Source organism: Lactuca serriola, chromosome 5 (assembly GCF_051521515.1).
Source record: "Lactuca serriola cultivar US96UC23 chromosome 5, Lser_US96UC23_V15, whole genome shotgun sequence".
NCBI lineage: Eukaryota > Viridiplantae > Streptophyta > Magnoliopsida > Asterales > Asteraceae > Lactuca > Lactuca serriola.
In genome coordinates this window covers 358,281,074-358,353,162 of record NC_136412.1, presented here as the reverse complement: position 1 = coordinate 358,353,162, position 72,089 = coordinate 358,281,074, and the positions used below count along the sequence as shown (strand labels likewise).

General features: G+C 38.6%; 2 protein-coding genes and 1 non-coding gene across 3 annotated transcripts; all 3 read left to right on the top strand.

The window, feature by feature from the left end:
* The first annotated feature begins 21,658 nt into the window (after positions 1 to 21,658).
* LOC145051155 (uncharacterized) lies at positions 21,659 to 22,724 on the top strand. Its single transcript, XM_078999280.1, has 3 exons — positions 21,659 to 21,906; positions 22,042 to 22,354; positions 22,515 to 22,724. The coding sequence occupies exons 1-3, from the start codon at positions 21,659 to 21,661 to the stop codon at positions 22,722 to 22,724; spliced, it is 771 nt and encodes a 256-aa protein (XP_078855406.1).
* Positions 22,725 to 34,042: 11,318 nt separating this feature from the next.
* On the top strand, positions 34,043 to 34,149 carry LOC145055925 (small nucleolar RNA R71). Its single transcript, XR_013685470.1, has one exon. It is a non-coding gene; the product is annotated as a small nucleolar RNA R71 (small nucleolar RNA).
* Positions 34,150 to 68,437: 34,288 nt separating this feature from the next.
* On the top strand, positions 68,438 to 69,771 carry LOC145055640 (small ribosomal subunit protein uS13z/uS13y/uS13x-like). The gene is made up of 4 exons (XM_079004005.1): positions 68,438 to 68,570; positions 68,695 to 68,855; positions 69,238 to 69,426; positions 69,520 to 69,771. Exons 1-4 carry the CDS (start codon positions 68,568 to 68,570, stop codon positions 69,623 to 69,625), a joined length of 459 nt encoding a protein of 152 aa, XP_078860131.1. The 5' UTR covers positions 68,438 to 68,567; the 3' UTR covers positions 69,626 to 69,771.
* Positions 69,772 to 72,089: the final 2,318 nt, after the last annotated feature.

Here is a 72,089-nt window from a genome sequence, read left to right as displayed (position 1 = left end):
GAGAGGCCTCGTTGTTGTTTGATTTAGTCATCTAGCGGAGTTTAGATGACGACCACGGACTTTTCTAGACAGTCTTGTGGAACATTAGCAGGTTCGCCACCTGTAGGTGTTAATGAACTTGGGTGTTCATTCGCTGTACTCCATCCCCCTCATGGTTGCCTTATTTGACTTATACTGCTGAGGAACCCCCGAAGCATGTGTTGTTGCCCCGATGAAATATTCTTAGACTAGGTCCCTTATATTAGTTGTTTTAGGGACATAAAGTGAGAATAATGAGAATGGGTAATTGGGTTATTGTTGGTTGGTGGAAATTAAATATAACTATTTATTGTGGGTTGAAAACCTTATATGCTCACCAGGCTCCCAAGCCTGACCCACTTAGTTTTATTTGTATTACAGGAAGTGGTGCGAGGGCATAAGATGGATGAACCATCAAGTTGTTTTGTTTACAAGTCTGTATTTGTATATATTTGTTGAATGACTTGTAATGTTATCGTTTATGCTTATTGGTCTGTATCGGAACATGACACCCCGAGTTTTTGATTATATAATGAAAATACATTTCTTTTATGAAATGCTTTGGTAAACATTGTTTTATCATGTTTTGTTTTTGGGAACAAATTCCGCAACTCTTTCAAATCAAAAGGATTTACTCTGAAATTATTTAAAAGCATAAATGAAAATCGGTCTTTTCTGGCCGAGATTTTGGGGATGTCACACGTACACGGTAGTTTTCCAATCTTCCTTTCAAGAGCGTATTTCATTAAGCCTCCACGTCAAAACCTTGATCTTAGTCCCAAAAGTCATTACAAACCATAAAGTTTCCAACTTTATAGTTCTACATGCCTAAATCAAGCCCAACAAAAAAAAACCCTATCTTCTCTTAATCACTAAAGCTCTTAACAACATGCATAGGGACAACTAAGGGACCAAGATCATATTTTTATGGCTCTAGACCTGGAAAAATGTCTAAAAGGACAACCCAAATGTTCTCTAGCATGCAATGCACAAGGAAGCCGTAACCTTGGGACAAAAGCTCACAATATTAACATATAATCTAGATCTATCAATTAAGTCATCAAGGAGGAGACTTTTTACCCTCTTGAGATACATAATGATGCAAGAATTCTTCATTTGGAATAAAAAAAATCCACTCAAATGACTCGAAATCACAAAAGGGGGCTAGCATTTTGCATGAAACGTTCTAAGTGATGGAGGCTGGGAATAGGGTGAGGGTATGGGACTTAATGTTGATTATATATGGTCCAAAACCCTTGGATTAGGGTTTGAGTCCAGACGACCAATGCCCGGTGTACACACGGTAACACACGGCGTACGCCTTAAAACGACATCGTTCTGCTAAATGGGCATTACGCCCAGCGTACTAAGCCATTACGCCCGTCGTAATAGCGATTGTCCCAAATTGATGAAATTGCCACTATGGGCCAGTTTTGCAATCTTTTCCATACACTAGGGCTAGATTGAAATACTCAACATCCTTAGGGTTGAATTTGAAATTACCTTAATGTCGAGATGTTACAACACCTATAGAACCGAACTGCACAGAAAAACAATTAAATCTCCTTTAATAACATATAACATATAGCATGAAGAAAACATACATTCACTATTAGACACTAGCTCCATATATTGAACTTATATATTTATGCAGACCCCTCCATAACCATTTTTCACCCCTAAGTTACCTTGTTTTACAGCCAAGTCTGACAAATTCAATAATGAAGGTAATATGTGATGCCAATTTGAATAAAAAAATGAATTTTATGTCAACAAACTACTTTGGTTTTGTATACCCAACATGAAACGAAAACCATATCCATGTGATCACTCTAAGATACCATATTTATATACGCAAAGAAGACCGATTACAATGCAGCTCGAAGATCAAAAACTGCAATTAAACAACCAAATAGAACTTGTAACCGCAACCAACCGAGAGCCAACCTCAAATGTCATGTCATAAAACAAAGGCATCCCAAAGGCTATTATTCCTAAATCAAACTCAATTAGGCACCGCTACATGATCTAGAAATCATCTTTTTGCGACAAATCAATGAAAATCGCCTTAAGTTATATATTATGATATTGATGTGTTTTTGTTAAATTATGGCAACATTTTTAATAAAGAAACCAATTAAAATAAAACAAAAAACTAAAAAAGGAGAGAGAGAGAGAGAGAGAGAGAGAGAGAGAAAGAGAGACCAAAACCGATAGTTTGATATTTTTGAAGTTAAAAAACAAAATTTCGGTTTAGATTTGGTTTTTGTTAAAAATCATACCATTCTTACCCCTAAATGTTAACAAACTTTATTCAATTGTCATAAATTACGATGTATTCTCAAAAAATAATTTTCTTAAAAATGTTATTTTCTAAAATGTTTTTAAAGATATTAAAGGCTTTTCTACAAAACTCTTAGAAATATGAGTGTTTTCTAAAGAAAAAAAAACAATAAAATAGTGAAAATGTAGTTGTTTAAAAAAAATTCTCACAAAAATTATAAGAAAGTTTACTCTACTACCATTAGCTACATAGTAATACACGTTATGTATGATTGTTCTCGTGTACCACACACACACACACACACACACACACACACACACATATATATATATATATATATATATATATATATATATATATATACTAGCCGTTTACCTATGCTAAGCGACACGTGCAAATAGTTTTTTTTTAGAAATTAGTTTCTATGGGCGATTAGTTCTTTTGGATGTTAAATATAAGTATGTTTTTGTTTTGATTTAAAAATACATGTATCTTCCTATTTTTTATTAAAAGTACTTATCTTGGCTTAAAAAAGTACACTGTGTTCTTGGTAAATTGTTTTCTTTAAGCTAATAGTTTGCATCATTTAGGACTATCAAATTGTGTTTTTCTCAGACACAACATGACATGATGGCTTGCTTTTATCATTGAAACAAAAACAAATCAATTAAAATATTACAAACATGACATGACACGAAAAAGATAACATAACAAGGCAGAACATGAAATCCATGAGCATCGTAGTCTTTCTAGGAACTTATATGCTTCAGGAACATATTCCCCAAACACCAATCCACCAAAAGGATACTTGGAAGAGTTACATGTATTTTTTTTCTGTCCTTTGAAATATTCAAGACTTGATTTGACAGATTGAATTTTATAATAGAATCAAATTGTTTGAGAAGACCACAAAACTATATATTGTCTCAACAACGACTGAGATTGAGTTTAGAACACACATTGATTTCACATTGTTGGTGTATCTGATGTTGCGACATGTTCCTATAAGTGTTTGTTGGAGTCTCCTCTTCATAAGGGATCTTTTGGAGAGACAATCTTTGACTCTAAAACTATCTTACAAACATATAACTTATATGTCAAATATCTAAAACAACATCAAAAAAATAAGTAAGTTTAACTTCGAAACAAACCAGGATAGTAACGGTATCTGTTTCTTGTAACATTTTATTACCATAAGAAAATACAACCATAATTCTTAGAAAATTGAAATGTCATTTTTCCGACTAAATTTGTATGGATGCAAGTGCTTGATATAAGATTAACCCATTATGATGCTAAATTTTCATGATTCGTGAGTGAGGTTGTCCTTTAAGTTTATATTATTAATTTTATTTGTTTTATGCTTATGTGTTTGTACCTATGTTAGGTATGTTATTAGTGAACTCCTTACCTGCACTAGTATTGTTTGACTCGGGGCGAGTCGATCTTTTGTCTCTCAATCTTTTAGTAGGGAGTTCGGTTTGCCCTTAGGAGAGCTAGAGTGTCTGTTGCGAGTCTCTATTGCCAACTAACACGGGATTTCTTCTTCTTCAATCTATCCGGGTTGCATTCTAGAGATCTTCTGGGTATCTTTCCCGATTGACTTGATTCTGATTCCCATGGGGGATGTTTGTGTGATAGTGGGTGTGGACTGGATGAGTCGATTCGGTGCCATGATCAACTGCGAGGGTTAGCGTATGGTAGTGCGAACCCCAAGTGTGAGAGAACTGGTTATCTACAGTGAGGGCACCAAGTTGGGTTCAGGGTTTTGCCCAGCCGCTAGGGCTTGGCAATATAATCAGCATGGGTGTGCGAGTTATTTGGTGTATGTGGTGGATACGCAGGTTGGGGATCAGGTCTCGGTTTCTGAGGTTCCAGTCGTTAGGGAGTTCACTGATGTGTTTCCAGAGGAGTTACCTGGAGTGCCTATGGTGAGGCAAGTCGAGTTCAGGATCGATCTCTTGCCAGGTACGGCCCTTATTACCAAGGCATTGTACCGATTAGCACCACCTGAGATGTAGGAACTGTCATCTCAGTTTTAGGAGCTTCTAGGCAAGCAGTTCATTCGTCTGAGCAGTTCTCCGTGGGGAGCACCGATTTTCTTTGTCAAGAAGAAGGATGGTTCACAACGGATGTGCATTGATTATCGGGAGTAAAACAAATTGATGGTGAAGAACCTTTATCCACTTCCACGGATTAATGATCTCTTTGATTAGCTATAAGCAGCGTCTTGGTTCTCCAAAATAGACTTGAGGTACGGGTACCATCAGGTTAGGGTGAGGGAGGAGGACATGGAGAAGACCGCGTTCCAGACTCGTTACCATCATTACGAGTTTGTGGTGATGCCGTTTAGGCTCACCAATGCGTCAGTAGTGTTTATGGACCTACTGAATTGGGTATACAGACCAAGGATGGTTCACAATGGATGTGCATTGATTATCGGGAGTTGAACAAATTGACGGTGAAGAACTTTATCCACTTCCACGGATTGATGATCTCTTTGATTAGCTACAGGGAGCGTCTTGGTTCTCCAAGATAGCCTTGAGGTCCGGGTACCATCAGGTCAGGGTGAGGGAGGAGGACATGGAGAAGACTGCGTTCCAGACTCGTTACCGTCATTACGAGTTCGTGGTGATGCCGTTTAGGCTCACCAATGCGCCAGCAGTGTTTATGGACCTACTGAATTGGGTATACAGACCGATGCTCAATCACTCGGTCATTGTGTTTATAGATGACATCTTGGTGTATTCCAAGACCCGAGAGCAACATGAGGAGCATCTCCGTGAGCTTTTGGGAGTTCTGAGGTGAGAACGGCTTTATGCCAAGTTCTCGAAATGTGAGTTCTGGTTGCGAGAGGTTCAGTTCCTTGGACATCTCGTTAACCAGGAGGGGATTTTGGTCGATCCGGCCAAAATCGAGGCGGTTATGCAGTGGGAGGTTCTGAAATCTCCCTCGAATATCAGGAGCTTTTTAGGATTGGCAGGTTACTACCGGAGATTCATACCAGATTTCTCCAAGATTGCAGTACCCCTAACTCTTCTGATGAGGAAGGGGTGGATTTTCGGTGAGGCTCTGAGCAGCAGATGACATTTGAGGCCCTAAGACAGCGACTTTCCGAGGCTCCAGTGTTGACTCTCTCGGAAGGAGTAGAGGATTTTATGGTGTTCTGTGATGCATCCATCACCAGATTGGTAGCAGTCCTTATGTAGAGAGGACGAGTGGTAGCATATGCATCGTGGCAGTTAAAGCAAACATGGTGGCGGACGCCCTGAGTCACAAGTCGGTTGGATCTTCTGTTCCGACGATGTGTATGAGGAAATCTATGGATTCTCCACTTGTGAGCCTGACCAGGGAGGCTCAGGCTGAGGGTATACGACAGGAGAATTGGAAGCTTGAGAGGATCAGGGGAGAGATCACCAAATTCGTTCAGGATAGTCGTGGACTATTGACCCATTGCGGTCGGTAGTGGGTTCCGATGTCTGGTAGGGTCAGACAGATTGTACTGGAGGAGGCTCATAACTCTCATTTCTCTATCCACCTGAGCGCCACCAAGATGTATCAGGATCTGATTTTGAGCTACTAGCGGTCGTGCATGAAGAGAGAGATCGTTTGGTAAGTCGAGAGGTGCTTGACCTGCAGGATGGTCAAGGCCGAGCACCAGAGGCCGCATGGCAAGTTGCGGCCTCTGGAGATTCCCATGTAGAATGGGAGCAGATCACGATGGACTTTATCACCAAGTTGTCGAGGATCACGAAGGAATATGATGCTATATGGGTCGTCGTGGATCGATTGACCAAGAACGCCCATTTCCTGGCCATTCGGGAGAGTTCATCGGCCAAGAAGTTGGCCGATATATATATTCGCGGGATCGTTGCTCGCCATGGTGTGTCGGCCTCTATTTTCTCAGACCGTGATGTTCTATTCACCTCCCGTTTCTGGTAGAAGTTCCATTAGGAACTGGGCACGACACTGTATTTCAGCATCGCGTATCATCCGCATACCGATGCCAGAGTGATCGGAACATCCAGACCCTCGAGGATATATTACGGGCATGTGTTATTGACTTCGATGGGAGTTAGGACTCCTACCTACCCCTTGCAGAGTTCTCCTACAACAATAGCTTTCACTCCATCATTGGTGTTCCACCTTACGAGTTGTTGTATGGATGGAGATGTCGTACACCATCTGTTGGGGTGAGGTTGGATATCGGGTCATGGGACAGACCGAGGTGGTTCTGCAGACCAGAGAGATGATCCAGCAGATCAGACAGCGATTACAGACCGCTTAGAGTCGGCAGAAGAGTTATGCTCACCGAAGCTGATTCGAGTTAGAGTTATAGGTCGGCGATATGGTGTTGCTGAAGGTCTCACCCTGGAAGGGTGTGATTCGCTTCAGCAAGGAGGGGAAAGTTGGGTCCCCGATACATTGTGTGACATCCCCATTTTTCACAGCCAGAAAAGACCGATTTTGTTTATGCTTTGTTTAAAAATCAGAGTAACATTTTAAATAAAAGTGTTGCGGAATTTGTCCCAAAACAAAATATGATAAAGATTTATCAAAAGCATTTCCAAAGGAATGTATTTCATTAAAAGACTTGGGATGACATGTTCGTTACAGATCAAAAGCATAAACAGTACAATATAAGCCTTACTACATAATTTCATATCTACAGGCCTATATCTGTAATCCCTCATCCAAAACATCACATCTATGCTCATGCGCCACTACCTGTAATACAAGAAACTGAGTGGGTCAGGCTTGGGAGTCTGGTGAGCACATAGGGTTTTCAACCCACAATAAATAAGTTTATTAATTTCATCAATCAACAGTAACCCGATTACCCGTTCCTGTTATCCTTACATTACGTCCCTAAACACCTATCATAAGGGACCTAGCCTAAGGATCATCATCGGGATGGACACTACTGCTAAGGGGATTCTTCAGCAATAAATGTCCTAAAGGCAACCATGTGGGGGATGGAGTACACCGGTGAACACATCGTTCACAAACACCTACATGTTGCGAGCCTACTAGTGTTCCACTGGACTATCTAGAAGAGTCCGTGGTCGTCATCCATACTCCGCTAGATGACAGAATCAACAACATCAACATCGAGGCCTCTCATCATTTTATCACACATTACCTATTACATCTACCCATGTTTTACCCCAACATTTTCGTAGATATAAAATACATATACAGTTTAAATCATTGAAAACATGTATAAAAATGTTCATCCAGCATAGATAGCAAGTATTCACATAGTATGCACACATAGCACGTAATTTATATAAAATACTTTATATCTATGTGTAAACTGAAAGTAACTATGCACTCACCTGAATGGTGGTGACTCAGCACTTGGACAACACTTCGATACTCTTAAAACAATTTTCCTTCGATAAAAACCAAGTATCAATACCACTAGGGTTTAGTGTAACATCAACCGTGACTAATTAATAGTCTAGCTATTATTATTATTATATAAGCGTTAAATAACACTCAATATAACTCATAATAATGGCCCAAATAATTATTTAAAGGACCTAATAACATTACTATAATTATTTGAAAGCTATATTAAAAATTGCATAAGCGTAGCTCACTTACAGCGGATTTTAAAGCAAATTGGGCTTTGCTCGGAGCAGCGTTTCCGAAACTGAAAGACCCTTTTTCTCGGGACTCCGGGAGCCTCGAGGCTTCCATAGGGTGTTAGGGTTTCACCTAGACTTTAGGGAGGGTTAAAACCCTTAGAGAGAGAAAGAAATCTAGAGAGAGAAAGAAATTGGTGTGAAAAAGTTGGAGACCCTCGCCCCCTTTTATAGCCTGCGAGGCCTCGGACTACGCTGGGCGTAATCCTTGGCTACGCAGCGCGTTCCTCGGATAAAGATGCCAGCTCGCACCAGCTGGCTCGCACTCGGACAGGACCCGAATAAGACCAAAGGTACACAGGGCATACTGGACCTCGTACGCGGGGCGTAATGCGAGGGGCTATGTGGCGTGATCCGAAGCGAGGTCTGATCAGCGATGGACGGCTCGGATGTTGCCACGTCACCTCAGTTTCGCAATTTTACTTTTCGACTTCTAAAAATCATAACTTTCGTATATGAGCTCCGTTTTCGACGTTCTTTATATGCACGCGAAGGTGGGAATGTACTCTACAACTTTCGTTTAGCCTCCATCGGCTAATTTTGACTTTATTTTAAAAGTTATATTATTAACAGGCCGGGACAAGATTGGTTCATTAAAAATTCATAACTTCTTCATCCGAAGTCCGTTTTGGCCCATCTTTTTCTCGTTATGCTACTATTAATGAGATCTTCGATTCTCGTTTAGATCGTGTCGGCTAAAAACCGCTCGATCTATTATTCGAATTTCGGGGTGTACACTGCTAATCTGAAACTTCGAAAAATCATAACTTCTTCATACGAAGTCAGATTTGGGCGTTCTTTTTATGGACGCTCTCGGTTTAACGTATTCTACGACATTTGTTTAGATCGCTAAGGCTAAATCTAGCTCTATCGTAAATTCACTTTTTACGCTTCTCGGTATCGTGTCGGTTCCGTCGCGAAACTTCAACGGGTCATAACTTCTTCGTTATAACTCGGATTTCGGCGTTCTTTATATCCCCGGAATCCTTGTTTCGACCACTACAACTTTATATAAAGATATCGGGCTTATCTCACACTTTAATTTTGATGCTTATTTTTATTCTTTATTAATTATACATTTATAATTAAATAATAAGCACATAATTCACATAATACTCAAATATTTTATCTTTATTACTTCAAAAAGAGTTACAATAGTTGTCCTAGACTATTACATTGTCAAAAATGCTTAGCCTTGAAACTCGGGCGTTACAATTCTCTCCCCCTTAGGATGATTCTGTCTCGAAATCATGCATCAGCAAACAGATGTGGATAGCGACTCATCATGTCAACCTCTTTTTCCCAAGTGAGATTCGGCCCATTCGAATGTTTCCATCGGACTAGAACTAACTCAACCATCTTGCATTGTAACTTCTTAGTCTTACGGTTAACAATTGTCTCAGGCTCTTCGATCAGCCTTTTATTCTCACCCATCCTTAAATCTGAGATTGGAATTATGTCGGGAACTTCTCCCGTGAATTTCCTCAAATAACACATATGGAAGGTGTTATGTATACCATCGAGTTCTTCGGGCAATTCCAACTTATAAGCTTGGTTCCCAATAAACCTTGGGCTCAACTTCCTTCGTTTCCCGAATCTTATAAGTCCTTTCCATGGTGAGACTTTAAGCAAAATGGAATCCCCAAATTCAAAAGTCATTGGTCGTCTTTTCTTGTCAGCGTAGATCTTCTGTCGATCCTGAGCTGCTAACATCCTTTCTCTGATCACCTTTAGTTTCTCAGCAGTCTCATGGACTATCTCGGGGCCCATAAATTGCTTTTCTTCAGCTTCGAGCCAACAAGACGGTGTATGACACTCTCTACCGTACAAAGCTTGATAAGGTGCCATCTTGATGCTCGAGTGAAAACTATTACTGTAGGAAAATTCTACCAGAGGTAAGTGCTCGTCCCAGCTACCTTGGAACTCAAGGGTACATGCTCTCAGCATATCTTCCAGTGTCTGAATCGTTCTTTCGCTCTGACCATCAGTCTGCGGATGGTAAGCTGTACTCAAACACAACTTCGTACCCAACTCCTCCTATAGACTTCTCCAGAACCTTGACGTGAAACGACTATCACGATATGATACAATTGTAAGAGGGACACCGTGAAGTCTTACAATTTCCTTCACGTAAGCATTTGCGAGCTTATCCATAGACCACTTCTCGTTGGCTGCTATGAAGTGTGCACTCTTGGTGAAACGATCCACGACTACCCAAATCATGTCGTGACTGTTCTTCGTCCTGGGCAGTTTAGTGACAAAATCCATGGTGATGTCTTCCCATTTACCCATGGGTACAGGTAAAGGTTCTAAACTCCCATACGGTTTCTGATGTTGTGCCTTAACTCTCGCACATGTCACACACTCAGCCACATACTTCGCAACATCGAGTTTCATCGTCGGCCACCAGTAGTAGGGTTTTAGGTCCCTATACATTTTAGTGCTACCTGGATGAATCGAGTACATGGTCTTGTGTGCTTATTCCATCAGAAGGTCTCTTATTCCTCCCGTCTTAGGTACCCAAATTCGATCTTGGAATACCTTCAGTCCTCGACTGTTTGTACCGAACACTAACATTTTGCCCAAACATTCTTCCTTTCGGTCATTCTTCTCTAAAGCTTCTTCTTGAGCTTTCCTGATACTTTCCACAATCGTCGAGACGACTTCGATTCTCAACGCTCTTGGCCTTTTCCTTTCAAGGTTGACTTTCCGACTGAGAGCATCAACAACAACATTTGCTTTACCGGGGTGGTAAAGTATCTCACAGTCGTAGTCCTTGAGTAGCTCTAACCAGCGTTGTTGCCTCATGTTCAATTCTTTCTGATTAAAGAGATACCGAAGACTCTTATGATCAGTGAACAACTTGCACTTCGTGCCGTAGAGGTAATGCCTCCATATCTTTAGAGCGAAAACTACCACTGCCAACTCCAAATCGTGAGTGGGGTAGTTCTTTTTGTGCTCTTTCAATTGTCGAGATGCGTATGCTATCACCTTTTCTCTTTGGGTCATAACCCAACCCAACCTGACTCTAGATGCATCACTATATATCGCGAAGTCTTCAACTCCATCGGGTAGAGAAAGTATCAGTGCTTCATATAACTTCTTCTTTAGCTTCTTGAATGCCTCATCGTGTTTCTCACTCCACGTATATGTAGCTCCTTTGTGGGTCAATGCTGTCAATGGAGAAGCTATCGAAGAAAAGCCTTGGATAAATCATCGGTAATACCCAGCTAATCCTAGAAAGCTTCGAATCTCTGTGGGACTTTTCGGACGTTCCCACTTCATCACAGCCTCGATCTTTGCGGGTTCAACCATTATCCCTTCTTGGTTAACCACGTGACCCAAGAACTGGACTTCTCGTATCCAAAAGTAGCATTTGGAGAACTTGGAGTAAAGCTTCTCCTTCTTTAACACTTCCAACACTTCCCGTAGGTGCTTTCCATGCTCCTCTTGGCTTTTCGAGTAGATCAGAATGTCGAGGAATGGTTTACAAACCCTGTTCATCAAATCCATGAATGCTGCTGGAGCATTGGTTAGTCCGAATGACATAACCAAGAACTCGTAGTGTCCATATCTCGTTCTAAATGCAGTCTTCTCAATATCCTGCTCTCTTACCTTCAGCTGATGATATCCTAACCTAAGATCGATCTTTGAGAAGTAGCTCGAACCTTGCAGCTGATCGAATAGGTCATCAATCCTCGGCAATGGATATTTGTTCTTCACTGTTGCCTTATTCACCTCTCGGTGGTCTATGCACATCCTCATGCTTCCGTGCTTCTTCTTCACGAATAACACCAGAGTCCCCCAGGGTGATGAACTAGGTCGAATGAAACCGTTTTCCAATAGCTCCTGATTTTGCGTCATAAGCTCCTTCATCTCCTTCAGTGCTAATCGGTAAGGTGCCTTTGCTATCGGTGTTGTACCTGGTAACAAGTCTATACGAAACTCCACTTGCCTATCAGGTGGTAATCCGGGAAGATCTTTGGGAAAGACTTCCGGATAATCACATACGACCGATATATTTTGCACCTCTTTCTTTTCCTTCTTAGCATCGATTACGAATCCCAATTATGATCCACATCCTTTGGACAAACATTTCCTGCCTTTCATCAGGGAGATGATTCCAGAATTCACTCTGTGTTTGTCCCCGTACACCATAAATGATTCCTTTCCGGGTGGGTGTACCCTTACTATCTTCTTTCAGCATAATATCTCGGCATCGTTGGCGCTAAGCTAATCCATACCCAAAACGATGTCGAAACCGTTTAACTCTATGGGTAATAGCTCCTCATGGAATTCGTTTCCGTTTAGGTCGATGACTACGTTCTTAATACGATTACTAACATATACGAATTTGCCACTGGAAACTTCAACAATCAGGGCATTATCAAGTTTTTCTACAGGCAATGCTAATTTCCCACCAAATTTATGCGACACAAAGGAGTAGTTGGCTCCGGAATCAAATAGTATATTTGCAGGCAAACCATTTACAAGAAAGGTACCTGAAGCGACGTCTGATGCCTCCTTTGCAGCCTCGAGCGTCATCTGGAAGGCTCTCGCCTTCGGCTTCGGTGGAATGTTGGGTCTTCCTGCCTCCTTCTTCTTCGGGCAGTCCCTCAAAACGTGCCTTCTTCATTACACCCATAACAGGCCTTCTGGGTGAGGGTGCATTCATTGGTATAGTGCCCAGGTTTTCCTCATTTGAAACAAGTGACCCCTCCATCACACTTCCCAGAGAGCTTCTTCTTGCACTTGTCACACCACTTCGCTTCGGCTCCTCCTCCTCTCGAACCAGATTTCGAGAATTTATTCTTCTTTCCGGACCTTGAGGATCCGTCAAATTTCCTTTTCTCACCAACCTCATCCCTTTCTAGACCCCTTTCTTTCTGTTGGGTCTCCACATTCTTACCCGCTCGAACGGCTGATTTCAGAGTGGTTGCCATCTTGACTGTTGGGCCATAGTCGGCTGGCAGTCCATTTGCGAATTTCTCAATTTTGGAAAGTTCGGTTGGCACAAAGTATGGAAACAACTTCATCTTTTCTATGAATGCAGTAGCATAGTCGTCGATGCTCATTCTTCCCTTCTTCAAGTTTTGGAACTCATTATTTAGATCAATTAGATCTATCTCCGAACAGTACTGCGCCTTCAGTTGTTCCAAGAACTCATCCCATGACATTTTCAGAGCTTCTCCTCGCGGCATTGTATCCGCCAATAGCTTCCACCAGCTCAAGACTCCAGTTTTCAATTGTCTCACAGCGAAGACAGTCTTCTGCTTCTCGCTGCAGTCGCAACTTTCAAACACCATCTCCATCTCGGAGATCCAATCCATAATCTCAACAGGCTTTAGGCTTCCTTAGAGACTTGGTGGTTTCGCACCCAAGAAATTCTTGTACATCCGCCCATCCTTTTTGTTTCTCCTTTCTGGGCCATCCCTTTGATCACCTTCAGTCCCTACTTGACTACTTGGCGGCTGTAGTTCCCTTCCTCAAATTGTTCGGGAATTGGCTCGGTCGGCTCAACATGTATGGTAGGTTCGTCCCTGTTTTCGTGGAACATCTGTCTCATTTCTTCCCTTTGTTCAGCTAGCATAGCCCGAATCATGGCTTGAACTCCAGCCATGGTGACTGACTCAGGTGCAACTTCTTCTACACCAGGTATTTGTTGAACCACTGGGGGTTGGTTCCTATCTCCATTTGCGTTTACGTTTCCGCTACAGGTCCTTTCCATCTTGATCTATACACCGAATAAGGTGAATTTAGATCTTTATTTAGGACTGATGTGTAAATCATCCTTATCACTCTGAAACGTTTACATGCTAATTCTAATATCGTAGTCGTACGTTTAGAATCCTAAACACATAAGGTTTCCATATCCGGTCGGCAACAGACCATAGATCCGAACAAATAACAGCATATCAAGCACAAAGCATTTAGCACATAAAAGCATTTTAGGGATAATTCCTAAAATAAGCTAGTGCTCACACCTCACAATCATCGCTTAGCATTCTAAGTTTAAGTCTAGAAATCCTACAAATTCCTAGTTCGCTTAAACTAATGCTCTGATACCAATTGAGACATCCCCATTTTCACGCCCAGAAAAGACCGATTTTGTTTATGCTTTGTTTAAAAATCAGAGTAACATTTTAAATAAAAGTGTTGCGGAATTTGTCCCAAAGCAAAATATGATAAAGATTTATCAAAAGCATTTCCAAAGGAATGTATTTCATTAAAAGACTTGGGATGTCATGTTCGTTACAAATCAAAAGCATAAACAGTACAATATAAGCCTTACTACATTATTTCATATCTACAGGGCTATATCCGTAATCCCTCATCCAAAACATCACATCTATGCTCATGCGCCACTACCTGTAATACAAGAAACTGAGTGGGTCAGGCTTGGGAGCCTGGTGAGCACATAGGGTTTTCAACCCACAATAAATAAGTTTATTAATTTCATCAATCAACAGTAACCCGATTACCCGTTCCCGTTATCCTTACTTTACGTCCCTAAACACCTACCATAAGGGACCTGGCCTAAGGATCATCATCAGGATGGACACTACTGTTATGGAGATTCCTCAGCAATAAATGTCCTAAAGGCAACCATGTGGGGGATGGGGTACATCGGTAAACACATCATTCACAAACACCTAAAGGTTGCGAGCCTGCGAGTGTTCCACTGGACTGTCTAGAAGAGTCTGTAGTCGTCATCCATACTCCGCTAGATGACAGAATCAACAACATCAACATCGAGGCCTCTCATCATTTTATTACACACCACCTATTTCACCAACCCATTTTTTACCCCAACATTTTCGTAGATATAAAATACATATAGAGTTTAAATCATTGAAAACATGTATAAAAATGTTCATCAAGCATAGATAGCAAGTATTCATATAATATGCACACATAGCACGTAATTTATATAAAATACTTCATATCTATGTGTAAGCTGAAAGTAACTATGCGCTCACCTGAAAGGTGGTGACTCAGCACTCGGACATCACTTGGATACTCTTAAAACAATTTTCCTTCGATAAAAACCTAGTATCAATACCACTAGGGTTTAGTCTAACGTCAACCGTGACTAATTAATAGTCTAGCTATTATTATTATTATATAAGCTTTAAATAACACTCAATATAACTCATAATAATAGCCCAAATAATTATTTTAAGGACCTAATAACATTACTTTAATTATTTGAAAGCTATATTAAAAATTGCATAAGCGTAGCTCACTTACAGCGGATTTTAAAGCAAATTGGGCTTTGCTCGGAGCAGCGTTTCCGAAACTGAAAGACCCTTTTTCTCGGGACTCCGGGAGCCTCGAGGCTTCCATAGGGTGTTAGGGTTTCACCTAGACTTTAGGGAGGGTTAAAACCCTTAGAGAGAGAAATAAATCTAGAGAGAGAAAGAAATTGGTGTGAAAAAGTCGGAGACCCTCGCCCCCTTTTATAGCCTACGAGGCCTCGGACTACGCTGGGCGTAATCCTTGGCTACGCGGCGCGTTCCTCGGATAAAGATGCCAGCTCGCACCAGCTGGCTCGCACTCGGACAGGACCCAGATAAGACCGAAGGTACGCGGGGTGTACCGGACCTCGTACGCAGGGCGTAATGTGAGGGGCTATGTGGCGTGATCCGAAGCGAGGTCTGATCAGCGATGGACGGTCTGGATGTTGCCACGTCACCTCAATTTCGCAATTTTCCTTCTCGACTTCTAAAAATCATAACTTTCGCATACGAGCTCCGTTTTCGACGTTCTTTATATCCACACGAAGGTGGGAATGTACTCTATAACTTTCGTTTAGCCTCCGTCGGCTAATTTTGACTTTATTTTAAAAGTTATATTATTAACAGGCCAGGACAGGATTGGTCCGTTAAAAAGTCATAACTTCTTCATCCGACGTCCATTTGTGCCCATCTTTTTCTCGTTACACTACTATTAACGAGATCTTCGATTCTCGTTTAGTTCGTGTCGGCTAAAAACCGTTCGATCTATTATTTGAATTTCGGGTTGTACACTGCTAATCCGAAACTTCGAAAAATCATCACTTCTTCATACGAAGTCAGAATTGGGCGTTCTTTTTATGGTCGCTCTCGGTTTAACGTATTCTATGGATTTCATTTAGATCGCTAAGGCTAAATCTCGCTCTATCGTAAATTCACTTTTTACGCTTCCCGGTATTGTGTCGGTACCGTCGCGAAACTTCAACGGGTCATAACTTCTTCGTTATAACTCGGATTTCGGCATTCTTTATATCCCCGGAATCCTTGTTTCGACCACTACAAATTTATATAAAGATATCGGGCTTATCTCACACTTTAGTTTTTATGCTTATTTTTATTCTTTATTAATTATACATTTATAATTAAATAATAAGCACATAAATACACATAATACTCAAATGTTTCATCTTTATTATTTCAAAAAGAGTTACAATAGTTGACCTAGACTATTACATTGTCAAAAATGCTTAGCCCCGAAACCCGGGCGTTACACATTGGTCCATTTCGGATCATTGCTAGATTTGGCAATGTGGCGTATAGACTAGATCTATCGGAGGAGCTCAGTCAGATTCATAACATTTTCACGTCTCGCAATTACGAAAGTGCATAGTGGATGAGGATGCAGTGGTGTCATTGGATGATATTCAGGTCGATGAGGGCCTTAATTACATGGAGAGGCCAGTGGTCGTTCTAAAGAGGAAGGTGAAGGTTATGCGTAACAAGGAGATACCGTTGGTAATGGTACAATCAGAACATCGGAGGGGATATGAATGGACTTGGGAGTCGGAGGCTTAGATGCGGGTGCATTATCCGGAGTTGTTCACCGCAACAGACTTCGAGGACGAAGTCTAGTTCAAGTGGGGGAGAATTATAACATCCCGACTCCCAGGTATGAAATTTTAAGGATTTTTGTACATCACATAAGACTTACTCGACGAGTTGGAGGCCCCAACTCGTCGTGTAGAAACTAATAAGGTCGGGTGGATTATGGAACCTACTCGACGAGTTGGTGGAACCCAACTCGACGAGTTGAGGCTGTGCATGCAAACCCTAATTTTTAGTGTTTACACCCTATTTAAAGGACCTTAAGTCCCCTCATCAGCCTCCCTTACCACCTTACTGTCCAAAGAGAAACCTTAGTCGTGCTTTATTTCTTTCTTGAGTGTGTGTGAGCTTCGGAGAGTAAATCTTGTGTTCTTTTGGAGGAAACTAGATGTTTGAAGAGGTTACATTGCATAAAAGGCCTTAGATCCGGGAGCTTCACTGTTTTTGCAACCATTTGGAGGTAAAAAGTCGTCATCTTGATCAGTCCTTTGTTAAATCTCTCCATTAGAGAGTTTATGGTCATTTCTAGCTTATTCTTGAGCCATTATTGGTTTTGAGCATGCTTTGAAGCTAGGACTTCAGATCTGAGCATCTTAGGGCCTCCTTGGACTTAAAGTTGCCAACTTTATTAAGTCTTGGCCTCCTTCATGCTCTAAAACCCATAATAAGCTTCATATGAGTGTTTTAATCCCTTTGATGCCTTGCATGCACATAAAGTTAGCAACTTTACGTGATATCTCATTCCTAAGGGGCTAGATATGTAGCTTGGGGACTTGTATTCGACTGGAAAGGGCTAATGTCACACCCCGGCCGTCGGCGGAAACACCGGGCAGTGTAACGTCATTTCTCGTATCATAGTTATCAACTTCCTGAAAACACATGCATTTAAAATACGTCAACATAAAGTTGGTGAGTCCACAGGTTTTAACTCCATATAAAAATAATACATATTCCGAGTTTCAAAAGTATAGTTTTGAAAGTATAATTTTGACTCTCTAACGTTTACTATATATATCCTAGGTATAAAAGTTTACTTACCAAATAAGTATATACCTATAAGTCTCATATACTATGAATATAAGTGTTTGTAATTCCATACAAACGAAAGTTGCTACATATAAATCTTATTCCAGTTCTATACGAGTAAAACCACTACGTATAAATCTATTTCAATTCTATACGAGTATGTGGGCTAGGTATAATTATCTACTTAATATACAAGTAGTACCTAGGGTATAAGTAGGGGAAACTTATACTTAACATTACTACTTGTATAGCGACGAAGTATAATGTTTCTAACAAGTTGCTACCATGAGTCTGTAACCGCTGCTTGACAACAAGACCTCTGACAAAACAATACACTCATGATTTACCATGAGAAACAATACACTCATGATTTACCATGAGAAACAAACACCGCGCGCTTCATCGACGCCGGAATAAAAATAAAAGGAACGAATCGTCACTCGCTTGTCTTGGGTTGTAATCAACCACGAGTGGGGTCGTCAACCCATATCTTATTCATACACGACTTCCTCGCTCACACGGGATTAACGGTTACAGGTCAGAGGACTTCCACTAAGATCCCCAATCTTAGTTGATGAATGAGGTAGCTCATGTAGACTTTGACGGCTTCCTATAGCTCTAACAACAAAAGCATCTTCATGTCTAAAACCCTAAGTTACTAGACTATGCTTTTAAACATTACTTCTAACTTCATAATATTTAAGCAGTATAACAACTATATCTTGAAGTAAAACCAGGTTTTATCTTGACCTAAAACCAATAATAACAACATATAACGTTTCTAGTTTTATCTTGACATAAAACTATCAATAATAATACCAAGTTTTATCTTGACATAAAAGTAACAATAACAACATATAACATATCCAGTTTTATCTTGACATAAAACTAACAATAACAACATATAACATATCCAGTTTTATCTTGACATAAAACTAATAATAACAACATATAACATATCCAGTTTTATCTTGACATAAAACTATTAATAGCAACATACTATATAACTTAACATTTTGAACTTTCGAATATAACTTCGATATTATATCACACACAACATATATACAGAATCCTAAGTATAACTCAAGATCTACATTAGTAAATTAACATACTGATAAGTTGATAATAGTTGTATGTATTCAAAATGTTATATTTAGAACAATCATATCCCGGTTATCATAACTATATACTATCATATAGACATAATAATAACATATATATAATATCTAGCATGCGTTTTCCCTCAAAATATTAGAAAGTGGGGCTATGAAACTCACCTTAATAGGGTGATTTTATGTAATCTAAGCAGAAACGGTCCACGTACAAGGCCGTCTGGGCTCGGGATGCAAGAGGGCTTCAGCAAAAGAGAGAGAGGAGAAATGGGAATGGTGTAAGGAAGTGTCAAGGTCGGACCTGCTATTTATAGGAAGGATTTTGGACCCTCACGAAGTGAGAATCTCATTGTTCACATCGTGAGTTTCGAGCTAATCTCTTCGTAGACTTGCCATCCTTCTTCTAGCTTCCGAAGGTGGCAAAATGAGCCCTCACGACGTGAAAAATACCTTGTTCACGTCATGAGTTTAGATCTTATCCTGTCGCAGCCTCGTCACACCTTCTAGATCCGAAATATGGCGGTTTGACTCCTCACGTCGTGAGTTTATATGCTCACCTCGTGAGTTCAGTCAAATTAGGGTTTCTGACAGCGACATCGTCGGAAGGCCATAACTTTTGCATACGAACTCCGTTTTTGACGTTCTTTATATGCACGTGTAGGTAATTCTGAGTACTACAACTCTCTAATAGATTAAAATAGCTAACTCTAAGCTTATTTTAAATTACTCTTGTTATAAAGATTTTATAGTGTTCGGTTTATCATAACTTCTTCACGCGAAGCCAGATTTCGACGTTCTCTACATTTTTGGAATCGTATGGACATATACTTTGATTTATACTATAAAGTATGTATGAAAGTTCATGTTTATATTAGAATTATCATGAAATACATAGTAAGTTTACTACATTACTAGTTTTAACAAAATCACATTACATGATTGGTATAATCACATGTGATTGTTATTGACCTATTTTTACTAGTGTTACAGCTAAGTACGTTAAGACAAGAAAACTCGACGAGTTGCTTAGCCAACTCGAATAGTTGGATAAGGTTTCCCGCTTTCTAGATACTGAGTGAGCTCGGCGAGTTGATGAGATAACTCGAAAGGTTGGTTGGGTTTTTCCCGGTTTTTGGACACTGAAGAACTCGACGAGTTGCTCTGGTAACTTGACGGGTTGTCTCGAGCTTTTCATAATCTTCTGAGATATGAAGGAACTCGACGAGTCAGTACATACACTCAACGAGTTAGGTCAACATGGACTGTTGACCTTGAATGTTGACTATGACTTTGACCATGGTTGACCAAGTTTGACTTCTAAGGGTATTTTAGTAATTTGGGATTTTAATGGAATTAGTCATATGGTAGTTTCAGGCAGTTGAGTTCGAGTTGTGAGTTGAGATTCGATTTTATCGGTGCAGCACTACTTGTGAGGTGAGTTTTCCTCGCTATGCTAACAGGGTCAAAGGCACTAAGGCCGGCCCTTTTTGGATTGTTATCCTGGTTATCGCATGACGCTATGTTTAGTGATCTGTTATATATGTATCCTGGTATATAGGATGGTACTATGTTTAGTGATATGTTAGATCTGTATTATGGTATATAGGATGATGCTATGATTAGTGATATGTTAGATCTGTATGACTGTTTGTACATGTTAGCCAGCGTTTGATAACTATGTGTTGATTGTGTGTTTGTGAGTGGGTTGAGGCGGTCCCGCTTTGTGCTATAGGCCAACAGACCCATGGCGGCCCAAATAGACTAAAGGCCCAACGAGGCGTACCAGTCAGGCCGAAAGCCCGGTGAACAGTCCAGACAAGTTGAAGGCCCGGTAGAGCGGTCCAGACATGTTGAAGGTTCTGAGACTGGGCCAGATACGCTGAAGGTCGGTGAGGCGGTCCAGTCATGCTGAGAACTCTATATGCTTGATGTTTGTTATGATATTCTTCTGGATTTTATGGCGTTGTATTTTGGGGGAACTCATTAAGCTTCGGGCTTACAGTTTTGGATTTTGTTTCAGGTACTTCAGATTATCACGGGAAGGCGAAGGCTTGATCATGCACCTCCTCACATTTTATGACTTTGATATCTGGGATTCTCTGATATGAAACTATTTTGAAAACATTTTGTAATAAATAATGGTTTTTGGATGTTTGAAAAAGTTTTAAATTTTTATGAATTTTATGGATGTTACAGTGATGGCGTGGCATGCACTCTCTGACATTTTATTTGGGGACACTCTGATATTATGAATAAGATGTTTGATGTTATGGATATTGAAAACAAATGTGATTGGACTTTATATCTTTTGGAAATGTTTTGGTTATTTAAAATGAAAAATTTTATTGGAAATTTGGGCTGTTACAGAGTGGAACCCTTGGTCAAAGGAAATCATCTGATACTTCCAAGAGAAACACCCCTCCGGTCACTAACCAAGGAAGTTTGGGATCTTCAGGACTCCAGGATCCAACTGCTCTGGTTACTACTGCTGAACCCTTCGCTATGATGAGGAAAATAACACAACAGATGACTCGGCAACAAGATGACAATAGAACACTACTTAGAGAAGTGAAGAGGATAAAGGCGGAATTTCAGAGATCCCAGGAAACGATGCCCATAGTTGTACAACCAAGGATTATGAACTTCAACAATGCAGGATCCTCAGGAAAGCAATAGGAGAACACACCTCCTGCTACTGTTGCATCACCCTGAGGAATAAGTCCAAACATGGCTAGGGAACTTCAGCAGTTGAGACAGATGATCTCAAGCATACTTGGGGTATTTCAACCCATACCAGAAGAATCTCCAACAAGTCACAGGATCTCAAGATTTGCTCATGCGATAGCTGATACCAAAGTTCCTAAGCACTTCCAGACTCCTAGCATGAAACCTTACGATGGAACTATGCATCCTGAAGAGCATGTAGCACAATACCGAAAAAGGATGGAGATCATTCCCATACCATTGCACTTGAAGTAAGCTTGTGTATGCAAAGGCTTTGGTTCAACTCTCATGAGATCAGCTCTTAAATGGCTACTAAACATTCCTCCCTATTCTATTACTTCATTTGCACATTTAGTCAATATTTTCAATAACCAGTTTTCTTGTAGTAGAACCTTCGAGAAGATCACTAGTGATATCTATCGAGTGGTTCAGGATCCTAAGGAACGACTTACGGATTTTGTTAATAGGTTTGGCAGGGAAGCTCTGAGCATCCCCAAAATTGACATGGCGACTATTGTGGAGACCTTCAAGATGGGTCTAAGGAAGGATTCAACCTTCTATGAAGATCTCGTGATGACTCCATGCAAGATATTGGACGAAGTTAGGTGTCGAGCATTGAGGTTCATAAGGCTTGAAGAGGATAAAGAAGTCCATATGGGGAGCAACCCTTCAAGTCAATACGAGAATCCCAATAGGAAGGTCGAATCCTCGACTCCAAGATCCTACAAAGTGAAGCCTTATTCCAAACCAAATCATCACAGGTTTAATTCCCTCGAAGATGAAGGAGAGGAAGAGGAACCTCCTAAGATCACTGACTTGTTTTTCTGTGGATGTTTCAATTTTAATCTATGCTATGCAGGATCTCGGAGACAAAGCAAGATGTCTGAAGAAGGATAACAAGTCCACCAGGTTTAAAGACAATTCCAAATGGTGTGCTTACCATGAAGATTTCGATTACATAACGGAGGATTGCATAACCCTAAGAAAGGAGATCAGCTACCTCCTTAGCAAAGGACATCTTAAAGAGATCCTTGAAAGAAAGAAAGAAAAGTCCAAGGAGAACAACTAGGATGGTCACAAGATCCTGGAGAAACCAGGATCTCCACCCCCAGACGCCAAGATAATGAACGTTATCTCAGGCGAATCTAACATTTGTGATACTTCTTATTCTCATGCTAAAAGACACACCAAGGTCTCTAAAACAGAAAAGGAGGATAGACCATGGAAGAATACCTCGATTAGCAATGAAAAGGAAATCACGTTTGACATGACGGATAGGGAAGAGATCCAGGATCCTCACCATGATGGACTCGTTATAACATTGTACATTGCCAACCACTTCGTCAAAAGGGTCCTTGTTAAAGGAGGATCCACGGTCAACAACATACTCTTGGATGCACTGAAGAGGATGGACATCCCGGAATCGGAGATAATAAAAAAATCTTCGGTCCTCATAGGATTTAGCGGATAAACGAAACACACCATAGGGGAGATAAAGCTACCAATATACATAGAGGGGGTAAACTCTATACAAAAGTTTTTTTGTGTTATTGACACCTTATCTTCTTATAATGTGATATTAGGTAGACCGTGGATCCATGAGATTAAAGCGGTTCCATTAACATATCATCAGTATGTAAAGATGCCAACTCCGTGGGGAATAGTAAAGATCATGGGAGATCAACATGAGACAAAGAACCTCTATGAAGCCTATAAAAAAACCCCAACATAACAATTAAGGCAGGGGCACGACATGTTATAGAAACGAAGGAGCAAAACATAAAGGAAGTACCCCTAAGCAGAGAGGATCCTAAAGCCAAAGTCCTCATAGGATCTGATGTGCACAAAATTACCTACTAGTTTTAAATTTATAACCTAACTAACTTAACTAAATAATATGCACCTAGGCAGTGTACCTAGTCAGATTGTAGTGTAGTAAAGTAAGTTGGGGTCGAACACATGGAACAGTTTTGACTAGTTAACCTATATACTATTAAATTAACCTAATTTTCTAACAAAGTTTGGGGTTTTATCTGATTTTGCAAGATCAGAAAAAATTAATTCTTAACTCAAATTCAATTATAAACAAACACTTCTGTTAGTTTGAATCTACTTTCCCTCAATAGCTTATAAATTATATATGATCATTACTATTAGTTACCAATTAATAAAGTATTAGCAATTCAATTCCAAATTTACTAATATTCAATTAATTCATGTAGATCAATGTATATTCACACATTAGTTAACACATAATTAATTACTTAATGGATTGGAGCTATGTACGATTGATTTGCAAAACACAATTATATTCATAATTTGTCTTCACTAGCACAACCTAATTTAATGATTCGACTGCTTAACTAAGATTGGTTTAATCCTAGCTCTAATAATTTAATGCTCACTAAATTACCAGGTATTATAATTCATGCATATTGTGACAACCCAAAAATTTATTGCCTTCTAGCCTTGTTAAGGGTCATCATATTGGGTTTTAAGCCTAGTACACTTAAGGAATGAGTGTTATAATGTACCTACTAGAGACTTGGTGCAACATTCAAGCCTTAACCCCTAAAAAGGAGTTCACGGCCAAGGCACAAGAGTTTACGGCCGTAAACTCTTGACTGGCCGTAAACCCCTCCTATATATAAGAGAACACTTCATTTTTCTCATTCTTTTCTTTCCTTGGCCGAAATCTCTTCAAACTCTCTCAAGTATCATCAAGTTATCCATCTAAATCCTCCAAAAACGTAAGTGTTCTTCCCTCTAGTTGTTGTAATCCTTCTTAATCATGCCTCATCCTCATGATTCATCCATGAAAACATCCCTTTTTGTCTAGATCTCCAAGAACACACTAGTGTTTTTGGACCAAAATCAACCCTTTCAAGCTTCAATATCATGAGTACTCCTTCCTTAACTTGTTGTATGCTAGAAGCACTTGATTTACACTTTGAAAACATCCATTTCTCAAGAACAATAGGAGTTTACGGCCAAGAGCATCTCCCTTGGCCGTAAACCCTTATAAAGGTGCCATTTTGGCCATAAACCCTTCTAGAAGCTAAGCTTGTGACCTAGAACACTTCCTTGACGCAAAGAGGACCTTGTCACACACTTGGGTACAAGATTCCTTGAGTTTACGACTGTAAGCCTATAGGGCCGTAAACGCTATGGCCGTAAACTCCATGAGACATACCACTTGGGCCGTAAACTCCTCTTTGTGGCCGTACACTCCCCTTAGATGAATCACATGTGATTCTTACACTTGGTCCAAGTGTTTCCTAGTACGAAAGGGTGTTTCCTTGCATGTTAGTTGCTTATAAACACTTTATTCATGCAAATACATGCCATATATGTCATTTAGGACTCGTTTGTGTCTCGGGACTTCATCCGTGGAACTACTCATCCTTACGTGCATATTCGTTTGAATCACCCACATAAGGTGAGTTCATACCCCTATAATGAATCTTTTAACTGTTTTAAATGCTTTTAAAGGGGGGAATACAAGTTGAACATAATGATAATTGTGTAAATATTTGTTATAAACATCTTTTAAAAGATTGCTTATGTCTTTTATAAGTTATCAAAACATTTCAAAAACTCTTTTAAAGTTATGTTACTTTATAGTTTAACAAAACTCCGTTTTTAAAGTACAAGCATAACATAGTAGTAAAATGAGTCTTTTCAATAACAGTTCAAGTAAAATACTAGTAATCTATAAGGTGTATAGTTTAGAGGTTCAGTTCATACTAGATGCTAGAACATACTATAAAGAGAAACAAGGAGGTAGATACAATACAACAAGAGAGGCATACTATACACTATACATGATAACAGAAGGAACACACTAAGATACTATAATAGAAAGAACATACTAAATGCTATAGCAGGAGAACAATACAGGATCTAACTATACCAATAATCACTAACCCATTTTTCTAAACAAAAGGTGATAGTAAATTGGGTATACATGATCATATAACATTAATGTGAATTTACACGGCCTAGCAATTTGTTTGCGGAATTTACGTTTGGTCCCCAGAATCTCTTGTAGGGAGAGCGTATAATATGGGTACTATCCATCACATTATGACCTTAATAAAACAAACATGTTTTAAGGTAATCAGTACGTTAGGATGTCAATTCAAAAGACAACTATGTACTTACATTTTCCCATTACTTTCATATTGTGACAGTTCCACTTGAAAGTTAATGCAAACTATTTTCGAGTTAAAGATAGTTATAAACTAGGGAAAACTTACAGTTTACAAACGACAAACAGAACATTCGAGTCTAGTACATTCAGTAGAAAGGAGGCCTATAATGCTAACTTTATGATTCCTTAGTGTATACATCAAGGATATATATTAATCGGATCCAACAGGTAGTAGGATGTGTGCTTTCCGCTTCATTTCCTGTTCCTTGTTTGGTTGTGGGCTTAGAGCAGATTCACCTAACCTACTATCTATCCGAACATAGCTACATATATGTTCCGTATATACCAAGTAATCATAAGGGGTACCAGGTATGGGCCAGGTCATAGTATACAAATTCAATACACCGTTTTCTAGTACAAAACATACTTTTCATAATAGAACATTTGGTAGGCAAAACTAGAAACTTACCAGTAAAGGGTATAATCCATTTCATTAAACCAGTATACACTTAAAGGACCTTAAGTGGTTAACTCTATAATACCTTGGTTTATACATCAGTTTTATATATAATTAATACCCGATAGGTAGTTGGATGTGTACTTTCTGCCTTATTTCATGTTCCTTGTTTGGTTGTGGGCTTAGGGCAGATTCACACAATTAACTATCTATTCGATATTAGATTATATATAGCTAATATAAACTAAGTGATGATAGAAGGAACCATTATGGTTACCATTTTTACTAAAAGAAATAAGGGGTTTCTTAAAGAATCTTTTAATCAAATATAAAGGAAATATTACATTTAACTCCATGAGTACCAAGTGAATACGCCAGGGTTATATACAACAATGATCTAACAAACAATGGGATGTGTGCTTTCCGCCTTACTTCTTATTCCTTGTTTGGTTGTGGGCTTAGGGCAGATACACACAATCGATTGTTTGTTTACCCTGGGTTTTTATATAATTTGTATCCATTTAGTACTCATAGAAAGGATTGTAGAGTCATTTTTACTTATCTTTCATCAAAGCATGAAACATAGGATTTTCTGGAGGAACAGGCGAACTTTTCTAAATAGAACTTACAACTTACTACAACTTTCTACAACTTACTTATATCACTAAAATCTTATCAACTCACTAGCTTAAATGTTGATCTACGCTTTCAAAATAACTTGTATTCTTAGGAGACCAGTAGATAGGTACGCGCACTGGGATTTAGAAGATGGAGCAGTTTAGCTTCATGTCTTATTTTGTTATTTACTTTGTAGTCTATGTTATGTGACCACATACTTTGTAAACACTTTCTTTCTAATGAAATGGTTGTTCATTACTTTGATTACTATGATGCATGTCTTGTGATACTAAACATGACGTCCTCCACCCCCTAACGTTTCCGCCATTCCGGTTTTGGGGTGTGACACATATTAATAATCACTAAGCTGCACAGAACAAGAATTGAAAGCAATCAAGTACTAAATCAAACATGCTAGGTAAAAATCAATCAACATAAGCCTTAACCAACTAGTAAATCAAATCTAAAATATCAAATCCATGAGTTCCAGCTTCATCTAGCTAACAGAAGAAGCTAGATTTAGCTAGACATCCTACCAATCAAACTAACAAGATTCATATTCATAAGTATATTGAAAAGTACCAAATCTAACACAAATTATGAGCTACTCTCCTCCTTTGGTGTTAAAAGCAAATTCCAGAACTTCTCCTTTTCTAAAAATCATCTCCATGAACTCCTTCAATCAGCCAAAAGTCCCCCAAGTCGTAATGGACAAGGGTTTATATAATTTCCATTTTTTCCAATCTCACATCGTGAGCCAATAAGCCTCACGTCGTGAGTGCGAGATGAACGTATTCGACAAGGACTCTTCTTTGATCCGGTGTATATCTTCTAGAATACTCTACTCACGTCGTGAGTCTTTCAATTACTCACGTCGTGAGTACGTTTTTTGCTGAGTTTTTTTATTCTTCTTTCCTTCAAGCCTCCAACGTTCCATGTTTTGTCAACTTTAGTCCCTCTCTTTGAAAATACTTCTATTTGGTTGCAAAATATAATTTAAGCTTATAAGTACCAATATTCTATGCAAATAACCAAATTACTAGTAAAATTGTAAATAAATATTGCCTAAAAATATGTATAAATATGGCAATATCAAAATACCCCACACTTGTGCTTTGCTTGCCCTCAAGAAAATCTAATTATTTTTTATTTAAACCTTCATCACTAACATCACTTAGAACGATCCAACTCAAACTCATCGATTATGCCAAGACCTCAACGCGTGCATTTGTGTATAATTTTTTTCCTAAGTAACCCCCCTCAATTCTAAATACTCACAAACCTCATAAACACGCGCCCACTTCTTTTGAGTAATGCTCATTTTATGCATCCCTCCGAATCCATCCGCAGAAAACTCTCTAACCTCAAGGTATTTTTGTAAAGCTACCCAAGCATACATAATCTAGAGAATTACAACTTTAAGATACCACACTATGGAGCTCTTGAATTCTTCATTTCTTTGATATTTGATCTTTGATCTTCATGCTTTGATACTTTTATAGCTCCAAAAATTCTTCAACTTTTTGGTAATTTCTCTCTCTTCTTTTTTTACATGTACTCACTTTTTTCACTCAAAACCCTACATGCTTAAGCAAGGGTGCTTAACTTCAACCCTTATTGGTTATATATATATATATATATATATATATATATATATATATATATATATATATATATATATATATATTAGTTTTGCTGGATAGATTTCAAGTACATGCTGCTAAACATATTGCATTCCTCAAACTAAGCGAGGTTGTGTTTTTGTCCCATGATTTCACTAGAATAACGGAGGCCACAAATGCACTATAGCGTATATTGGCTCAACTAAACATTTGAGCTCTCATCGGACCACCCATGCAATACTAGCAACTTAAGTTTAAATTATCATTATTACTAGAATTTTTTTATTTAGAATCTTATTTCAAATATATTTCTAAAACTTTTAAATTCACTAATTTCTAGCAATTTACTTTTTCGACCCCCTACCCTACACTTATTTCATACAATGCCCTAATTCTATGTGATAAAACTAAATAAAAGCAAGAAAAGGGAGAAAAAGGAACAGACTCCACTGGGATAGTAGTGGCGAGATCGAACTCCTGACGTGTGGATAAAATGTACATCTCGAATATGGACTTCTTCTAAATCGGAACTTGGATCTTGATCTTGCTAGATATGTAAAGCACCAATAACGACTCGAACCGTCAATCTTCAATAAAAGTGGTGCAAATCTCCAAAACTTGAAGATTAATGTGGGAAAGCTTGTGCCACATTATATAGTGGAGGAAACAAGCCAGAATAATATTCAAAATAACTCCAAAGAGAATGGTGGTGAAGTGTGTAGAAAATGGTGAATGAAAAGGCTACATTTTGTGACAATTTCCGACTCACGACATGAGTCATAGTGTCCACGACGTGAGGTAGCTAAACCTAAATTCTAAATTCCTTCGGAACCTAGCTCATGACGTGAGAAATAAGGACTCACGGCGTGAGAACTGGGCAAACAAAACTAAAGTAGCCCATCCTTCTTTGTAAATGAATGAACTCCAACCAATATCTTAATGAATTAAGACCCTTCTAAATGCATTATTTGACGACTCTTGTAACTCTATCCTCTCTCTCGACTCACCCCACACTTAATTCCAATTGTGGGTCTCGATTCTCGACTTTTGACACTAAATGACACTTGTCTAAATGTATATGCTCTCGACTCGACTTTCCTTCCCGAGACTCCTTTAGCAAATCTGAAATATAGCAACCAAAGGAAAAATAGAAGTAACATGATATTGTAACAAAATTTTAACAATCCAAACAAGTTCAAAATCCACACAACCCAAATTAAACTAAAAAACTAATTAATCAAAATAAAAGCAAAAGATCAATCATCTTCTTCATCGTTATGTGCTCCACTTGTGCCCGCTTCGTCTCCTCTTGACTGTTGATAAGAGCTCCATGTAGGACAAATGGGGTATTGATTCCCCAAGTGTGGTGTTTTCTCAATAACGAAATGTCGGACTATGTTCTCCATTGTACCCCCGATCCAATTAGTACTCAATGATAATTGATCAAAATATCCCGCCATATCTCCTCCAAAAGATGCTCCTCCAAAGGGTGCGTTTTGATGCACCCGCTACCCTCTCTCTCTCTCCTCTACCTCTAACATTCCTCCTACGAGGCCGTGGTTGTGGTTGTGGCTCGAGTTGATCATCTTGCTGCTCGTCACCATCATCATCATCCGAATGTAGAATTCCCCAATGAGACCCATAATTCTTTACTACCCGCATTGTCTCTAAATATCCCATAGTGAACTCATTTCCCTCCATATAAGTCAAAGAGCGGGTGATGTCGGGAATGAGAAAACCATAAGACCGGGCCAATCGTGTGATAAAATGGCCACCACAAATGGGGCTCCCGGGGCAGGAACTCGTAGCATATTCCGCCAAATAGCGGGCCAAAAAGTATGGAATGTTGTTGCATACTCGTGGCTGTAAAATTGACCACAAATAGAACAAGTTCATCTTTGTGACCTTGTCCCCATGACGTTTATGGTGGATGGAAAAGGTGATAAGACGGTGGAGTTGGCGGTGGATGGGAGATTTGATGTTGCTCTCTGGTGACACCCCAGAATTAAACACTCTGAAGCAATGTTGCTCCAAAAATCAACCCTCGATGCTCCATTTTCATACCCTTGGGCAGCCTCCCTCAAGAACATAATAAACTCATGAGTCATAGTCTCATGCGCCTCATACAAACCCATACGCCAAGAGAACTCCACCAAACTACATTCTCATTATTCGCCCCCGAGACGGAAGACCAAAGCTTGCTGATAGGTAGGATCTTGGACATTTTCATGAAATGCTACAGTTGCAAAGAACTCTACACAAAGTTCCTTGTACACCCTCTCTTGAATTCTAAACAAGTTGTGCCACCCTTTGCACGTAAATGAAAATCCATTTCCCAAAAATATATTTGTGAGATACTGGGACATTTGATAACCAAGCCCCACCTCCCTCAACCTTGCCCAATTAACTATAGGGGCAACATCAATCTCCCGGTTGTAAAGCCACCCCCAACCGGTTGTTGCACCGTGTCAAAATATCCTGAGGCAAAGTTGTTGGGAAAAGCTAAAATGGGTGCAAACTAGCCACCCTTATTGGAACCTCTCTTCTTGGACCCATTTCTGCAAAACAAAACAACAAACAACCACAAAACAAAAATCCAATACATTATGAGTAAACAAAAAACTATTTTGATGGTGCCAAGATTCACGTTGTGAGTTCGTCAACGAGGGTAAGAATCTGTCAAAGCAGCTTCCGAATCGGGCCAAAATTTTCAATGGGGTTTATTCATATGTTAAATCTAAGCACAATATGTGCTATATCACAAATTTTAGGGCACATATAAAGAATATACTAATTACCAAACCCTAGCCCTAAATGCAAATTATTAAAGCAAAATTAGCCATGAGAACTAAGTATTATTACCTTAAATTGGAAGATTATGTAAGCAAAAAGAGATTAAGAGTTGGAATTGACTGCAATTGGTAAGATGGGGGACCAGAAGACAGTCTCACTTTGTGGGGAATAAACATAGTGTGTAGGTCAAAAGAATCTATTTCTTATTTGTGGTCCCGTGACCTTTTCAACATTCACGTCTTGAATTCCTAAAGTTCACGTCGTGAGTTCTCGTGGACTGAAAAATTAGGCCATTCCATTAATGAACAAGTGGCTAAGCAATTGGTCCATTCAATTTAATACTAAATGGGCTAGAGTATATATTGGGCTAACTAACAGATGTCCGTGAGTTTTCTTTAACTCACGTTGTGAATCATAAGAGCTCACGACGTGAAGTCTGTCTGAGCACACAATTTCAAAATTAATCCCAAGTTTCACTAAATATATTTTAAAATTATTACCACTTAATTTTAGGGACCCCACACTCATTTTTTTTATTATGCATAAAATGTATAGATGATATGATCGATAAAAATGGAAAAACTAAAAAGAAAAAGAAAAGAAAATCCAAACCAAACCCGAGTTGCCTCCCGAGAAGCGCTTATTTTTTATGGAGTCGTGAGCCAGACTTCGTGCTTCCTACGTTGAGCTATTAGAGGAGTCCACCACCTGCACCTTCTGTTCTTTACATCGCCTCTTGTACGCTTGGACACGTCGAATGTACGCCTTCTTTGAATTCTCCTTTTTAGCTTTGGTCTCATCTTCATTGAGCTTGTGTTTGCCCCCTTTAGTCTCCAATTTTTCTTCACTTTTATTAAGCTCCCTAGGAATCTTTTCTTCCTTCACCAATGGACTCGTATCCTTTGAAGTAGCCTCGTCTTCATCACTCGACGATTTATCGCTTTCCTTACTCATCAAAGTTGTTGGTTTTGTGTAGGTAATGACTTCAACGAAAAATGGGACGGATGCTCTCGGTTCGGTGCGTTTGACTTGATGAATTGTCTTGATTTCTTCCTCCATGAGCTTTTCCAATTCTTCAAGATCATTATCTTCATCCATATTGAACACCTCACCTTTTACATCTTCGCCTTGAAAACCATCATGTACTCCAAACGTCTCCTCATCATCACCAACCCTCAATGTAAGCTTGGATTCACGAACATTAACTAAAGCTCTAGCAGTATGAAGTAGAGGGTGAAAAAGAATTATTGGTACATTAACATCCTCCTTCATATCCATAATCATAAAGTCAACTGGGAAAACAAATTTCCCAATTTTAACAAGGATGGCTTCTACAATTCCCCTCAGGTGAGTCACCGAACGATTGGCCATGTGGATTGTCATCTTTGGAGCATTCATTTTTTGAATATTCATATTTTGATAGAATGAATATGGCATCAAATTTATGCTAGCCCCGAAATCAGCTAAAGCATAAGTCTTCAACTTGTTTCCAAACTCACATGGAAGAGTGAGGCGTCCGGGATCTCCCATCTTCTTAGGTATCTCTCCCAATACAGCTCTTGAACTTTGTTCACTAAGAATGACCTTAGAGTTCTTCTTCAACTGCTGACGAGTGTCTACAAGATCTTGTAGTAACTTTGCGTATTCTGGAATTTTTGAAAGTGAATCGATAAAAGGGGTATTAATAGGAATACCCTTTATTTGCTGAATAAACTCCAGATGTTCCCTTTCCAGTGGACTGAGATGTGCTCGAGACGGAAACGACAAAGGCGGTCGGTAAGCCAGAACGGATTCTAAATTTTTATGTTCAGATTGAGCCCATGTTGTGAGCATGGCGGGCTCACGACGTGAGTCTGGTGTTTCAGCAACAATTTCGTTTTCGAGCTTCAACTTCTTTGGCTTTGTCCCGGATGGCTTTGGCTCCTCCTCTAGTGCTTCTAAGAACTCAGAGATGGCCTCTTCTTCATAATCAATCGCCATAACATGGGATTGAGTCTTCTTTTTAGGAATAGCTTCTCATTTACCAAAGTTTTAAGTTGGCCAATTTGAGCTTCAAGGTTATTGGTGGAGGCTTGCTGATTTCTCAGTGAGTTTTGTTGGTCAATCATCATGGCTTAATGATTTTTCATCAAGGTCTACTCTTCTTTGATCCTTCAATGATGCATCAGTATCATCATGTCTCTTCTCTGAAGCTTCCATGAAACAAACCAACATAGTCTCCAAATCAGATTTCTTCTCAGCTGGTGGTTGCTCTTTTTGGTAAAGAACCCTGACCAGTCTGCCTGGATTTCTCCTCTTTCTATTTCTTGTACTTATCATAAGGTAGCCACTCCTTCTTTGGCTTCCTCCAATCTTCATCAAACTTGTCCCCACTTGATTAGCAAACTTGAGCCTTCTTGTTCCCATATTCATCCAAATGGCAATCCTTAGTCAAGTGTGGCCCACTGCATCTCTCATATCCAACTCTTATTGCATGAACTGATTGGTCCATTTGGGTCAATCTCCGGTCCATAGTATTGAGCATTGCCATCATAGCAACCATCTCTTCAAAATGTGCACCCCCACTGCCTTTTGATCCTTCTTGTCTTGGGTTGTGGTACTCATGAGAGTGTTTTGCAAATTCTTCAACCAACTCCTTGACCTCCCTTGGATTTTTCTTTTTCAGTGGCCCTTGAGAATCAAGGAGTTGCCTTGTCATAACATTGACCCCATCATAGAAAATAGACATCTGTTGTTTAACATTAAGATCATGTTGCGGACAATTCCTTAAGAATCCTTTGTAACGCTCCCATGCTTCGTATAGTGACTCCCCCGGTTGTTGCTCAAAGTTGGCTATTGCCTTCTTGAGTTTGGCTATCTTGGAAGGTGGGCAAAACTGATCTAGAAATTGCTCACGCATTTGAGCCCAAGTAGTGATTGTACCAGGTGGAAGTGCTTTCAACCAGTCTTTTGAAGCTCCCTTGAAAGTGACTAGTAACATCCTTAGCAAGACAGTATCTCTATCGACATTTGGGACATTGAAATAGACAGCAATGTCATTGACCTCATCTAGATGCTTAAAATCATCCTCATGATCCTTTCCATAAAATGGAACATCCTTAAGTGCAGTAAGGATGTGTCCCTTTAGCTCGAATGTGGCAGTGCCAGGAATCACGGGTTGTGCTAAACCTGGACCAACATCATCTCGAATTCGCTTCTTGTAAGCTCCCATTGACATTTCTTCTATGTTTGTCATCTTGTTTCTTGGCTCATTCCCAGTTTCACTCGTATAAAGTCCAAACTCGGTCTCGGAGTCATACTCGGATTCGGTTGGGATAGGTAAATGATCTAACTTTTCAACCTTGCTCTTGTTCTTTGAAGATGAACTCGACTCTTCCGTTTTCTTCCCCGACTTCTTTGAGAACACTGACTTGAATTCTTGTAAGGGTGTCTTCTTTGGTGTTTAATTTTCTTTCACGTTCTTATCCTTCTTTTTGTGAAGGGACGACTCTGGATCTTCAAGTGGTGGCACCAAAGGTGTGTTAGAGCCTCTGGTCATGAACTCTTACAAAATAAACAAAATAAAAACATAAAACTGAACAAAAACTAAATAAAAACTTCCTACTAACTGGCCACCACGACGTGGTAAAGGCTACCACCTCGTGTTGTCACAGAAAAACAAACAAAAAATAAAAACGAAAAAAACGAGAAAATACTAAACTCACGTCGTGAGTTAGGTACTGGAACAAAAAATAAGCTGAAAAAGTAACTTTTTGCAGGTTTTACCCCACAAAAATGATCGATTAATCTAAAGCAAATAAACAAACTATCAAATAAGTCGTTCCCCAGAAACGGCGCCAAAAACTTGATGTTAACAAAAGTACCTACTAGTTTTAAATTTATAACCTAACTAACTTAACTAACTAATATGCACCTAGGCAGTGTACCTAGTCGGATTGTAGTGTTGTAAAGTAAGTTGGGGTCGAACACATGGAACAGTTTTTACTAGTTAACCTATCTACTATTAAATTAACCTAATTTTCTAACAAAGTTTGGGGTTTTATTTGATTTTGCAAGATCAGAAAAACTTAATTCTTAACTCAAATTCAACTATAAACAAACACTTCTGTTAGTTCGAATCTGCTTTCCCTCAATGGCTTATAAATTAGATATGATCATTATTGTTGGTTACCAATTAAGAAAGTATTAGCAATTCAATTCCAAATTAACTAATATTCAATTAATTCATGTAGATCAATGTGTGTTCACACATTAGTTAACACAGAATTAATTACTTAATGGATTGGAGATATGTACGATTGATTTGCAAAACACAATTATATTCATAATTTGTATTCTCTAGCACATCCTAATTTAATGATTCAACTGCTTAACTAAGATTGGTTTTATCCTAGCTCTAATAATTTAATGCTCACTAAATTACCAGGTATTCTAATTCATGCATATTAATAATCACTAAGCTGCAAAAAACAAGAATTGAAAGCAATCAAGTACTAAATCAAACATGCTAGGTAAAAATCAATCAACATAAGTCTTAACCAACTAGTAAATCAAATCTAAAATATCAAATCCATGAGTTCCAGCTTCATCTAGCTAACAGAAGTAGCTAGATTTAGCTGGACATCCTACCAATCATACTAACAAGATTCATATTCATAAGTATATTGAAAAGTACCAAATCTAACACAAATTATGAGCTACTCTCCTCCTTTGGCATTGAAAGCCAATTCCACAACTTCTCCTTCTCTAAAAATCGTCTCTAGGAACTCCTTCAATCAGCCAAAAGTCCCCTAAGTCGTAACAGACAAGGGTTTATATAATTTCTGAATTTTCCAATCTCACATCGTGAGCCAATAAGACTTATGTCGTGAGTGCGAGATTAACGTATTCGACAAGGACTCTTCTTTCATCCGATGCATATCTTTTAGAATACTCTACTCACTTCATGAGTCTTCAATTACTTACGTCGTGAGTACGTTTTTTGCTGAGTTTTTTATTCTTCTTTCCTTCAAGCCTCCAAAGTTCCATGTTTTGTCAACTTTAGTCCCTCTCTTCGAAAATACTTCTATTTAGCTACAAAATATAATTTAAGCTTATAAGTACCAATATTCTATGCAAATAACCAAATTATTAGTAAAATTGTAAATAAATATTGCCTAAAAATATGTATAAATATGGCAATATCAGGATCCTCAATACCCGAGAAAATTAAGTAAGACCTGTTAAACTTCCTTCGAACCAGAAGCAAAACGTTCACACGGAAACACAAAGATATGATCGGTATAGACAAGAGTATTGTCACTCACAAACTTAATATTGATCCTTTTTTCAAACTAATACATCAAAAGAGAAGGAATTTTGAACCCGAAAGGAATCAGATCATCCAAGAAGAAGTGGAAAAGCTCCTCAAGACAGGGATGATCAAGGAAGTGAAGTTCCCGAGATGGGTAGCTAATGTAGTCGTTGTACAGAAGAAGAACGGCAAGTGGCGAGTATGTGTAGACTACACGGATCTTAACAAGTCTTGGCCTAAGGATCCTTTTCCTCTGCCGCACATTGACTCCATGATAAATGCAACGGCTGGCCAGGAACTCTTAAACTTCATGGATGCTTCAGCAGGATTCCAACAAATCCAGATGGAACCATCCGATCAAAAAGATACAACATTTATAACACCAACATGTATATATTTTTACACTACAATGCCTTTTGGTCTTAAAAATGCAGGTGCAACATATCAAAGACTGGTAAACCGGATGTTTAAAGACAAGTTGGGGGCACCATGGAGGTCTATAGTGACGACATGGCGGTGAAGTCCATGAAAGTTGAAGATCATCTCAGGGATCTCAAAGAATCCTTCAACACTCTAGAAGAATACAACATGAAGTTGAATCCGTCTAAATGTCTATTTGGGATGAATTCGGGCAAGTTCCTTGGGTATATGGTAACCTAGAGAGGAATAGAAGCAAGCCCAGAGCAGATCAAAGAAATCATCGAGCTGAAATCTCCATCTTCAACAAAAGACATCCAAAGGCTAACCAGAAGAGTAGTAGAACTCAACAGGTTCATTTCAATATCCTCAGAAAGGTGTAAGCCCTTCATTGGTGTACTCCATCCCCTCATGGTTGCTTTAAGGACATGTATGGCTGAGGAATCCTAGTAGCAGTAGTGTCGATCCCGATGATAATCCTTAGGCTAGGCCCCTTGTGATAGGTGTTTAGGGACGTAAAGTGAGGATAACGGGAACGGATAATCAAGGTTATTGTTGGTTGATGAAATTAATAAATTTATTGTTGGTTAATGAAATTAATAAATTTTATTATTTGTGGGTTGAAAACCCTATATGCTCACCAGGTTCCCAAGTCTGACCCACTCAACTTTTTATATTCAGGTGTGGACCCAGAGCATAGTTTGGATGATGAAGAAGGATTTTTGGATTATAGGCCAGTAGTTGTAAATTACTGTTGTAAGGCATATGATGTACCGTTTATGCTTTTGGTCTGCATCGGAACATAACATCCCGAGGTTTTGATATATATAATAAAAATACATATTTCTTTAAGAAATGTTTTGATAAATTTTTATCATGTTTTGTTATGGACACAAATTCTGCAACATCTTTTGAAAGCTTACTCTGATTTTATTTTAAAAGCATAAATTAAATCGGTCTTTTCTGGCCGAGAAACTTGGAGATGTCACAGTTGGTATCCAAGCATTAGCTTAAGAGAACTAGGAATTTGTAGGATTTCTAGACTTAAACTTAGAATGCTAAGTGATGATCGTGAGATGAGTATATACTATATTTTAGACACGAGCACTAGTATATTATACGAAAGATGCCTAAATTTTTTTATGTGCTAAATGCTATATGTTTGCCATATATGTCGTTATTTATTTGGATCTATGGTCTGTTTCCGACCGGATCTGGAAACCTTATGTGTTCAGGATTCAAAGCGTACGACTACAATATTAGAACTAGTATGTAACGTTTCGAAGTGATAAGGAGAATTTAAATATCTATCGTGAATAAAGATCTAAATTCACCTTATTTAGTATATATATTGTAATGGCAAGAACTCGAAGTGGAGCTGGAAATGCAAACAGAAACCAGCAACCTCAACCCCAAGTGATGGAACGGGTGCCTATAGCAGAAGCTGCACCAGAACCGATCACAATGGATAGAGTACAAGCCATGATTCAGACAATAATGACTAAACAAAGGGAGTAAATGAGGCAAATATTGTTGAACAACAGGAGTGAACCTTCAATACCTATTGAACAACTTGAATTAAATGACGATCAATCAGAGGAAGGAAATTATAGTAGATATGTTGGTCAGACTGAACCGCTTGTGGTTAGGAGATATAACCACGAGGATGGAGTGGAGAGAAATGGATGCAAGTATAAAGACTTTATTACTTGCAAGCCATCAACTTTCACTGGAAAAGAAGATCCCGTCGGAATAATGGATTAGATCTCGGAAATGGAATTGGCCTTCATGACAGGTGGTTGTCAAGGCAAGTTACAAAACCATATTTGTAGTGCATCAGTTCAGAGGTGGCGTTGTTCGCTGGTGGAACACTCTGGGGAAGACCCTAAGCCCTAATGAGCCTCTACAACTGACTTGGGTAGAGTTCTTGGTGCAATTCAAGTGCAAGTACTGCTCGGCCCAAAATGTGCTTGAATTAGAGAACCAATTTCTGCCATTAAAGAAGGGAAGCATGTCCATTGATGAATATACCAATAACTTCACATACAAAATGGAGTTTGCTTTGCGTATTGCCCCAGACGAGCTGACCAAAATTGACAAGTACACAAAGGGACTTCCATATGAGTATGCGGTGCCAGTGCATCAGGCACTTACTTTGGAGGCAGCTATCTGGGCTGCCAAGTCTCTTGAAGATATGATTAAAGAGAGAGCCGCCAGCAAGGTTGAAGTTGGCGAAAAGAGAAAGATTGAAGGAACTTCAGGTTTCAACAAGAAGAACAAGTTCTCGAAGTATGGTTCGAGGAAATTCGGAGGAGGAGCCAAAGCGAAATGGTGTGACAAGTGTAAGAAGAAACATGTTGGCAAATGTAGCGATGAAGTCACATGTTACAAATATGGAAAGCCTAAGCATTACGCCAATGAATGCACCTTCAATAAGAAAGTATGTTATGAGTGCAATGAAGAGGGGTACATTTTGAGGGACTGCCCGAAGAAGAAAGAGGCAGCGAAGCCCAATCTTCCACCAAAGCCAAAAGCCAGAGCTTTCCAGATGACACTGGAAGTCGTAAAGGATGAAGCGGATGCCGCTTCAGGTACCTTTCTTGTAAATGGATTGCCTACCAATTTATTGTTTGATTCCGGAGCAAATTACTCCTTTATATCACATAAATTTGGTGTAAGACTAGCATTGCCTATAGAAAAACTTGATGATTCCCTAACTGTAGAAGTTGCTAGTGGCATATTCATACTTGTTAGCGATTGTATTAGGAATATCGTTATCGACCTGAACGGAAACGAATTCCTTGAGAAGTTGTTACCCATTGAGTTGAATGGTTTTGACATCGTTCTAGGAATGGATTGGCTTAGCGCCAATGATGTCGAAATATTGTGCAAGAAAAAGATAGTAAGGGTAAACCCACCTGGAAAAGAGTTATTTATGGTATACGAAGACAAGCACATAGTAAATTCTAGAATCATTTCCCTAATGAAAGCCAGAAAATGTTTATCTAAAGGATGTACCTCATACTTGGCATTCGTGATCGATGCTAAGAAGGAGAAAAAGTGTATGCAAAGTATACCGGTGGTGTGTGACTATCCGGAAGTTTTTCCCGAAAATCTTCCTGGATTGCCCCCGGATAGACAAGTGGAGTTTAGAATAGACTTGTTACCAGGAACAACACTAATAGCAAAATCCCCATATCGATTAGCACCGACAGAGATGAAGGAGCTTATTACACATATTTAGGAGTTGTTGGACAACGGTTTCATTAGACCTAGTTCATCACCCTGGGGAGCTCCGGTGTTATTTATGAAGAAGAAAGATGGGAGCATGAGAATGTGCATAGATTACAGAGAGATGAACAAGGAAACAATAAAGAACAAGTACCTATTGCCAAGGATTGATGACATGTTCGATCAGTTGCAAGGTTCGAGCTATTTCTCGAAGATCGATCTTAGGTCAGGATATCACCAACTAAAGGTGAGAAAGCAGGATATTGAGAAGACTGCATTTAGAACATGATATGGACACTACGAGTTTTTGGTTATGTCGTTTGGACCCAATGCTCCAACAACATTCATGGATTTGATGAACATGGTTTGTAAACCATCCTTGATAAATCTGTGATAGTGTTCATAGATGATATTTTGATTTATTCAAAAAACAAGCAGGAGCATGACAAGCATCTACGTGAAGTGCTAGAAGTTCTTAAAAAGGATAAGTTGTATGCAAAGTTCTCAAAATTTGATTTTTAGATTGAAGAAGTCCAATTTTTGGGTCATGTGGTTAACCAAGAAGGGATTATGGTTGACCCAGCTAAGATTAAAGCTATAACAAAGTGGGAACAACTAAAGAGTCGTACGAAGATCCGAAGCTTTCTAGGATTAGTTGGATGTTACTAAAGGTTTAACCAAGTCTTTTCTTTGATAGTTGCTCCATTGACAACTTTGACCCACAAAGGAGCTACTTATACTAGGAGTGAGAAGCATAAGGAAGCATTCGAGAAGCTAAAGAAGAAATTATGTGAAACACCGATTATTTCTCTACCCGATGGAGTTGAAGGCTTCGTAGTGTATAGCGATGCATCGGGAGTCGGGTTGGGATGTGTTCTAAACGTAGTTTTTTCAATATCCTGCTCTCTTACCTTTAGCTGATGATATCCTGACATAAGATCGATCTTCGAGAAATAGTCGAACCTTGCAACTAATCGAACAGGTCATCAATCATTGGTAACAGGTACTTGTCATTTATGGTTGCCTTGTTCAGCTCTCTGTAATCTATGCACATTCTCATGCTCCCATCTTTCTTCTTCACAAATAACACCGAAGCTCCCCAGGGCAATGAACTAGGTCTAACGAAACCGTTGTCCAACAACTCCTAAAGTTGTGTAATAAGCTCCTTCATCTCTGTCGGTGCTAATCGATATGAGGCTTTTGCTATCAGTGTTGTTCCTGGTAACAAGTCTATTCTAAACTCCACTTGTCTATCAGGGGGCAATCCAGGAAGATTTTCGGGAAAAACTTCCGGATAGTCACACACCACTGGTATACTTTGCATACACTTTTTCTCCTTCTTAGCATCGATCACGAATGCCAAGTATGAGGTGCATCCTTTAGATAAACATTTTCTGGCTTTCATTAGGGAAATGATTCTAGAATTTACTCTGTGCTTGTGTCTGTATACCATAAATGACTCTTTTCCAGGCGGGTTTACCCTTACTATCTTTTTCTTGCACAACATTTCGGCATCATTGGCGCTAAGCCAATCCATTCCTAGAACGATGTCAAAATCATTCAACTCAATGCGTAACAACTTCTCAAGGAATTCGTTTCCGTTCAAGTTGATAACGATATTCCTAATACAATCGCTAACAGGTATGAATTTGCCACTAGCAACTTCTACAGTTAGGGCATCATCAACTTTTTCTATAGGCAATGCTAGTCTTACACCAAATTTATGTGATATAAAGGAGTAATTTGCTCCGGAATCAAACAATAAATTGGCAGGCAATCCATTTAAAAGAAAGGTACCTGAAGCGACATCCGCTTCATCCTTTACGGCTTCCAGTGTCATCTGGAAAGCTCTGGCTTTTGGCTTTGGTGGAAGATTGGGCTTCGCTGCCTCTTTCTTCTTCGGCAGTCCCTCAAAATGTGCCCCTCTTCATTGCACCCATAACGTACTTTCTTATTGAAAGTGCATTCATTGGCATAATACCCAGACATTCCACATTTGTAGCAAGTGACTTCCTCGCTACATTTTCCAACATGTTTCTTCTTACACTTATCATACCATTTTGTTTTGCCTCTTCTTCCTCTCGAATCAGACTTCGAGAACTTTCCCTTCTTGTTGGAACCTGAAGTTCCTTCAAACTTTCTCTTTTCACCAACTTCAACATTGCTAGTGGCTATCCCCTTAATCATATCTTCAACAGACTTGGCAGCCCAGATAGCTGTCTCCGAAGTAAGTGCCTGACGCATTGGCACCGCATACTCCCATGGAAGTCCCTTTGCGTAGCTATCAATTTTGGTCAGCTCATCTGGGACAATACGCAAAGCAAACTCCATTTTTTTTGTGAAGTTATTGGTGTATTCATCGATGGACACACTTCCCTTCTTCCATGTCAGGAATTGGTTTTCTAGCTCAAGCACATTTTGGGCCGAGCAGTACTTGCGCTTGAATTGCACCAAAAACTTTGTCCAAGTCAGTTGCAGAGGCTCATTAGGTCTTAGGGTCTTCCCTAGAGTGTTCCACCATCGAACAACGCCACCTCTGAACTGACGCACTACAAATATGGTTTGTAACTTGCCTTGACAACCACATGTCATGAAGACCAATTCCATTTCCGATATCCAATCCATTACTCCAACGGGATCTTCTTTTCCAGTGAAAGTTGATGGCTTGCAAGTAATAAAGTCTTTATACTTGCATCCATTTCTCTCCACTCCATCCTCGTGGTTATATCTCCTAACCACAAGCGGTTCAGTCTGACCAACATATCTACTATAATTTCCTTCCTCTGATTGATCGTCATTTAATTCAAGTTGTTCAATAGGTATTGAAGGTTCACTCCTGTTGTTCAACAATATTTGCCTCATTTACTCCCTTTGTTTAGTCATTATTGTCTGAATCATGGCTTGTACTCTAGCCATTGTGATCGGTTCTGGTGCAGCTTCTGCTATAGGCACCCGTTCCATCACTTGGGGTTGAGGTTGCTGGTTTCTGTTTGCATTTCCAGCTCCACTTCGAGTTCTTGCCATTACAATATATATACTAAATAAGGCGAATTTAGATCTTTATTCACGATAGATATTTAAATTCTCCTTATCACTTCGAAACATTACATACTAGTTCTAATATTGTAGTAGCACGCTTAGAATCCTGAACACATAAGGTTTCCAGATCCGGTCGGCAATAGACCATAGATCCAAACAAATAATGGCTTATATGGCAAACATATAGCATTTAGCACACAAAAACATTTTAGGCATCTTTCCTCAAATATACTAGTGCTCGTGTCGAAAATATATTAGACACTCATCTCATGATTATCGCTTAGCATTCTAAGTTTAAGTCTAGAAATACTACAAATTTGTAGTCCGCTTAAACTAATGCTCTGATACCAACTGTGACATTCCCAAGTTTATCGGCCAGAAAAGATCGATTTAATTTATTCTTTTAAAATAAAATCAGAGTAATCTTTTAAAAGATGTTGCAGAATTTGTCTCCAAAACAAAACATGATAAAATTTTATCAAAACATTTCTTAAAGAAATATGTATTTTCATTATATATCAAAACCTCAGGATGTCATGTTCCGATACAGACCAAAAGCATAAACATTACATCATAAGCCTTACAACAGTTATTTACAACTAGTGGCCTATAATCCAAAAATCCTTCTTCATCATCCAAACTATGCTCTGGGTCCACTACCTGAATATAAAAAGTTGAGTGGGTCTGGCTTGGGAGCTTGGTGAGCATATAGGGTTTTCAACCCACAAATAATAAAATTTATTAATTTCATTAACCAACAACAAATTTATTAATTTCATAAACCAACAATAACCCTGATTAATCGTTCTCGTTATCCTCACTTTACGTCCCTAAACACCTATCACAATGGACCTAGCCTAAGGATCATCATCGGGATGGACACTATTGCTAAGGGGATTCTTCAGCCATACATGTCCTTAAGGAAACCATGAGGGGGATGGAGTACACCAATGGACATATAGTTCACCAACACGTACAGGTTGCGAACCTGCTACCGTTCCACTGGACTCTCTAGAAAGGTCTGTGGTTGTCATCTATACTTCACTAGATGACTACAACATCAACAACAACAATATCATCGAGGCCTCTCATCATTTTAACACACATCAACTATTTAATCTACCAATGTTTTACCCAACATATTTGTAGATAAAAATGCATATACAATTTAAAATTTGTATAAAACATCTATTCAACACTCATCTCAAATAAACAAACAATATAATTACACATAGCACATATTTTATAGAAAATACTTCATATCTATGTGTAAGATGATAATGACTACTCACTCACCTGATTTAATGATAATAGGGCAGCACTTCGTTTCTTAAAATGATCGTTTCCGATGAAACCGAGATGTTTTCTCAAAAACCGGGTTTCACGCGGGCAGAGTTTCGGCTCGAAAACTCTTTTTCTCGGGATCTTCGGGCTCTTCGGGACTTGCTTATGATGCTAGGGTAGTATTTTAGGGTTGGGGGTATTTTTTGTAGGTAAAAAGAAAGTATAAGGTGGGAGGATAGAAATTGTAAACATATATTCGGATGGCATCGATCACTATTTATGTTGGGTCAAAAATATGGATTATATTTTACTTTTCTAGAAAAATGTATTTTTGTGTCTTGGACCGTAAACAACTTGGTGTTTACGGCCATATACATGTTTAAGGCTGTGTTTACGGCCGTAAACAGGTTTACGGTCGTAAACCCATTTACGGCCCATGTTCACCAAGCCCATGTTCCCCTTGTATATATAGGTGTTAGGGGTGAGGAGTAGATATTGATGAACAGAAGAGAGTTTACGGCCTAGAGAGAGAGAAACGAGTGTGTGTGAATCTTGTATTTGGATCTACATTCTAATCATCAAATAAAACAAGATTCATATTATTCTTCTTCTACTTCTCTTCTATTTGATCTGACATCATCCGTTTGATTGGGATTCCGCAACATCAAACGGATCTGATTGATACACAGGCATTTTAGGGACTTACAATTGGTATCAGAGCGTAGACGATTCAACTTAGGTACGTTACGTAGGTTCAGATTGCCCCTTATCACTTGCTAATTTCATTTCCCAAACAATACTTACAAACAAAAATTGTTAAGAAAATGAAAAATTGTCTTTAAAACGAATCAGAGTAAGAGAGAAACTAGATATTGATGAACACGAAGGAGTGTACGACCAAGAGAGAAACTAGAGAGAAGTTTTGTGTGTGTGAATCTTTTGTACCCGGATCTTCATTCTAATCAATTCATACATAGATTCATCATATTCTTCTTCTTCTTCTCTTCTATTTTATCAGACATCATCCGTTTGATTGGGATTCCGCACCATCAAACGGATCTGATTGATACACAAGCATTTTAGGGACTCACAATTGGTATCAAAGTTTGGTTGTATCAGTCAATTTTGTCAGATTTGGAGCATTATTTGATCTTATTTTCGAAAGATTTTTGCGTTTTTAGATAGATCTCTAAAAAATAAGGGGGGTTTGTTCTTCGTGTTTTTCATAAAAAATGGTTTTCGATCGAGTTTTGGAGCTTCAAAGTCGAAAAATCGGTGCTTTTGGTCGAAACCTGCGAGGGTGTGGTGGAGTTTGCGGCCGGCGAATAGGGTTTCGGAGTTCACGACTCGAGGTTCACGATTCGGAGTTTACGGCCGGTCCTCAGAGTTTACGGTCAGCAGCAGCTTCCGGTTCGCACCAGGTCCTCGCATCAAAAATAATACACGCATTGCGGGTGCCTGGGATAGAACCCGGGACCTCTGGTTCATAAACAAAGCGCTTTACCAACTCCTCCAGCCACAACTTTGTTCCTTCCCTCCCAATTTTAATTCAAAACCACTCCCTTTTGTTCCTAATTTCGCAATGTTTACATTTTTAGCCCAAAATCAATTTTCTTTTCTTTTTGAATTCCTTTTTTTTCATCTAACAAAAAAAAAGAAAAATAAAATAAAAATTAATAATTAATAAATAAAATTATATTTTAATTTTTGACTTTTATTCTTTTAACTTTTGACCTTAAATTTTGACTTTGACTTTCAAGTTTGACCTTTAACTTTAAACTTTGACTTTTTCGTTTAACTTTTAAATTTTCAAATTTAGTTTTCGGTTTGACATTTAAGTTTGACTTTTGAGTTTAACTTTTTTAATTTGACTTTTAAGGTTGACTTTTGAGGTTTATAATCAAAGGGTTTGACTCTTAAGTTTGATTTTGGCTTCTTGATGTGTTTTTAATGACTTTTAAGGTCAACGAGGGAAATCAAGACATGAAAGAGAGTCGCCAGGAGATGTTAAGACAAAATTTCAACATTTTCGATTATATCCCTGGAGAAACCCTCGAAACTCAGTTGCAGCGATTTATTACACTTACTACTGAGATGAATATAGTTGGGATCTTCTTGTCCAAATCTGAGATAAACAAAAAGCTATTGAATTCACTTCCAAAATCATGGGATATGAACGTAGCTGTCATCAAGAAGACAAAAGATCTCAATCGTCTAAGTCTTGCTGCTGTTATTGAAGAACTTGACGCTTTGAAGTGTGGGAAAACAATGAGTTCCGTAAACCTTCCGGTCAATGAAGTTTCATGTTCTCAATCATGTGAAGTTTCATGTACACTATCTAGTGAAGATACAATTAAATTTCTTTGGGAAAAAATTGATTTATTAAAAAGAGAAGTTGAGGACCTGAGATATGAAGGATATCAACTCAGGAAAGGACAGAAACCCCTGAAGGTTGAATTAGAAACAAAAATAAAGGACTTTAAGAGAATTCAGCAAGACTACAGTGAAAAATGTGAACATTATGATTATATCAAGAGACAGAATGTTGAGTTAATTACTGAGCTTGATACATTAAAAGGGCAATCTGAAACTGCAAATTTTGATTTTAAAAAGTTTGATGTATCAAGCGAAGTAGTTGTCAACATGATAGACCATTGCATTCAATTTAAACATAATCAGTCAAAGGGTTTAGGATATGATAATGTACCTCCTCCTTTTAATCATACATATATGTGACATCCCCAATTTCACGTCCATAAAAGACCGATTTGTTTATGCATTGTTTTAAAATCAGAGTAATCCTTTTTAAGGAAAACAGTTGCGGAAATTGTCCCAAAAACAAAATATTATAACCATTTATCAAAACATTTCTCAAAGAGAATGTATTTTCATTAAATAATAAAACCTCGGGATGTCATGTTCGATACAGACCAAAAGCATAAACAATATAAAATAAACCGTACAACAGTTATTTATAACTACTGATCTATAATCCAAAATCTCTCGTCAAGTCCACCAACTTATACCCTTGTGCCATTACCTGTAATGCAAAGAAAACTGAGTGGGTCAGGCTTGGGAGCCTGGTGAGCGTATAGGGTTTTCAACCCACAATAATACATTTATTGTATTCCATTATCAAACAATCAACCCAATTACCCATCCCCATTATCTTCGTTTAATCTTCCCAAAAGATATTATCCTAAGGGTCATCTCCTATATCATGTTTACCTCTCATCTCCTTACATCTTATTTCCTTATATGTTTGTTCCTAAGAACTTTTCCTAAGGATCATCGCCTGTATCATATAGACAATACTAATTCGGGGATCACTCCCTCAATATGTGACTAGTAAGGGTTAGGGTATCATCGCATGATTACACAGCCACAACATCGCCTGGACTCGTAAATCATAATAAGGGTTAGACTATCATCGCATGAATACGCAGCCACAACATCGCCTGGACTCGTAATTCATAATAAGGGATAGACTATCATCGCATGAATACATAGCCACAACATCGCCTGGACTCGTGATTCATCACCTACCTATCATCACCTAATTATCATCACCATTATATCCTCACCTTTTTCTTATCACATTCTTTCAACACACATCAACCATTTCATCTACCCATGTTCTACCCAACATATTTGTAGATATAAATTGCATATATAGTTTAAATCATTTAACACCCATATAAAAACATCAATTCCAAGCCCATCTCATATAGACAATTAATATATAACACATAACACGTATTTCATAGCTAATACTTTATATTTATGTGTTTAGAAGAGAGTAACCACACACTCATACATATAAACAACAATATATATATATATATATATATATATATATATATACATAGCACGTATTTTATAAAATACTTCATATCTATGTGTAAGATGAAAGTGACTATACACTCACTTGATCAGAAGATGATCAGACAGCACTACGGCTTGTAGAAGTAGTATTCTTCAGTAGATCTTCACAAAAACCGGACTCCTCGCGGGCAGAGCTTCGGCTCGGGAATTTCACTTCTCTGGATCTTCGGGGCCTCGGGACTTGCTTCGGGTCTCGGGGTTGATACCGGGGCTACGGGGGGTTAAAATAGGGCTTAGAGGGTGTATCAGGAGTGGGAGAGAAGGGATGGAGCAACCATAGTCGGCTGGCCCTTCAAATCTATTTATAGGGCAAATTTGGCCCTTGCCACGTCGTGGCACCCTTTTTCCACGTCGTGGGCTTGGTCGTCACTGCATACGTCATTGCAAGTTGCATCTGGGGAACTCCCGGAGGTGTCAGGAGACTTGCCACGTCGTGACACTACTTGCCACGTCGTGGTCTCTGACATAGCTTTGGGGTTCGCACCCCGAACTTCAGAAACTCATAACTTTCGCATACGAACTCCGTTTTCGACGTTCTTTATATCGACACGAAGGTGAGATTATGATCTACAACTCTCGTTTAGACTCCGTTGGCTAATTTTGACCTTATTTTTAATATATTATAAATATATTACTTATATGTTATTTTTAGTAGGCCGGGACAGGAAAACTCTGTTCGAAATTCATAACTCCTTCATCTGAACTCCGTTTTCGTCCGTCTTTCCGTCGTTGCACTACTATCGATGAGATCTTCAATTCTCATTTATATTTTTTGGATCAATATCTCTCTAACATAAATTAACTATTTACGTCGCGCTATGTCGTGAAGGTTCTGTCGCGAAACTTCGACAGGTCATAACTTCTTTGTTATAACTCGGATTTCGGCGTTCTTTATATTTTCGGAAACCTTGAGACATATACTACAACTTGGTTAAGATTAATCCTTCTAAATAATATTCCATCAAAATGTAATTTTTGATGCTTATTGTCTCTAAATTGACTAGCCCTAATCTACGGGCGTTACAATATCACTATCAACCTTTGTCTAAACAGGAGATTGCCAACGAACCATTCATGGTTTATGGCAAGCCATCTGGTTTTGTTTCAGGAGGATTTATTAATGTTGAAAATACTAACGTTTCTACTTCCCCTGCAGATCAATACTTAAATCAATCCAAACAAGCAGCTGAAGAGAGTGTGTCTGATAGTAAGTAGCAAAAGATGAGAACAAGGAGAAAACCATTGAACAAACCAACATCTCCTTGAGCTCTGAATTTGTTGCTTCGAACTCGACTGCTTCTAATCAACCTGTCGTTGAGAAATACAGGCCTCCAATTCTAACGCAACAAAGTGCTTGTTGCAAGTGTGCATGTGGGAACAATAAGAGTCAAGGCAAGGATACGCCACCAGGGGCAGGAAGAAACAACTTCCCAGTGAATAAAAAGACATGTTTTCACTGTGGAACACCTGGACACATTGCCAGAAACTGTCCTAATCACACATACATTCCCTACTATGCACAAGGCTGGCAGAACGCGCCAAGAGGGAGATTTTTCAAAAGAAACCCCTCAAGGTCACATTCAAACAATGCCGACTGGAATGCCATGAAGGCCAAGAATTCAACTCCCAAGGCCAAGCATCCAACTCCCAAGAACAAGAAGGGAATGTTGGCCAAGAAGCCCAATCCAAGAGATGCTCCTGTGAAGGATGTGTCTTTTTGCGGGAAGGGAAGAAAGGAAGAGATCACTCATGGGGTTAGTGCTTAACGATGTGAAGAATTTTTGGATCTGTTCTGAGATTACGCGTGTTGTTCTCAGACCTTCTGGATTCAAATTGAATCGGTGACTTACGGTTTGAATTTTCTTCTCTATACTCCTGAGTTTTTCTTAAGCTGATTCGCTCTAAAGACTAATTTTTGTTTTAGGATAGTTTAAATTTGCGCATTTAATTTCGTTTCTCTCCTATGCACAAATTTAGGGGGAGAAATAAAAACAAAACAAAAATAAGAAAATTTTAAATTAAAAATAAAAAAAAATAAAAAAAATAACAAAAAAATCCAAAAACATTAGAAAATCAAAAAATCAAAAAATCAAAAAAAATGTTGGTTATGGAATGTGCTTGAGGGAGATGTTTTGGGAAGTGATATTATCAAGTGATAACAGGCAGTCTGAATCTGTGTAAGGGACTGAATCTGAATTGTCTAGGCTTTGTGTTCGATGCGCTAGTAGGCACAAAAAATTCTAAATGGACATGACTAGGCATAGTTGAACTTAAGGAATTCATAGACTTGACAAATCTTGACCTAGTTAGATCCGTTTAGCCTGACAATACGACGTGTAACGCCTGTGTTTCCGGGCTTGCCATTTTTAGCAATGTAATAGTCTAGGTTAATCTTTGTAACCCGTTTTAAAATAATAAGATTTTATTATTTGAGTATTGTTTGTTTTGTGCTTAATTGCTTAATTATGTGGTTTGATTAATTAAGAATAAAAATAAGCGTCAAAATTTAAGTGTAAAATAAACTTGATATCTTCGAATAATGTTGTAGTAGTTGAGACGAGGTTTCCGAATATATATAGACCGCCCAAATCTGACTTCGTATGAAGAAGTTATGATTTATCGAATATATATAGGTTAATCTTTGTAACCCGAATATATATAGACCGCCCAAATCTGACGTCAAACGAAGAATTTATGAATTTATAACGAAGCTTTTCTGTCCCGGCCTATTAAAAATAAATAATAAAAATAAAGTTAAAATTAGCCGACGGAGTCTAAACGAAAGTTGTAGAGCGTAGTCTCACCTATGCGTGGATATAAAGAACGTCGAAAACGGAGTTCGTATGAAGAAGATATGAATTTCCGAAGTTTATTAAATATTTTGTATTTAAATTAAATCTTTAATTCGGATGTATATCCGAAGGAGTCACCGATCTGATCCGAAGTACGCCCCGCGTACAGCGAAGCATGACGCACCTCGCACTCGAGTTCTTCGGATGACGAACGCAGTGACGATTTCGGACCTGTACGCCCCGCGTACAGGCGTACGCCCCGCGTACTCCGAGGCTCCAGCCTCCTATAAATAGGATGCGAGGGCAGCCGAGTTCTTTTGCTATTTTCTCTATTCTCTCTCCCTTTTTACCTCGATTTGCGTGCCAGAAGTATCCCGAAGCCCCGATAATATTCTCGAGCCCCGAGGCAAGTCCCGAGATCCCGAAGGTCCCGAGAAGTGCGGTTGCCGAGCCGAAGCTCTGTCCGCAAGAAGTTCGATTTTTGTAGAGGTCTTCCAGATCTGCTGATATTTACTACTTCTAGAAGTCGTAGTGCTGTCCGATCATCTTCTGATCAAGTGAGTGTATACTACCTTTCATAAACACGATAATAATACAAGTATGGTTTGAGTGTATTAAATATATTGTTGTTTATATGTGTGAATGTATATTCACTCTCTTCTATTTCATGGATCTGATTTCTTTTCTATGAAATACGTGTTATGTGTGTGTGCCTCATCTGTTATGTGGAATATGTATTGATTAAAGCATGCTATACATGTTTTTTTTAAACTATGTATAAAAATATATATTTTATCTACTAATATGTTGGGTAGAACATGGGTAGATAGTTGGTGTGTAATAAACAGATGAGAGGCCTCGTTGTTGTTTGATTTAGTCATCTAGCGGAGTTTAGATGACGACCACGAACTTTTCTAGACAGTCTTGTGGAAACATTAGCAGGTTCGCCACCTGTAGGTGTTAATGAACTTGGGTGTTCATTCGCTGTACTCCATCCCCCTCATGGTTGCCTTATTTGACTTATATTGCTGAGGAACCCCCGAAGCATGTGTTGTTGCCCCGATGAAATATTCTTAGACTAGGTCCCTTATGTTAGTTGTTTTAGGGACATAAAGTGAGAATAATGGGAATGGGTAATTGGGTTATTGTTGGTTGGTGGAAATTAAATATAATTATTTATTGTGGGTTGAAAACCCTATATGCTCACCAGGCTCCCAAGCGTGACCCACTTAGTTTTATTTGTATTACAGGAAGTGGCGCGAGGGCATAAGATGGACGAACCATCAAGTTGTTTTGTTTACAAGTCTGTATATGTATATATTTGTTGAATGACTTGTAATGTTATCGTTTATGCTTATTGGTTTGTATCGGAACATGACACCCCGAGTTTTGATTATAGAATGAAAAATACATTTCTTTTATGAAATGCTTTGGTAAACATTGTTTTATCATGTTTTGTTTTTGGGAACAAAATCCGCAACTCTTTCAAATCAAAAGGATTTACTCTGAAATTATTTTAAAAGCATAAATGAAAATCAGTCTTTTCTGGCCGAGATTTTGGGGATGTCACAGTAAAGGGGATGTCACAGTTGGTATCAGAGCATTAGTTTGAGCGAACTAGGAATTTGTAGGATTTCTAGACTTAAACTTAGAATGCTAAGTGAAATTTTGAGATGTGTGTCTGTGATATTTTAGACACGAGCACTAGTTTATTTTAGGAAAGTTGCCTAAAATGCTTTATGTGCTAAATGTTATATGTTGCCATATATGATATTATTTGTTCGGATCTATGGTCTGTTGCCGACCGGATCTAGAAACCTTATGTGTGTAGGATTCTAAGCGTACGTCTACGTTATTAGAACTAGCATGTAAACGTTTCGGAGCGTTAAGGATGATTTGAATACCTATCGTGATTGAGGATCTAATTTCACCTTATTCGGTGTGTAGATCAAAATGGTGAGAACAAGAAGTGGAGTTGGAAATGCTGACGAAAACAGGAATCAACCACCCGTGATTAAACAAATACCTGTCGTAGCAGCAGCACCTGAGCCAATAACCATGGCTGGTGTGCAAATGATGATTCAGACGATGTTGGATCGTCAGATGGATGAAACTAGACGGTTGCTACAACAGAATCGTGAAGAACTGTCAATCCGTGTGGAAGAGCCCGAATTAAATGAAGGGCACTCGGAATATGGAAACTTCAGTGGGTCTGTTGGTCAAGCCAACCCACCGATAGTTAGGCAAAACAACCATGATGGAAGGAATGATGGAATGGGATGCAAGTACAAGGACTTTCTAACTTGCAAACCATCGACCTTCAACGGAAAGGAGGATCCGATTGGAGTTATGGATTGGATCTCCGAAATGGAGTTAGCCTTCATGACTTGTGGCTGCAGAGGCAAGTTGCAGACTATCTATGCAGTGCGTCAATTCCGAGGTGGAGCCGTTCGTTGGTGGAACAATCTAGGGAAGACGTTAAGCCCTAATGAGCCACTGCAATTGACATGGGCAAAGTTCTTGGTGCAGTTCAAGCGCAAGTTCTGCTCGGCCCAAAATCTGTTGGAACTAGAGAACAAGTTTCTGACATTGACAAAAGGCAGCATGTCAGTTGATGAATACACCAATAACTTCACCGATAAGATGGAGTTTGCCTTGCGTATCGTCCGAGACGAGTTGACAAAGGTGGACCGGTATACGAAGGGACTCCCATGGGAGTATGAGGTGCCAGTACGTCAGGCACATACTCTGGAGGCAGCTATCTGGGCTGCCAAGTCTGTTGAGAACATGATTAAGGGGAGAACCACCGACAAGGTTGAGGTTGGTGAGAAGAGAAAGTTTGAGGGAACATCCGGTTCCGGTAAGAAGGGCAAATTTTCGAAATCTAATTCGAAAAAGTTTGGAGGAAAGGGAGGCGAAGCGAAGTGGTGTGATAAGTGTAAGAAGAAGCACTTTGGGAAATGTAGCGAGGATGTAACCTGCTACAAGTGTGGAAAGGTTGGACATTTTGCCAATGAGTGTCCGAACAACAAAAGGATGTGTTTTGGTTGTAATGAAGAGGGGCATATTTTGAAAGACTGTCTGAAGAAGAAGGAGGCAGCTAGGCCCAACATTCCACCAAAGCCGAAGGCGAGAGCCTTCCAGATGACACTTGAGGCCGCGAAAGATGAAGCTGATGTCGCTTCAGGTACCTTTCTTGTTAACGAATTACCTGCTCAAATTTTGTTTGCTTCTGGAGCCAACTAGTCCTTTATTTCGCATGAGTTTGGTAGAAAGCTAGCTTTGCCTGTTGATAAACTAGATAATGCTTTATTAGTCGAAGTTGCTAGTGGCAAGTTTGTACCTGTTAGTCATCGTATGAAAAACATCTCAATCGACCTTAATGGGAATAAGTTTCACGAGGAATTATTGCCTATCGAACTTAATGGTTTCGACATCGTGTTGGGAATGGATTGGCTTAGCGCCAATGATGCCAAAATATTGTGCAAGAAGAAGATAGTTAAAGTAAACCCGCCTGGGAAGGATTCATTTATGGTGTACGGGGACAAACGGTGAGTAAATTCTGGAATCATTTCTCTAATGAAAGCCATGAAGTGTTTGACCAAGGGATGTACATCATATTTAGCATTTGTGATTGATGCTAAGAAGGAAAAGAAGGTGATGCAGAATATTCCAGTGGTGTGTGATTATCCGGAAGTATTTCCTGAAGATCTTCCTGGATTACCACCTGATAGACAAGTAGAGTTCAGAATAGACTTCTTACCAGGGACCACGCCAATAGCAAAAGCACCTTACCGATTAGCACCGACGGAGATGAAGGAGCTAATGATGCAACTTCAGGAGTTATTGGACAAAGGTTTCATTAGACCTAGTTCATCACCCTGGGGAGCTCCGGTGTTATTTGTGAAGAAGAAAGATGGAAGTATGAGAATGTGCATTGATTACAGGGAGCTGAATAAGGCAACAATAAGGAATAGATATCCATTGCCGAGGATTGATGACCTATTTTATCAATTGCAAGGTTCGAGCTATTTCTCGAAGATCGATCTAAGGTCAGGATATCATCAGCTAAAAGTAAGAGAGCAAGATATAGAGAATACTGCATTTAGAACTAGATATGGACACTACGAGTTCTTGGTTATGTCGTTTGGACTAACCAATGCTCCGGCAGCATTCATGGATTTAATGAATAGGGTTTGTAATCCTTTCCTTGATAAATCCGTGATAGTGTTCATAGACGACATTCTGATTTACTCGAAAATCCAAGAGGAGCATGGCAGACACTTGCGAGAAGTGTTAGAAGTCTTGAAGTAGAGGAAGCTGTATGCAAAGTTCTCTAAGTGTGATTTTTGGATTTGTGAAGTCCAATTCTTGGGTCACGTGGTCAACTAAGAAGGGATAATGGTTGATCCAGCAAAGATTGAAGCTGTGATGAAGTGGGAACAACCGAAAAGTCCCACGGAGGTCCGAAGCTTTTTAGGATTAGCCGGATATTACCGAAGGTTTATCCAAGGCTTTTCTTCGATTGCTACTCCATTAAAGGTTTGACCCACAAAGGAGCTACTTATGCTTGGAGTGATAAGCATAAAGAAGCATTCGAGAAGCTAAAGAAGAAGCTATGTGAGGCACCGATACTTTCTTTACCCGATGGAGTTGAAGACTTCGCTGTTTATAGCGATGCGTCTGGGGTTGGATTGGGTTATGTTTTGACCCAAAGAGAAAAGGTGATAGCATATGCGTCTCAACAGTTGAAGGAGCATGAAAAGAATTACCCGACTCATGATTTGGAGTTGGCAGCGGTAGTTTTCGCTCTAAAAATATGGAGGCATTACCTCTATGGCACGAAGTGCAAACTTTTCACTGATCATAAGAGTCTCCAATATCTCTTTAATCAGAAAGAATTGAATATGAGGCAACGACACTGGCTAGAATTACTTAAAGACTACGACTGCGAGATACTTTACCATCCCGGTAAAGTTAATGTTGTTGCTGATGCCTTCAGTCGGAAAGTTAATCTTGAAAGGAAAAGGACAAGAGCGTTGAGACTTGAAGTTGTCTCGACTATTTTGGAAAGTATAAAGAAAGCTCAAACCGAAGCTTCTGAGAAGAATGACCGAAAGGAGGAACGTTTGGGCAAAACGTTGGTGTTCGGTGTAAACAGTCATGGACTGAAGGTGTTCCGAGATCGGATTTGGATACCTAAGTCCGGAGGAATTAGAGATCTTCTGATGGAAGAAGCTCACAAGACCATGTACTCGATTCATCTTGGTAGCACTAAAATGTATAGGGACCTGAAACCCTACTACTGGTGGCCGACGATGAAGCTTGATGTTGCAAAGTATGTGGCCGAGTGTGTGACTTGTGCGAGAGTCAAGACACAACATCAGAAACCGTACGGGAGTTTAGAACCATTGCCTGTGCCTATGGGTAAGTGGGAAGACATTGCTATGGATTTTGTCACTAAACTACCCAGAACAAAAAGTGGTCACGACATGATTTGGGTGGTCGTTGATCGATTCACTAAGAGTGTGCATTTCATAGAAGCCAAGGAGAAATGGTCTATGGAGAAGCTTGCGAATTCTTACGTGAAGGAAACTGTGAGGCTTCACGGTGTTCCGTTAACGATTGTGTCGGATCGTGATAGCCGTTTCACCTTGAGGTTTTGGAAAAGTCTACAAGAGGAATTAGGTACCAAGTTGTGTTTAAGCACAACTTACCATCCGCAGACTGATGGTCAGAGTGAAAGAACAATACAAACACTTGAAGATATGCTGAGAGCATGTACCATGGAATTCCTAGGTAATTGGGATGAACATTTACCATTGGTAGAATTTTCCTATAATAATAGTTTCCACTCGAGCATTAAGATGGCACCTTATCAAGCTTTGTATGGACAGAAGTGTCGTACGCCGTCTTGTTGGCTTGAGGTTGGGGAAAAGCAGTTTATGGGACCGGAGATGGTTCATCAAACTGCTAAAAAGTTGAAAATAATTAGGGAAAAAATGTTAGCAGCTCAGGATCGTCAAAAGAGCTATGCTGACAAGAAGCGAAGACCGATGACTTTTGAAATTGGAGATTCGGTTTTGCTTAAAGTCTCGCCGTGGAAGGGACTTATAAGATTTGGTAAAAGGGGAAAGTTGAGTCCAAGGTTTATTGGACCGTTTAAAGTTCTTCAGAGGATTGGGAACCAAGCTTACAAGCTCGAATTACCCGAAGAACTGAATGGAATTCACAACACTTTTCATGTGTGTTATTTGAGAAAGTTCACGGGAGAAGTTCCCGACATAATTCCAATTTCTGAATTGAGAATTGATGAGAACAAAAGGTTGATTGAAGAACCAGAGGCAATTGTTGACCGAAAGACTAAGAAGTTGCGACGCAAAATGGTTGGGTTAGTGCTTGTCCGATGGAAACACACGAATGGGTCGAATCTCACCTGGGAGACGGAGAGTGACATGTTGAGTCGCTATCTGCATTTGTTTGTTGATGTGTGATTCCGGGGACGGAATCATTCTAAGGTGGAGAGAATTGTAACGCCTGTGTTTCCGGGCTTGCCATTTTTAGCAATGTAATAGTCTAGGTTAACCTTTGTAACCCGTTTTGAAATAATAAGATTTTATTATTTGAGTATTGTTTGTTTTGTGCTTAATTGCTTAATTATGTGGTTTGATTAATTAAGAATAAAAATAAACGTCAAAATTTAAGTGTAAAATAAACTTGATATCTTCGAATAATGTTGTAGTAGTTGAGACGAGGCTTCCGAATATATATAGAACGCCCAAATCTGACTTCGTATGAGGAAGTTATGATTTATCGAAGTTTCGGCTTAGCGGTATGCAGCCTGAAATACTCGATTTGAGATCAAGCGGTTTTTAGCCGAAGCAATCTAAATGAGAATCGAAGATCTCATTGTTGGTATCGAAGCGATAAAAAGTTAGGCGAGAACGGACGTCAAACGAAGAAGTTATGAATTTATAACGAAGTTTTTCTGTCCCGGCCTATTAAAAATAAATAATAAAAATAAAGTTAAAATTAGCCGACGGAGTCTAAACGAAAGTTGTAGAGCGTAGTCTCACCTACGCGTGGATATAAAGAACGTCGAAAACGGAGTTCGTATGAAAAAGATTTGAATTTCCGAAGTTTATTAAATATTTTGTATTTAAATTAAATCTTTAATTCGGATGTATATCCGAAGGAGTCACCGATCTGATCCGAAGTACGCCCCGCGTACAGCGAAGCATGACGCACCTCACACTCGAGTTCTTCGGATGACGAACGCAGTGACGATTTCGGACCTGTACGCCCCGCGTACAGGCGTACGCCCCGCGTACTCCGAGGCTCCAGCCTCCTATAAATAGGATGCGAGGGCAGCTGAGTTCTTTTGCTATTTTCTCTCTTCTCTCTCCTGTTTTACCTCGATTTGCGTGCCAGAAGTACCCCGAAGCCCGGTAATATTTTCGAGCCCCAAGGCATGTCCCGAGATCCCGAAGGTTCCGAGAAGTGCGGTTCCCGAGCCGAAGCTCTGTCCGCGAGAAGTTCGATTTTTGTAGAGGTCTTCCAGATCTGCTGATATTTACTACTTCTAGAAGTCGTAGTGCTGTCTGATCATCTTCTGATCAAGTGAGTGTATACTACCTTTCATAAACACGATAATAATACAAGTATGGTTTGAGTGTATTAAATATATTGTTGTTTATATGTGTGAATGTATATTCACTCTCTTCTATTTCATGGATCTGATTTCTTTTCTATGAAATACGTGTTATGTGTGTGTGCCTCATCTGTTATGTGGAATATGTATTGATTAAAGCATGCTATACAGGTTTTTTTTAAACTATGTATAAAAATATATATTTTATCTACTAATATGTTGGGTAGAACATGGGTAGATAGTTGGTGTGTAATAAACAGATGAGAGGCCTCGTTGTTGTTTGATTTAGTCATCTAGCGGAGTTTAGATGACGACCACGAACTTTTCTAGACAGTCTTGTGGAAACATTAGCAGGTTCGCCACCTGTAGGTGTTAATGAACTTGGGTGTTCATTCGCTGTACTCCATCCCCCTCATGGTTGCCTTATTTGACTTATATTGCTGAGGAACCCCCGAAGCATGTGTTGTCGCCCCGATGAAATATTCTTAGACTAAGTCCCTTATGTTAGTTGTTTTAGGGACGTAAAGTGAGAATATCGAGAATGGGTAATTGGGTTATTGTTGGTTGGTGGAAATTAAATATGATTATTTATTGTGGGTTGAAAACCCTATATGCTCACCAGGCTCCCAAGCGTGACCCACTCAGTTTTATTTGTATTACAGGAAGTGGCGCGAGGGCATAAGATGGACGAACCATCAAGTTGTTTTGTTTACAAGTCTGTATATGTATATATTTGTTGAATGACTTGTAATGTTATCGTTTATGCTTATTGGTCTGTATCGGAACATGACACCCCGAGTTTTGATTATATAATGAAAAATACATTTCTTTTATGAAATGCTTTGGTAAACATTGTTTTATCATGTTTTGTTTTTGGGAACAAATTCCGCAACTCTTTCAAATCAAAAGGATTTACTCTGAAATTATTTTAAAAGCATAAATGAAAATCGGTCTTTTCTGGCCGAGATTTTGGGGATGTCACAGTAAAGGGGATGTCACACGATGCTTGGATATATTGAGCAGGGAGATATATATGGGAATCTACTGGTCACATTAAAGAACCTGTGCTTGGAACCGTGGATTAACTTTTTCTCGATGTGCGGATTCTGTCCTTAATTCCGGTATTAGTGAGGCAACTGGTAAATTCCGATGAATTGGGTCTGTAGAAAATTGTTTTCTTTCTCTATCTGTCTGTTAGTCATATGTTACCTCCTCTGCGTGACTCAAAATCCAACCTAGACTGTAACATATGCAACTCTATTTCTCTGCATCTTCTATCTATGCAATTCTTTCTATCTGTTCGCCATATACTGTCTCCGTTGTGTGACTCACAATCCGACCTGGTACACAGTATATGCACCATTCTTTTTCTCAATCTCTCTAAAACTTCAGTTAGTCATATGTTCCACCCTTTGCGTGATTGGAAGAGATCCGACCTGGGTGCATAGCATATGCATTCTAAATCTATCTTCTCTCTTAATGATTGGTTGCTCACCCGATGTAAGAAGTACTCTGGAAGTCCTTGATTACTGGAGCATATCAGGAAGCGGGAAACACGTTCTAGTACAATAAAAATTGAACACATACAGATTGTCTGTAGATCTCGCTGCTCAATTTAGGTGGACAACAATATCTTTGGTCGTCGTCAGCTGAATGGTCCTTAAGGAATATTATCTAGGAACTTAGGATCACATTGTCTTGTCACTTATAGTATGTCCTAATTTTGTCACAATCTCTCGTGTTTAAGTGGACCATAATATCGGTGATTGACCAGATCTATTCATGAAAGGAGAGGTACTGATAAACGGATAAAGGTTGTCTAAAAACTTTGATCCCAAATCACTCTTAAAGTTAGCTATTATTTTTGTTTTTGTTAAGTTTGTTCATAGTGTTCTTCTAATTTAAATATAAGGGGGAGAATTAAAAAAAAAACAAAAAAAATCAAAAAAATCAAAAAATTCAAAATCAAAATAGTGTTATTTCTATTTTATTTTTTGTTCAAAAAATATGAAAAACCCAAAAATATTGTGTGCTAAATTTTCTTTTAGTTTTGTTTTGTCTTGAAAAGTGAATTCAGGTGAAGATGAACACTTATGGAGTTTGTGTCGAAGATTTCTGAGCCAAAGGCTTCGTCCGTGAGCATCGAAGAATTTTCATTCGAAGGAGCAAGAAATGAAGATTATTCTTCCAACATTCAATCCTTCAACCCCAGAAGCAAGGTGAAGCAGAAATTGAAGATTATGTGACGGATTGCATTGAAGCCTCCTCAATCAATCTGTTGCTATCGTTGTACCTGCTGAAGTGATCCAGAATATTTGTTTTCTCTGATGTTCTCTCTGAAGATTCTCAAGCTGAAAGTGCCATCTTTCAAGAATCAGTACGTTAAGCTTCCTCACCCAATGTGCGTTCAATGTCAAATCTTGAAGAATTGCCCAAGTGCTCAAGATGAAGTCATTCATTGAAGATTCATATGTTCATCTTGATGTTGTGTAAAAATCGAAGATAAACACTGAAGCAAATCTCCAACTGAATATTAACAAGAAAAGCCAGCTACTTTTTAGGGGGGGCTTGTTGGGTCAATTTAGAAAAGAAAGTTATAAACCAAGGGGGAGATTGTTGGGTCAAAAATATGGTTTATACTTTACTTTTCTAGAAAAATGTATTTTTGTGTCTTGGACCATAAACAACTTGGTGTTTACGGCCGTATATGTGTTTACGGTCGTAACCCATTTACGACCCATGTTCACCAAGCCCATGTTCCCCTTGTATATATATATATATATATATATATATATATATATATATATATATATATATGTGTGTGTGTGTGTGTGTGTGTGTGTTAGGGGTGAGGAGTAGAGATTGATGAACAGAAGAGAGTTTACGGCCTAGAGAGAGAGAAACGAGTGTGTGTGAATCTTGTATTTGGATCTACATTCTAATCATCAAATAAAACAAGATTCATATTATTCTTCTTCTCCTTCTCTTCTATTTGATCTGACGTCATCCGTTTGATTGGGATTCCGCACCATCAAACGGATCTGATTGATACACAAGCATTTTGGGGACTTACAATTTATAGGGGTAGAATATTCAAGTTACGCTGGGCGTAACTTTAGAGTACGTTGGGCATACTCCTTCTTCAACCAGTATGTTGGGCGTACGTCGAGTACGTTGGGCGTACGAAAGGTTCATATCGGACGCGGAAAGGCTATGACACGTGTCTCTCATGAGAAGAACTAGGGCTACGTGTCCAATCTCGGACCGTGAATACGAGTATGCTGGTCGTACTCCAAATTTTCAAACTTCAAAAATTCGTAACTTTCGCATACGAGCTCCATTTTTGACTTTCTTTATATCCACGCGTAGGTGAAATTATTCTCTACAACTTTGGTTTAGACTCCATCGGCTAATTCTGACTTTATTTTTAAAGTTATATTTTTAACTGGCCGGGACAGGAAAAGTCCGTTAAAAATTCATAACTTTTTCATCCGTCGTCCGTTTTCGTCTGTCTTTTTACCATTGAACTACTATCAACAAGATCTTCGTTTCTCGTTTAGTTTGTTTCGGTTAAAAATCACTGATCTAAAATCCGAGTTTCAGGTTGCATACTGCTAAGCCGAAACTTAGAAAAATCATAACTTACTCATACGAAGTTAGATTTTGACATTATTTTTATGCAAGCTCTCGGTTTAATGTATACTACGACTTTCGTTTAGATTACTAATGCTAAAAATAACTTTATTGTAAATTCACTTTTTACGTCACATAGCGTCGTGCCGGTTCTGTCGCGAAACTTCGATAGGTCATAACTTCTTTGTTATAACTCGGTTTTCGGTATTCTTAATATCTCCGGAATCCTTGTTTCAACCACTACAACTTTCTTCATTGGTATCGGGTTTGTCTAACATTTATTTTCGACGCTTATTTTTATCCTTAATTCATTGAATTATAATAATTAAACATAAAACACATAATAATCAAATAATATATCTTATTATTTCAAAACAAGTTACAAAGGTTGGCCTACACTATTACATCATCATTAATGCCTAGCCTAGAAACACAGGCATTACACACTTCTCCTTTACCTCTTGGTATCCTCAAGTGCGGTAAGTGCTATCATAGCCAAGGAATTTAACAGAGACCAACATCCTATCTACTATGTAAGTAAAAGTCTTTTGGATCCTGAGACTAGGTATTCTTATCTCGAAAAATTAATTCTTACATTAGTAACTGCTTCTACTAAGTTAAGACATTATTTCAAGACACATACTATACATGTGAAAACTAATTATCCTATTAAGAATGTGATGAGAAAACCAGAGATGTTAGGAAGGATGGCAATGGTCAGCGAAGTTAATCACGTTTGACATCAAATATGAGCCAAGATCCGCCATAAAGGCACAAGCATTAGCAGACTTTGTGGCTGACTTTAGTGATGATCTACAAAACAAAGTAAACATTGAAGCTAAACAACTCCTAGAAGATGAACACTTGGGAAAATGGACACTATTCACGGATGGAGCTTCAAACCAAAAAGGAATCGGGCTAGGGATCATACTAAAATCGCCACAAGGGGACATCCTAGCCCAGGCGGTTAGTTGTAAATTCAATGCAACCAACAACGAAGCAGAATATATGAAGCACTTATCATGGGACTACAATTGACTAAGGATCTTCAGGTATTTGCTGATTCTTTATTATCAACTAATCACTTTAATGGATCTTATGCAGTGAAAGGCGAAAGATTAGCATTAAGATTAGCATTATACCTCGAGATCCAAAAAATCTTAGCCTCTGAGTTTGAAAACTTTAGCCTAACCCAAGTTCCCAGAGAAGAAAACACAGAAGCATACGCATTAGCCAACTTAGGATCCTCCCTAAGGATCCCATCATAAAGGAGACTAATTAAATATATGAGTTGATTGTGTACATCATCCATACTTGTATAGTGGGCTAGTGCTCCATGGATTATCAAGTTGGGCTAAAACCCATAGGATGCTCCATGGTGTTTTTGTACCCATGAATCATGGAAATGAAAGGCCATGACAATTAGGGTTTACATGGTGTAACCCTAATTGTGACACACTATATAAGCATCTTATTTTTCCCAGAAATCGGCCACTATGAGGGTTAGCCGATTTCATGAAGTGTCTCATTTTCTCTCAAGTTATTCCAAGTATATTTGATGTTGTGTGAACCATTTGAGGTGTCACACTTGGGGCACTAGGCTCTCGAGCTCCATGGAATCAAGCTACATAAAAAATGTATGTATTTTATCTAGTTTTGTTATACTAGTAGTCTAGTACTTATGATTGTATGCTAGTTAGGGTAATACCTTGGAATATTCATATTTGCATGTATAATAGAGAAAAACATAGATCCAAGGTATTTAGGGTTGCATGTACACTTAGGAGTGTTAGAATGCTCAAAACCCTTCAGTGCATTCTTGAGCTTGGACATGATTTCGAAGGTCCTTAGTGTTATTTCAAGAAGGTGGATCTTAGTGATGAAGTTTGGTGTATCCTTGGGGTTGTAGATCCAAATCTTCACACTCTTAGGAAGCTTCAGGAGGTAAAAAGTTCTTGTCTTGACTTCTGATTGTGCTAGTTTGAGTTTAGGGCAAGATTAAGGTTTTTATGGTGTATTAAGTCCTCCTTGTGAGTTTGAGCCAGTCCAGGAGCTTGGAGTGATAGATTTTGCCTTTTCTGGTGTTTCTAGTTCATAAAAATGCTTGATTGATGCTTAAGAATGGTCCATGCATGTTCTAGTTGGATTATGTTGGGTCTTAATGGATTAAGTTGGTTGTTGGGTCTCACTGAGTCATGCAATTGCATAAAGGTGTCGACTTTATGCATTAAGAGTTTAGTTTGAAGGTCTTATGATGTTTTGATGCGAGGACTTAAAGGATTAAGACGTGTTTTGAGTTTTGGAAAAATCCCGGTTACGCCCCGCGTAGCTGATGGTACGCCCAATGTGTCTTCTTTGGTCGCGATCCGAAATTCATCGAGTACGCCCAACGTAGATGAGCGTACGCCCCGCGTTTGTTGTTCAGATGGGTTTTGGGCTTCGCATCCTTAGATCACTTTGTTGCTTTGGGCCTTTTTGGCCATCTGAGATTTATTTTTAGCTAAGGAATTATTGGGCTTTAGGATAAGGCCCATATGGAGTCGGGCCCAATTTGGAATATTAGACCATTAGTGGGCCTTTATGGATCTTGTAGCCCTGGGCCTTTTTGGTTTTGGGCTTGGGCCTCTGTGTTTGGTTCATGTTGGGTCAGGGGTAAAATGGTCATTTTACCCCAAGTATGGATTATGGATCATAGTTTGAAACCCAATTGCTAATTGGGTGTTATTTTGGTATTGATAGCCCGGAGGAGTCGTCAAGGCAACAACTAGGGATTTCTTTCAGTGAGCTTCTGCATTCGAAGTGAGTCTCCTCACTGTTTTATAGGTGGAAGACACCAATGTCAGCCCATCTGGTTTATGTATTGTAGGATGACCTGGGGATAGCCCCTGACATTTTGTATGAAAGACCTGGAGGCGGCTCCTGACAAACTGTATGCAAGACCAAGGTCTTAACTCTGGCAAATAATTGGTTAAGTAGTTGTAGTTTGTATGCTAGTTGTCTTTGTGATGCTTGCATGGAAGACCAGGAGGTGGCTCCTGGCACTTGTCTATAAGACCCATGGTTTTGGTCCCCGGTCTGGCAAGGAAGACCACGAGGCGGCTCGTGGCATAATGACACGACTATGGTTAACACATAACACTTTTATTAACTGATAGGATATGCATGATATGTATGGATCGTTTGATATGTTGGTATGTGGTATTTTGGGGAACTCACTAAGCTTTGTGTTTACAGTTTGTGGTTTATGGTTTCAGGTACTTCTGGTTTGAAACGGAAGGGCCCGGCTTGATCGCAACGCATACACCTGTGTTTTCCGCAATATATGATTATGGGGAATGAACTTTGATAATTGTTTATTTTGAAATGCTTTTAAATGTTTGGATAAAGTTACATTAGTGTTTTGATTATAATAAAAATGAATTTTTTACCCTTGATTTTCAGGACGTTACAGGGGTAATGGATGAGGAACTTATACGACAGGTACAATTTTATAGGTGATTTTTCCTAGTGCGCGTTGTGCATCTGGGGTATATGTCGTGACCTTCTGCGACATCGCTCCTCTCCGCTCGTGCCTCATGTCGCGATCTCGGTGGTCCATATATGTCTCTTCTAGAAGGTGCCACGTGTCACCTTCTTATGGTGCCATGTGTCACAACCTCATGGAGCCATGCCAATATGTCTCTCGGAGGAAGGCGACTCCCGACCATGCCATGTGGCGTCCTCTCGTGGTGTCATGTCATCGCGCGTGCTGCACACTTCACACGCTTGATTTTCCAGATTTTCAAAATGGAATAACTTCTGCATACGAGCTCGTTTTTTACGTTCTTTATATCCTCAGAAATATCTCGACGATGTCTACAACTTTTTTTAGACATCAATAGCTAATTCTCACTCTATCAAAAATTTATATTTTTGATAGATTTAGGCTGTTAGGAATTGTTGCAGAAAGTATAACTCCTACATAAGGACTCCATTCTCGACTGTCTTTATATTGACGGGTTCATATTTATAAGATATTCAATTCCCATTTAGATTGTTTCGGCTAACAATCAACCGATTTGAATTTCGATTTTTATGTCCGCATTATTGCGTTGAAACTTCGAAAAATCATAACTTCCTTTTGCGAAGTCAGATTTAGACAATCTCTATATGCACACTCTCGGTTTAACAACTACTACAAATTTCATTTAGACCTCTTAGGCTAAAAAATAATTTATCAAAAATTCACTTTTTACGATACGTAGAGTCGTGCCGGTTTAATCGCGAAACTTCAAAGAAACATAACTTTTTTTTATGAAGTCGGATTTTAGCGTTCTTTATATGTACATAATCCTTGTCACATATATAATGACTTAGGTTAAGATTATTTATCCTAAATAATCTTTAATGAAAAGACATTTTTAACGCTTATTATCTCTAAATTGACTAGCCCGAATCTGCGGGTGTTACACCTTAGATCGCCACGACGTGGTGACTGGGAAATTCCTGATTGCATTGATGTAAGAGGGCCAATACGTGGCCAAAGAAAGCCACAACATGGTGGTTGAGTAAAGTCAACGTTGACCGTTGACTTTGACATAGGTTGACTTTTGGTCAAATGGCTGGTTTTAGTGTGTAGACTAAGGTTGGACCTTGTATGATGTGATAAGAGTGTTGTAGCAGTGGTTACGAGGCCTTGAGTTGTGGTTTAGCTGATTTGTGAGTCAGGTGAGTCTTCTCAGTATACTATGTAATATGCTAGTTCTCTTTGTGATACTTGCATGGAAGACCCCCAGGGCAGCCCGTGACATTTGTATAACAGACCATTAGGGTAGCCCATGATAATTACATGAAACACCATTGGGGTAGCCCATGACACTTGGATGTTAGACTATACGGGTAGCCCATGGCATTCCAGAGAAAAACCATGGGGGTAGCCAATGATACTTGGTTGTAAGACCCTAAGAGTAGCCCATGACATTCTGGGGGAAAGACCATGGGGTAGCTTATGGCAATTGTATGTATGGTATGTAGCATTCTGGGGAACTCACTAAGTTTTGTGTTTACAGTTTCATGTGTATGGTTTTAGGTACTTTGGGTTCTAAAGGAAAGAGCACGACATGACTGCACAGCATCCCCTAGCGTTTTCCGCATTGACTATTATTGGTTTTTACTCTGATGTTTAAATGACATAATCATTTTGATTGGTTTTGGAACAACTCATTTGTATGGTTTAAGTGCTTTTAAAATGAAAATTTACTATCAATTTTTTGGATGTTACACATTGCCACCACCATTATTCTAAATGACGTTAGCTTGACCTGACAACAATGTCAAGCCTCAAGTTTTTATGAGCCATGACATGTCATGTCGTTTGTAAGACGTGACTTAAGACGACAATTTTGAATATAATTAATAATTGTATATATGTCTTCTACTATAATTCATTTTTATATACATAAATAACTTAAGGCTACATTTTGTTAGAACGTGGTGACATGTACAAGCCTTGGAGTCATGACGAAGCATATCGAACTTTCTAGAACCTTGGCCATCACTAACTATAGATGCAGTGGTAATAAATTTATATATTAATTGTTTTTTGTGTTTAATATATGGATCTTATATGTCTTTTACGATTAATACAACGTAAAAATACAAAAGTTTTTAGATATAGATAGTTTCGATGTTAGGTTTTTTGTATATATAATAAAAATAGTTTAGATAGTAAAATAAATATAAGGGTTTTCGATGTTAAGTTTTTCGTATATATACAAAATTTAGAATAATTTTAATAGGTGGAATATTTTATAATTTTCTAATAATTCACTTATGTTTTTCTCACATTACAATGTAACTATATGTCTTTTACGAAGTATGTGGTAAACTAATTGAAATCACAACGCCCAATTAGTTGTTCGGGCCATATAATTGAACAAGCCCAATACCCGATTGAATACAATATAAACCACCACAACCCTCCCTCAATTAGGGTTTTACTGGCTACAGCGATTTGGAGAATTTCGTCGCATCAACGTCTTGAAGAAGAAACCCAAATCGCAGCCATGGTAACATCTAAACCCTTACAGTGCTATTTCTTCCATGTTTTTCATTTTCTTTATTATTTCATATCTGTATTTGTGTCGATGTTCTAATTTGTTGTGTTGTGTTGTGATGTGATCTATTTTACAGTCTCTGGTAGCAAATGAAGATTTCCAGCATATTCTTCGTGTACAGAACACGAATGTTGATGGAAAGCAAAAAATCATGTTCGCTATGACCTCCATTAAAGGTATCGGTCGTCGATTCGCAAACATTGTCTGCAAGAAGGCCGACGTTGATATGAACAAGAGGTACTTTGTATTCCTCAAGTTTTCCTTTGTTTCATTTTCGATATTTCAATCCTTTACATCCTCTTCAACGATTTTCGTGACTGAATTTGTCCTCCATTATTATCTTCTTCATTTTATGATCATGTTTCTTTCAACAAGTTGGATTCTTATGATTAGTTATATGGGGTTAAACACTACAACTAAGTGCAATAAAGTAAGATCATAGTGAATTATTTCAAAATATGCCTATCGGTGTAAACATTCTCTGTTTTACAATAGATCAACAAATTATATCCAGTTACTACAATGAGAAACAACTATAGAGGATCGATTTCAGCTAGATTCAAGCAAAGCTTTGAATTTTCGGCATACAATAACCTAAATTATCAACATAAATTTACAGGGCGGGAGAACTTTCAAATGCTGAGATTGATAACCTGATGACAATTGTCGCAAATCCAAGACAATTCAAAATCCCAGATTGGTTTCTTAACAGAAAGAAGGATTACAAAGATGGAAAGTACTCTCAAGTCACATCTAATGCACTCGACATGAAGCTCAGGGATGATCTTGAACGATTGAAGAAGATCAGGTCTTTTATCATTTCCATTTTTTTTTCTTCAAAATCCAACAAACAAAAACTTTAGAAAGTAATAATTTTTTGTTGATTGTTTTTGGTAAACAGGAATCACCGTGGCCTTCGTCATTACTGGGGTCTCCGAGTACGTGGTCAACACACCAAGACTACTGGTCGTAGGGGAAAGACTGTTGGTGTGTCCAAGAAGAGATAAGTGTGTTTTTTATTTTTGTTTTTGGGAAATCCCTTAAAATTGTTATTTGCATCAGATTTAGAATATTATTATGATTGTGGGGTAAAAGTTGTTATGTTATGGTTGTATTTTTTTGGATTCTTTATCGAAGAGGTTTTTATTTTATACATTTAAGGGTTGATTGTAATGAGTGAATGTGATAAGACCTTTTTTTCCCCCGATGTGCACTTCTACAAAATAGATGGGTTAAGTTTGAACTGGGCCTCCGTTATTGACCCAAACATGGCCCAAAATTTTAACCGGGGTTAGAAAACCATGGCCCAAATTTTCAATACATTTTATTAATGTAAAAGTGTTTAGTTTAAATTTTAAATAAAAAGCAAACTAAAACTTGAATTAAAATTTATTTAAAATTAAAACTAAAACCCTTATTGATTAAAGCTGTTGGAGTTCTTGACATTGAAAAGACTTTTTGAATTATGACGTTGATAACAACATAAGCTATCAAATCAGCCCAACCCACCATGTAACATAGAATTATTTATGGCAGATCAAATCTAAATATTCAATCATAACAATCCCCTCAATGTCAAAACAACCAACTGCAAAAATAAATTTTGTCTTTAATGCAAAATGAGATCTTTTTATAATTTTCCAAATTTTCGAATTACATGATTAGTCAAAGCAAATCGCACATCAAAACAAGTTTCAACAAAACCTGTGAGTAATCTTGGTATTCAAGGATCTTCATCCCCATCCAAAAGTTCCTTTAGTTGTTCGTTCCTCTTTGCCATCTCCAATGATATCAAGAGATGATAACACTATGCAATATGTCTAATTTCTACATCAAAAGTTGAAGGGTAAAAAGGTTTGTAGTATTCGTTAAAATCTCATAATACAAATTTTCATCTTTGTAGAAAATTCTATAAACGGAAAACTTGACTTTTAGACAAATATGATGGATCAAAAGACGATTGAGGGCCAAATAGGGTTGGTTAACATAGTTATTTTCATTAGTTTAAAGGCAAGTTGTTAGCATAGATAGAGGGTTTAATGATGAAAAATATTAAAAAGCCAACTACAATAGCATGTGAACTAGTACAAACTATAAAGATGGAGTGATCAATGATTCGACTGTTTGTACTTCTGCATCTTTCTAAATTTTATATTTAAATAAAATACTTATTGTAAGCATACAAACTATTTTTGTAAAAATTCAAAAAAGCCCTTATAATTTGAGTACTTTTTTCGAAAATGCACACAAAGTTGTTTTTACCATGACTTTTAACATTTAAATTGACAATTTTAGTTGACGGAGAGAAGTTAGTGTATTTTTTTAAAGCTGATGTGCCACTTTTATTCTGACTAAAAGTTTGATATTTCATATTTAAGGGCCACATCAGCCTAAAAGGAAATGGAGAAGAAGTGCATGTTGTAAGTTTTGGATCTGAGAAATGTGCTTTTTAGGTCGGTGATTAATTTGATGATACAAGTAGATTGCAAGTCCAACCTAAGATTTTTGATTTTCTGGCACAAAAATATTAACTACCGTAACTTCATTCAAAATTTCTTATCCGTATCAGTGTCGTTGATGACTTTGACCCAACTAACGATTTCATATGAATGTATAGAAATCAGGGAGCAAATTTCGAGGAATTGAAGAAAAACCTATATGAAGCACTGATCTTAGCTCTTCATGAAGGGATTTATGAATTAGCACTTTCAAATGAGTTGGGTGTTGGTTCAGGATGTGTCTTGACTCAACAAAACAAGGTTATAGTCTATACGTCGCAAAAGTTAAGGGTATATGGAGGGAAATATCCAACTCACGATTTAGAGTTGGTTGTGGTTGTTTTCCACTTAAGATTTCAAAGACACTATCCTTATAGTACAAAATGCTAAGTTTGTAATATGATCATAAGAGTTTGTCGTACCAGTTAACTAGAATGAGTTGAATAGGAGACATGCACATTGGATTAGGGATGTAAACTGGTTTAAAGTCGGTCCAAACCGAATCGGAACCAAACAAACCAAAATCTGGTTAAGGAGTGAACAAGGACTCGAGAACCGGACCGAATACCACTAATCGGTTTCAACCAGTTCTACTAGGAAATGTGCTAATCTAAGAAAGTGTTTGGTATCAGAATCATACCGAAACCGAAAGAACCGAAAACCAAACATGATGGATTGGGAGAATCAGAAGCATAATGAATACCAATAAACAGTTCCAACTGGTTTTAGTTTCGATTCGATTTCGGTCCTGGATCGATTTTTCAGTTAAAAAGTTCATCCGTACATTGGATATGGAAGTTTAAGGATTACGATTACAAGATTCTTACCATCTGGGTAAAGTTAATAATATGGGTGACATACTATACAAGAAGGAAAACCCTGAAAGGAAAAAGGTAAAATCTTTACAAATTGAACTTGTAGTAGTTATGGTTGAAAAGATGAAGGAAACTTGAACTGTGTCTCTGAAACATTA

Coding starts and splice junctions, on each gene's coding strand:
- LOC145051155 (XM_078999280.1), top strand. CDS start 21,659: ATGGCTAGGGAACTTCAGCAGTTGAGACAGATGATCTCAAGCATACTT. Junction 21,907..22,041: donor CCCATACCATTGCACTTGAA/GTAAGCTTGTGT, acceptor GTTTTCTTGTAG/TAGAACCTTCGAGAAGATCA. Junction 22,355..22,514: donor ACGAGAATCCCAATAGGAAG/GTCGAATCCTCG, acceptor TATGCTATGCAG/GATCTCGGAGACAAAGCAAG.
- LOC145055640 (XM_079004005.1), top strand. Junction 68,856..69,237: donor GACGTTGATATGAACAAGAG/GTACTTTGTATT, acceptor ATAAATTTACAG/GGCGGGAGAACTTTCAAATG. Junction 69,427..69,519: donor GAACGATTGAAGAAGATCAG/GTCTTTTATCAT, acceptor TTTGGTAAACAG/GAATCACCGTGGCCTTCGTC.